This window comes from Papaver somniferum, chromosome 11, assembly GCF_003573695.1.
Source record: "Papaver somniferum cultivar HN1 chromosome 11, ASM357369v1, whole genome shotgun sequence".
Lineage (NCBI taxonomy): Eukaryota > Viridiplantae > Streptophyta > Magnoliopsida > Ranunculales > Papaveraceae > Papaver > Papaver somniferum.
In genome coordinates this window covers 117,459,503-117,531,591 of record NC_039368.1, presented here as the reverse complement: position 1 = coordinate 117,531,591, position 72,089 = coordinate 117,459,503, and the positions used below count along the sequence as shown (strand labels likewise).

The following is a 72,089-nucleotide window of genomic DNA, read 5'->3' as shown; positions in this document are numbered from 1 at the left end:
GTTTACTTGTGATTAATTTGATTGAGTTTTTGGATATAGAAAATCATTCTCATGGTTTTTGGTGTCCAATAAAAATCTTTCTTTTATTTTGAAATTAAGGTCGCTCTTGTTGTTCCCTTGGGAATGACATCAAATTGGGGAGAGTTCTTTTGAACTTGTGCTTAATGGTCATATCTTGAGGGGTGTGCGGCTGTGGAATTTTAAAGGGGTTATCTTGTATCTTTAAACTCCTTGATGAATGCTATTAGCTTCGGCTATATGATTGCATCTAAATTATATGGTATGTATTTTTTTTCTTTTAGTCATGAAATGTCTCTTACGGAAATTTCATTATGATCCCGTTCTTGTACCTTTGCCAATTTTATTGACAAAAATGGGGAGAATTAATATGTAGTTCACACTACAAATACATATGGTTTTCGGATCATTGTGTAAGGGGGAGTGGTTTCCATGTGAGATGGAGTATTGACTAAGGGGGGGTGATAAATATCACCATAGTATTATTGTTGAAGTTGTGATACAATTGGACTTTGACACTGTGTAATAATACTATGACACCATATAACAATGATCGAGATCGATGCTTTATCATTGTTATACCTACGAATCTTCAACAACAGTGATGCTAAACTTACAACCTTTGGGATCATTGGAGTACTTGGAAGTGACGAAGATTTCGAGGAATGTTGAAGATTAGACATGTGGAATAGGATCTACTAAAGTTTCTTTATCTTTTTTGTATTACATATGTACTGATAGTTTTGTCACTAAAATTGACAAAGGCGGAGATTGTTAGAGCATTGCTCGGTCAAACTCGCATGCGTTGCTATCTCAAGCATGTTTAACAATGTCAGTGATCAAAACTATAAGTCTTGATTTCTAGTCTACTATAGCTAAGTCTCGGACTAGGATAGAAAGTGTAGTTGAGCTCAAGGACTTTATGGCGATTCATTATACAAGAAGAAGAACTACTCAAGGAACCGGTGGAACTTCTCGACAAAAAAGGTATGTCAATACTTGAACTTATCTGTCACTCAAAAGTCTATTTACTCTATCTCCTACTTCTTGAGACAAAAATTCGTATGTTATATATAGACTTAGATTATACACATTTTGTATTTCAAGCCGAGTATACCTCGCCTATCTATATCTCAAAATATGTGTTGGTAAGCGTTTCGCTTCGATCATGTTTATCTTTACCTAGTGACGTAAGTCATGATGTGTTTCAATCACTTTGAAAATTGCTTCGACGAGAAATGGTGTAACAACTGTATAACGTCCTCTAAGAATGCTTCAATAATTGGAATGAGAGTTTAGATTACATAACCAATGATGGACATAAGTATTGTTGTGGAAACCCATATGTGCATAAGTCTTATCCCTTGTACTCAGTCCGCGAACTGCAGAACTTCTCATCCCGAGAAATTCTGCTGGAGTTGCCGAACTAGATGCATCCGCGAACCGGTGGAAAGTCTTTGCCGAGATTTTGTGATGGAGTTTGTAAACTCTTCCCGGTTGCTTAAGTCCGCGAACTTAAGAAGGTTATGTATCTCAAGATGATTTATAAACTTAAACTTATAAATACTAAGGAATGAAATTTGTAACCGTGGCTTAAAGTTCGTGAACCGATTCAAGTGAATCAAATCATCTTTGCTTCAATTGTGTCTTGTGTAGTACATAAGATTTCCTTGTAATTGAACAACTCTCTAACTAGTTCATCTTGAAATCATTTGAACTAGTTATGGTGAAGAATAATATGGTTGGTATGAAATGCTCATATGGCTAACCTTTCGGTTAAATATTGTTGAACCAACAATGTACACGTTTGGGTACGATTAACAAACCTAGAAGCGTTCATTTCATTTGTGTATAACAAGCTAAGTTTTCGATCTAACGGTTGAGAAATATTAGCTTGAATCTAAGTCAGGTTTTCATCTAACGGTGGATATTGTTTGCTTTGTGACCAAGGCGAAACCCTGATTTGAAAGACTATATAAAGGAGACATCTAGTATTGTGCAAAACTAATCCCCACACTTCACGTGTGATACTAGTTTGCGTGCTAGAGTCGTTTCTCCTTTAACCTTTGGTTTTCTTCTTCTAAAACCAGGTTAACAACTTAAAGAATTCATTGGGATTGTGAAGCCAGACCGATACCACTTTTATCGTAGTTGGGTGATATGATCTTGCATCTTCTATCGTACGAGTACAATCTGCTTGATTGGCTTGACATTAATATCTCCGATAGGGAAGATATAAAAAGTAGTCACAAACATCTTCGTTTTATTGTTTGTGATTCCGCAACATCTTGTTTCGCTACCATACGATTAAGATTGTTGTGAGGTGATTGATTTATCTAGGCTGTTCTTCGAGAATATAAGACCGGATTATCAATTGGTTCCTGTTAACCATGATTATTATCAAAATACGGAACAAAAACTTTAAGGTTTTTCTGTGGGAGACAGATTGATCCTTTGATAGACTTGTCTGTGTGAGACATATTCGTTTATTGTTAAAGCCTGCGATTTTGGGTCGTAGCAACTCTTAGTTGTGGGTGAGATCCGTTAAGGGAATCAATTGAGTAGTATTCTGCTGGGATCAGAGGCGTATGGAGTACAACTGTACCTTGGATCACTGGGAGACTGATTGGGTTTCAACTATAGTCCAGTCCGAAGTTATCTTGGAGTAGGCTAGTGTTTGTAGCGGATTAATACAGTGTGTGTTCAATCTGGACTAGGTCCCGAGGTTTTTATGCATTTGCGGTTTCCTCGTTAACAAAATTTCTGGTGTCTTTGTTATTTTAGTTTCTGCATTATATTGTTTTAACTTTATAGTTGAATAATACAGGTTGTGCGTTAGATCATCAATTAGAGTAATCCAACCTTTGGTTATTGATTGTCATTGATTGATCCTTGGATATTGGTCTTTGGTACTATCCAAGTTATTCCTTGTATTTGATTAGTACTCGCAGTTTCTGTTTGAGTAAATCAAATCAAGAGAGAGAGATATAAACTCGTTGATGTACTTTTAATTGATTGAGTCTTGTTGATTCTCTTAAAAGTATATTCGAGTTTGTCCATACAGATTTCTAAGCGAAACATTGGGCGTGGTTGTTAGACTCCCGCTTTTTCAAGGGATACAACTCCTAGATATATTTCCATAGATTGAGTCTGACTGTCTAGCTGATTGTCTTAGAAATTATATTGGAGTTTGTCCATACAGATTACCTAAAAAAAATATTGTGTGTGGTTGTTAGACCCCCGCTTTTTCAATTAGTATCATAGCAGGAAAACACGTTTAAGACTTTATAAGTATGTGTTTGTAGCAATCTGACTCTATGGACACAAGCGATATCTCTGTAAACGTACCGCCAGTCTTCGATGGCTCAAATTACTTATGGTGGAAAAATTTTATGCGTGCCTTTCTTCAAGCGCATGATTTTAAATCATGGGTTTATGTTGTTAATGGCTACAATCCTCCAATGGTTATAGTAGATGGTGTTGAAAAAGCAGGGGTCTAACGACACCACCCAATATTTCGCTTAGCAATCTGTGTGGACAAACTAGAATATACTTTTAAGAGAATCAACAAGACTCAATCAATTAAAAGTACATCAACGAGTTTATATCTCTCTCTTGATTTGATTTCCTCAAACATAAACTGCGAGTACTAATCAAATACAAGGAATAACTTGGATGGTACCAAAGAACAATATCCAAGGATCAATCAATGACAATCAACAACCAAATGTTGGATTACTCTAATTGATGATTTAACGCACAACCTGTATTTTTCAATTATAAAGATAAAACAATATAATGCGGAAACTGAAATAGCACAGACATCAGAAATTTTGTTAACGAGGAAACGCAAATGCAGAAAAACCTCGGGACCTAGTCCATATTGAACACACATTGTATTAATCCGCTACAGACACTAGCCTACTCCAAGATAACTTTGGACTGGACTGTAGTTAAAACCCAATCAGTCTCCCACTGATCCAAGGTACAGTTGTACTCCCTACGCCTCTGATCCCAGCAGGATACTAAGCACTTGATTCCCTTAACTGATCTCACCCAGAACTAAGAGTTGCTACGACCCAAAATCGCAGGCTTTAACAATAAACGAATCTGTCTCACACAAACAAGTCTATCAAAGGATCAATTTGTCTCCCACAGAAAAACCTTAAAGTTTTTGTTCCGTCTTTTGATAATAATCAAGGTGAACAGGAACTAATTGATAATCCGGTCTTATATTCTCGAAGAACATCCTAGATAAATCAATCACCTCACAACAATCTTAATTGTATGGTAGCGAAACAAGATGTTGCGGAATCACGAACAATGAAACGAAGATGTTTGTGACTACTTTTTATATCTTGCCTATCGGAGATGTTAATCTCAAGCCAATCAAGCAGATTGTACTCGTACGATAGAAGATGCAAGATCAGATCACACAACTACGATAAAAGTAGTATCGGTCTGGCTTCACAATCCCAATGAAGTCTTTAAGTCGTTAACCTGGTTTTAGAAGAATAAAACCAAAGGTTAAAGGAGAAACGACTCTAGAACACAAACTAGTATCACACTTGAGGTGTGGGGATTAGTTTTGCATAGTTGGTAGATGTCCCCTTATATACTCTTTCAAATCAGGGTTTCGCCTTGGTCACAAAGTAAACAATATCCACCATTAGATGAAAACCTGATTTAGATTCAAGCTAATATTTCTCAACCGTTAGATCGAAAACTTATCTTGTTATACACAAATGAAATGTACGCTTCTAGGTTTGTTAACCGTACCCAAACGTGTACATTGTTGGTTCAACAATTGTTAACCAAAAGCTTATCTATATGAGCATTTCATACCAACCATATTCTTCTTCACCATAACTAGTTCAAGTGACTCAAATGAACTAGTTAGAGAATTGTTCAATTGAAAGGAAATCTTATGTACTACACAAGACACAATTGAAGCAAAGATGATTTTATTCACTTGAATCGGTTCATGAACTTTATAGCCACGGTTTGCAATTTGCATTACTTAGTATTTATAAGTTTAAGTTCAGAAATCATCTTCAGATATATAACCTTCTTAAGTTCGCACACTAGGTTCGCAGACTTAAGCAACCGGGCAGAGTTTACAAACTCCAGCAGAAAATCTCGGCAAATACTTTCCGTCGGTTCGCGGACTACGTTAGTGGACTGGTACTCACGTAACAAGTTTGTCAACTCCAGCATAATTTCTCGGGATTCGAAGTTCGTCAGTTCGCGGACTTGGCAACAAACCATTCTTTCGGTTTCTCTTGATCAACAAAGTTCGCAAACTTTGGTTCAAGGAATAAGACTTATGCACATATGTGTTTCCACAACAATACTTATGTCCATCATTGGTTATGTAATCTAAACTCTCATTCCAACCATTGAAACATTCTTAGAGGACGTTATATAGTTGTTATAGCATTTCTCGTCAAAGAAATTTTCAAAGTGATTGAAACATATCATGACTTACGTCACTAGGTAAAGATAAACATGGTCCAAACGAAATGCTTACCAACACATATTTCGAGATATAGATAGGAGAGGTATACTCGGTTCGAAATACCAAATGTGTTTAATCCAAGTATATATATAGCATACGAATTTTTGTCTCAAGAAGTAGGAGATAGAGTAGATATACTTTTGAGTGACAGATAAGTTCAAGTCTTCACATACCTTTTGGTCGAGAAGTTCCACCGGTTCCTTGAGTAGTTCTTCTACTTGTATGATGAATCTCCATGAAGTCCTTGAGCTCAACTATACTTTATATCCTAGTCCGAGACTTAGCTATACTAGACTAGAAATCAAGACTTATAGTTTTGATCACTAACATTGAAAAACATGCTTGAGATAGCAACGCATGCAAGTTCGACCGAGCAATTAACAATATCCCCCTTTGTCAATTTTATTGACAAAATTATCAATACATATGGAATGCAAAAAAGATAAAGAAACTTTAGTAGCTCCTATTCCACATGTCTAATCTTCAACATTCCTCGAAATCTTCGTCACTTCCAAGTACTCTAATGATCCCAAAGGTTGTAAGTTTAGCATCACCGTTGTTGAAGATCCGTAGCTATAAAAATGAGAAAGCATCGGTCTCGATCATTGTTATACATTGTCATAGTATTATTACACAGTGTCAAAATCCAATTGTATCACAACTTAAACAATAATACGATGGTGATATGTATCTCTCCCCCTTAGTCAATACTCCATCTCACATGGAAACCACTCCCCCTTACACTATGATCCGAAAACCATATGTATTTGTAGTGTGAACTACATATTAATTCTCCCCTTTTTTGTCAATAAAATTGGCAAAGGTACAAGAACGGGATCATAATAAATTTCCGTAAGAGACATTTTATGACTAAAAGAAAAAATACATACCATTTAATTTAGATGCAATCATATAGCCGAAGCTAATAGCATTCATTAAGGAGTTTAAAAGATACACGATAACCCCTTTAAAATTCCAAAGCCGCACACCCCTCAAGATATGACCATTAAGAAAAAGTTCAAAAGAACTCTCCCCCATTTGAGCGTCATTCCCGAAAGAACAACAAGAGCGTCCTTAATTTCAAAAGAAAAGAAGGATTTTTATTGGACACCAAAAACCATAAGAATGATTTTCTATATCCAAAAACTCAACCAAATTAATCACAAGTAAACCCATGATTAATTTAATCGGAATACGCAATCAAATTAAACACAAAAAGTGACCAATTTAATTTATTATGCTCAACATAAGAGAAATTACGGAGCTAAGACTAAGTTGACCATAGAAAATGATTAGCTTAACCGTTCATATACTCAAGACAAGAAAAACTTATGGAGTAATGCAATATACACATAAAATATGGATTAGGGATGATCAATACTGCGGAATATACAAGGATTCATTCTATCTTCAATCACTATATGCATAACGACCATCAATAGACATCATCCTTGTCACAAAAGATTTTAACCTATCTTCCATCAAAGATTTGACAATATAGGCTTAAGTTTTGTATTTGTCTAAAGTCCATTCATTCTTTAATCAATACATGAATACCGATCACGAATAACTTTACTTTTGACAAAGTATGGGACAAACATAGTCACGGACGTAAACACCAATATCCCATAACAAATTGCAATATATAAAGATTAATACTGCAAAACATCATCCTCCAAAAAAATTTAAAATTTAAACATGAAGATGAAAACGTTGTACATAGCTATGTGAAATCACAATAATTGCTATTCCAAACTCTAGTAATCCTTCTCAAAAACAATAATAAATTCTCATAAGAAGTTTCCTAGGCATCAAGACAAACTCGTAATGCACATATAAGATGATTTGTCCTTAGAGAGTAAAATAAATCTTTTTCCCCCGGATTTATACCAAGAATAGATACCAAAGTCGTATAAAAAGATTTTCAAATAAGAACATACAAAGTCATTAACGACCATGCACCATAATTCACATAAAATGATTGTGAACATTCAAGAGTCCCATAGTAATGCATACTACTTCCCATTCTTGAACTTTCTTCTTTGTGATTTACCAACATCATTCTTGTAAAAGCTACAAATGAGCATATAAGAGTAGTACTCTAAGAATCCAAGTGCCCAAGTCCAAGAGAATTGGAACAAGTGCGACGAAACAGAACAAAACACTCAAAACAAGAGACGGGACAAATACCAATCTTAACTCATCCAAAATCAATAATTCGCATCTCCATTTTGAAGATAATTCAAAGAGGAAGAGAATGCAAAAATAATGAGTTCATTCCGAGTTCGGACGAAGAAGTTACGGCCAAAACAAGTTTACCGAATATCAACATCAAGTATGCATACGGGTTTGCAAACGAATTTTCAAGTTCGCGAACTTAAATCCCTGGATTTTGATTTTAAAAGATGTTATGCATACCTGGTAGGTGTACCATGAAGTACAAACATCCCGAACTACTATTTTCAAACCTAAACGTTTAAGAACCTTAAACACAGATCAAGTTAGGTAGAAAAGAACGATAAGAACAGTACGTGAATCATTATAAGTTCTCTAAACAAATAAAATCACAAATATTTCTCAAGTTTATAGACATACCTTTTTAGATGAATCCAATTGAATTCTACATCCTTACCGAACGTAATATGTGCGGCCTAATTTTCGTGTTTCCCTCACTGTATACATAGCAGGGAATTCCTTGGTGAGGATGCACTTACAACATAATCAAGTTGTGTTGGGGTGAATAATGTCTTGTTCACCACAATTGACCTTTGGATTATCATGAAAGGGATCACTTTTAGAGCCTTTCACATCCAATTCCATCTTTCCAAAAAACTTGTTAAGTTCCAACATCATGGATACTACCTTCTTCATAGTCATGGAATTTTCCGGAAAATCATTCCTTTTCACACTCAAAGCATCATTAGCTTTCTTTGGTGCCCACTTCTGAGTGCGTTTAGGAACAACCGAAACCTTCTTCCCATTACTCTCTTCAAGATTTCTCGGAAGAGAATTGGATTGACTATTCTTTTGCAAGTTAGTCTTTCTCCAATTGGGAGCATCGGATCTTGTCTTCGTATTTACGAAGTTATCCTTTTGATAACCATTACGATTGTGAAAAGGCTTCATATAAGGTTTATAGGCAAATCTAGGTTTATCACAGCAACCATTCCTTTGCCTAAAGGTTGGAAAGTTACAACCTTTAATGTTAAGGGGATTAGCCTTAGCATATGATCTTGGTTTCACAACTTCTTGTGATGCCCAAACAAGAACATCATGAAGTTTCCTATTCCTTATATGAAAAGGACATCTCTTTTCCAGGTGACCTTTAATTCCGCAATAGTGGCAAACATAAGGAATGTTCTTACCTCGATCTGTATGTGCTGACTTTGGAGGTTGATATTATTTGCTCTTTCGAACCTTAATTGCCAGTGAAGGTATTTCACTTTCGCCATCAGTGGAAACATTTTGTTGAGAAGAATCACTAGCCTTGACAAATTTTACCTCTTTGCTAATACTTGGAGAATTTATTCCCTTATAGCCCAATCCTCGTGTATCACGATGATTTTTACTTGCTCCTAGCATAGTGGTTAATTTTCTTGAACTAGTATTGAAATTTTTCAAGTCATCTTCCAACATCTTGATTTTATCAAGAGCAACAACTAAATCATCATCAAGGCGTTTTTTCTCGAGCGAGACAAGCACTTTCTCTATCATCAAAACTAATTTGTTGAGAGTTAAACCTTGCTTCAGATTCTGCAAGTTTCTCTTCCAACAAAAAGTAATTTTGATAAATATTATCACATTCAAGTGATTTCATACGTAGGTTTTCATCAGAATCCTTGAGGATCGATTCGTTAGAACGATTCGAAAAATAAACACCTGCGTAACATCTTCTCAATTTCTTGTTCTTTCGACAGAAATGAGTCAGAAGAGGTGAGACATGAGAAGTTGTAATCTTCTTCATCTTCCACGAATCCAAAAACTTAACATACTCTGAGATTTCCTCATCAACATCTCTATCAATATCTGAATCACCTTCATCAGAAAGTTCATCCAACTATTCTTCTAGGAGAGTTTCCCAATCAACAGTTCTTACATCAAGAGAATGTTTAGATATTGACTTAGATGTGATAGTTCTCTCAGGTTAATCCAAGCTTTTAGAATCATCTGGTAATTTATGAACTGGTACGTTATTAGAGATAGACTCGCCCATAATAAGATCACTACAAACACAAACTTATAAGGTCTTTAACGTGTTTGCCTGCTCTGATACCAATTGAAAAAGCAGGGGTCTGACAACACCACCCAATATTTCTCTTAGCAATATGTATGGACAGACTCGAATATACTTTTAAGAGAATCAACAAGACTCAATCAATTAAAAGTACATCAACGAGTTTATATCTCTCTCTCTTGATTTGATTTCCTCAAATAGAAACTGCGAGTACTAATCAAATACAAAGAATAACTTGGATGGTACCAAAGAACAATATCCAAGGGTCAATCAATGACAATCAACAACCAAAGGTTGGATTACTCTAATTGATGATCTAACACACAACCTGTATTATTTCAATTATAAAGATAAAACAATATAATGTGGAAACTGAAATAACACAGACACCAGAAATTTTGTTAACGAGGAAACCGCAAATGTATTAAAACCCCAGGACCTAGTCTAGATTGAACACACACTGTATTAATCCGCTATAGACACTATCCTACTCCAAGTTAACTTCGGACTGGACTGTAGTTGAACCCCAATCAGTCTCCCACTGATCCAAAGTACAGTTGTACTCCCTACGCCTCTGATCCCAGCAGGATACTACGCACTTGATTTTCTTAGTTGATCTCACCCACAACTAAGAGTTGCTACGACCCAAAATCGCAGGCTTTAACAATAAACGAATCTCTCTCACACAGACAAGTCTATCAAAGGATCAATCTGTCTCCCAAAGAAAAACCCTAAAGTTTTGGTTCCATGTTTTTATAATAATCAAGGTGAAGAGGAACCAATTGATAATCCGGTCTTATATTCCCGAAGAACAGCCTAAATAAATCAATCACCTCACAACAATCTTAATCGTATGGTGGCGAAACAAGATGTTGCCGAATCACAAACAATGAGACGAAGATGTTTGTGACTACTTTTTATATCTTGACTATCGGAGATATTAATCTCAAGCAAATCAAGCAGATTGTACTCATACGATAGAAGATGCAAGATCAGATCACAAAACTACGATAAAAGTAGTATCGGTCTGGCTTCACAATCCCAATAAAGTCTTTAAGTCGTTAACCTGGTTTTAGAATAAGAAAACCAAAGTTTAAAGGAGAAACGACTCTAGCACGGTAACTAGTATCACAAGTGAGGTGTGGGATTAGTTTTGCAGAGTTGCTAGATGTCCCATTATATAATCTTTCAAATCAGGGTTTCGCCTTGGTCACAAAGAAAATAATATCCACTGTTAGATGAAAACCTGATTTAGATTAAAGCTAATATTTCTCAACTGTTAGATCGAAAACTTAGTTTTTTTTACACAAATGAAATGTATGCTTCTAGGTTTGTTACCCATACCCAAACGTGTACATTGTTGGTTCAACAATAGTTAACCAAACGGTTAGCCATATTAGGATTTCATACCAACCATATTCTTCTTCACCATAACTAATTCAAGTGACTCAAATGAACTAGTTAGAGAGTTGTTCAATTGCAAGGAAATCTTATGTACTGCACAAGACACAATTGAAGCAAAGATGATTTGATTCACTTGAATCGGTTCATGAACTTTATAGCCACGGTTTGCAATTTGCATTCCTTAGTCTTTATAAGTTTAAGTTCAGAAATCATCTTCAGATATATAACCTTCTTAGGTTCGCGGACTTAAGTAACCGGGCAGAGTTTACAAACTCCAGCAGAAAATCTCGGCAAAGACTTTCCGCCGGTTCGCGTACTAGTACTCACGTAACAAGTTTGTCAACTCCAAGAGAATTTCTCGCGCTGAGAAGTTCGGCAGTTCGCAGACTGAGTTCGCGGACTTGGAAACAAGCCATTCTTCCGGTTTCTCTTGATCAACAAAGTTCGCAAACTTTGGTTCAAGTAATAGGGCTTATGCACATATGTGTTTCCACAACAATACTTATGTCCATCATTGGTTATGTAATCTAAAATCCCATCTCAACCATTGAAACATTCTTAGAGGACGTTATATAGTTGTTACACCATTTCTCGTCAAAGCAATTTTCAAAGTGATTGAAACATATCATGACTTTCGTCACTAGGTAAAGATAAACATGGTCGAAGCGAAACGCTTACCAACACATATTTCGAGATATAGATAGGCGAGGTATACTCGGCTCGAAATACCAAATGTGTATAATCCAAGTTTATATGTAGCATATGACTTTTTGTCTCAAGAAGTAAGAGATAGAGTATATAGACTTTTGAGTGACAAATAAGTTCAAGTCTTCACATACCTTTTTTTCGAGAAGTTCCACCGGTTCCTTGAGTAGTTCATCTACTTTTATGATGAATCGCCATGAATTCCTTGAGCTCAACTACACTTTCTATCCTAGTCCGAGACTTAGCTATAGTAGACTAGAAATCAAGACTTATAGTTTTGATCACTAACATTGACAAACATGTTTGAGATGCTAACGCATGCGAGTTCGACCGAGCAATGCTCTAACATGTGTCTTGCAAAGGATATTGGTATATATGAACCTAACGAGATTGTCGTTGCAAAGCAAAATTCTGACAGTTTAAATGCTATCATTCATGCCATTACGCCAAAGCTTCAGCACCATATGACTACGTGCACTCGGTCTAAAGATGCGTGGGGATATCTTAGAAATTGTATTCGAAGGGAATACCTCTGAAAAAGAAGCTAGGCTTCAAAACCTAAATTATGATTGGGAAAACCTTTGTATGGATGACGAGGATTAATTTAATGTGCTTTCATCACAAATGTCTGAAATTGTTAATGCATCTTTTGCATTAGGTAAGACTATTCCTGAAAAAGACATTTTGATGAAAATTCGAAGATCGTTGCCAGCCAAATACGATTCTAAGAAACATGCCATCGTTGAAGGAAATAACCTTGATACAGTTTCCAGAAACTCTATTGTTGGAAAGTTAAAAAAAAATTATCTTGATCAGAACACAGTTAGAACATCTGCATTAAATGTTGTGACTAACACAAGAGAGTCTTCTAACTTGTCTTGGTTTGATGAATGTTGTTCTAATCATATTGATTTTGATAAATCATTGATTACATAAAAGATCAAGGATTTTTTTAAAAGAAGAAAAAGATGTGAGAAATGTCTTTCTCTGTTTAATGCTTCAGATGATTCAATACAATAGAATTCATCTCCGTTTGTCAAAATCTTGCATATTTACGATGCTTGCAATGAATTTTGAGCTCTCGCAGCAGAAACTTCTACCTACTTAGATTCTGATTCGGAGTATGTGTCTGACATAGATATTTTTGAATTCTTGGATAAAAGTGAAGAAATTCACCGAGAAAATCTTCAACTAAAGGATTCGTTGGAGAAACTTGAATCATCTCTACATGTGAAAAATCTTGAGATAGATTGTCTTAATGATGAATTCACCAGAACACCGTCTATAAAATAAAAAGAGATTAATACTCTTAAGTGTGACCTGTAAAGGTTGTCTGGAAGTTCTGACAAGATCTCAGCAATGTTATTCGGTCAGAAGTCTTTTGGTAATAGAAATGGTTTAGGGTTCAAAAGAAAAATTGTGAGCACAAACAACTCCTTTGTCCCAGCCGGTTTTGGAATAATTGATGATGAATGTTGTGATAAACAGGGGAATATAAGAAAGACAATAAATCTTTTTTGATTTGTTGTATTTGTGGAATTGCAAATCATGTCCAAAATAAGTGTTGGAAATTCAAGAGAAACAACAAAAGGATTGCTAAACTTCAAAGTGACATGCAAAGAATGAATCTCTCCTTGGGTAATCAACATGGTACTCTTGAAGACAATAAGAAATTTAAGAGAACTAGGTAAGAAGTATGCTTATACAACAAACCTTGATAAGTCACTATGTGATAAGAGATGTGAGTATTCGGCTCACTCCGTCACTATCTAATACTAGTGATGTCAGCATCCTCATTTTTAACTTGAAAAATTAAACCATGACAGATTTATCTATTCAATAGACTTTTATGTGTGAGACATATTTGTTTATCAAGTCTTCGACTTTGGGTTGTAGCAATTCTTAGTTGAGGGTGAGATCAGCAAAGGGAATCAAGTGCGTAGAATCCTGCTGGGATCCAGAGGCATAAGCGCGACTGTACCTTGATCTGTGTGAGATTGGTTAGGGCTTAACTACATTCCAGTCTGAAGTTAACTTGCAGTAGGCTAGTATCTATAGCGGCTTAATACATTGTGATATTCAAATCTGGACTAGGTCCCGGAGTTTTTCTGCATTTGCAGTTTCCTCGTTAACAAAATTTTTGGTATCTGTGTTATTTCTTTTCCGCATCATATTTGTTTATATAATTGAAATATCACATGTTGTGCGTATTTCAATCAATTAGATAATCCAACCTTTGGTTGTTGATATAAATTGATTGACACTTTGGTTTTTGGTACCGTTCAAGTTGTTTCTCATAATAATCAGGCTCACGGATTATATTTATTTGATTTTCTGATTACATTGAGAAACTGAGATACAACTCTTAGATATATTTCCATTGAATGAGTCTAAATGTCTAGTTGATTCTCTTGGAAATTCTATTGGAGTTTGTTCATATAGATTTCCTAAATGTAACATTGGGTGTGGTTGTTAAACCCCCGCTTTTTCAAACTTGTATTTATAATCGAAAGGGAAATCATAGTTGATCTTGTTCTTTATTGAATATATTTTGGATGACCAATGGAAGATGACAAGGTAGTTACTATCTTAACTTATGTTGAGACTGAAGGTATAACCGGTCATAACCTATGATGTGTAGCAAGTCTTAATCGGTCACAAGCTACTTTGAAGCATGGTGTAACCGGTCACAAGCTAAATTGGGAAGTTAGTTGTAATCGGTCACAATCTACCTTTTAGAAGCAAAGTGTAACCGATCAGAAGCTAATTTGGGAAGTTAGTTGTAATCGGTCACAAGTTTCTCTTGGAACCAAGGTGTAACCGATCACAAGCTAACTCGGGAAGTAAGGTGTAACCGATTACAAGTTACCTCTGGGAAGCAAGGTGTAATCGGTCACAACCTATTTTGGGAAGAATGGTATAATCGATCACAACTTACATTGTGAGTTTGGTACAACCGATCCGAAAGAGCAAAACCGAGTTTCCAATATTCACATATCTTTTTATGTTTTGTGTGAAGCTTGGAATTAAGGTTTGCTGAGAAACTTATAGATATCGACGTCATTTGAAAATGTACATAACTCTTATCATTTATTGTTCAAATATATTCCTTGGTGCTCAAGGTTATCCCGAGCCGAATTATTGAAAAGCATTTAATTATGATTTTCATAATATATGTTTTAATTATCAAAAATTAAAACATATCCTCTGGAAAATATTATTAGTTAATGTCCTAGACTAATAATATAAGTTTTCTATGATATATTTCGGAAATATTGGTTATTAAATTGGAAATAGGAAAACCGAAATTAGGTACTTATTGCATATCTTGAGAATATTTTCGGTTTTGGAATTTTCTTGTTGTCCAAACAACCCTGGTCTATAAATACTTGAGTTTGCATTTCTTGCAAACTATCCCAAGATCCAGGAAAACTTCATTCTTATTTTTTCTGGTGGAGTGATGAGTGCTAAAAAGTGCATATTTCTATATATTTTTCTTGGCATTTAACTCATCTTTTGTGCATTAATTCTACATTTTATCCCATATTCTGTATTTTCTTTGTTTTCAAGAATAAATATTTTTATTAATTAATTTTGCATTTTAGGTACTAAATAAAGCCTGGTTAACTCACGGAGTGAAAAGAGCAAAGAAACGACAAAGACTCCCGCAGAAAGGCAGCGAAGAATGATGTTTGCAAGAGCCGGACCAACTAGAAGTGGGCTTGGAAGGAAGAATTTGTTCTTAAAGAAGAAGTGGGCTCAGAATTGTCTAAGCCCAAACTCTAACCTAAGTCCAAGACCAAGCCCAAAGCCTGCCTAAGCTCGTAGCCGTCAGATTGGATCCACAGATGCATCCTACGGTCGCTTCATCGTCGTGCATCGAAGTCTGAAGCTCCTGTCAAACACTACAGCACCTAACTCCATCTTGAGCCGTCAGTTTCGTTGTACTTACGCATCCAACGGTCGCTCCTCGCTTCCTTCTGTCTCGCCGTTAGATCGATCCATCATCTTCGCATCCAACGTCGCATCCTCGCTGTTCATCAACAATTGCTAAACCCGCTCAACACCCGAGTACCAAATACCCTATACCCAAAACAAACGCACCCCAATCCATTTTCCATCGACTTTTTCTCTTTCTCCCTCACCCTCTGCAACACCACCATACCCTGCCGCACCACCATTCCCACCACCTTCTCCTGCTGCCTCCACCAACGCGAGCAAAGCTCGAGTAAACAAACCCTCACACATCACCATCACTCTTCTATCCACCTATTATCAGCCTACATCTTCACCTTCTCCTCTCAGTGAAGAATTAGGTTAATATTAGTTGGAGTAGAGGTAAGGATTAGGGCACCAACTCGCACCAAAGAAGCATGGGAGGAAGCAGAAGAATGGGTCGAAGGCTATGAAGCAAATCAGAGAAGTATGGGTAAGATTCAACAAACCCTAATTTCAACTGTATTTGGGTATTTTTGGGAATTGGGTGTATGAACCCTAATTATGTAAATTGGGTATAAATAGAAGGTGTTTGGTGCTGTTGTGGGGATACCTGGACTAGCCAGTGTGTCACCCAAGAGCACTGGAATAGCCAGTGTCTCAAGGGTTGTAGTTCAATGCTCTGTTTATGTTCAATGTTTCAATTCCAGTTATTTAATGTGTTAAACATGTTCTAGTTTAATTTGCCAGGGTTTAGATGAAACCCTAGCTTAACATTTGTTTTTCATGCTCTTGTCAGTAGCCATGATGTGTTTAAATGCTCATAGTGAAACTCCATCTTAGGGCTTCAACACTAGCCTTTCACATTGGATGTCAGGCATCCATTGTAGTTAGAATCATCTAGTGTTGCTGAACTGCAACTCATGCTTAATTTTATATATTTTTCTTTTGATTAATTGTGCTTTAAACAGACAGTTAATACTTAGGGAAGATACCTTAGTTGTGATAGGAGATTTCATATCAAAATGACCCTTGCTATATAGAGGATTGACATCCCTCTTGTTGGTGGTTATAGAAAAACAATGTTACTGTCAGTGATGAATAATCAGTGTGAGTTAGAGGTGGATTCAAAAGCCCTAGCATGTTCCTGTTTACTTGCTTTACATTCTACTGTTTTTTGTAGTTCGGTCACTGCCATCATCTCAAGTGTGTTTTAACACAACCAAGACTCTTTGTTACAACTCAGTTTTAGTGAAAGTCTAAGCTTCAACTACACACACCTTGTCCCTGTGGATCGACCCGTATTTGCATTGTTCTACACCTCGACACCGTGCACTTGCGGTATTAGTTTGTGACTCTTTTAGAGAGCCACCAAGTTTTTGGCGCCATTTCCGAGGACTTGGAATTGTGTGGTTGTTGTTTTTCCTTGCTTTCTTTCACTTGCATATCTTGCATTTAGTATAATCATTTAGCTCATCATAACTTGCATTTTCATCTTTGCATAATTTTTCATCTTTGCATCATTTTCCCTTGCTGTTTTTAACAGCTTGTGTTGTTTTTCTTTCCTTGCTCATTTGCTTGTTGTTGCTCTTAGCTTGCAGCTGCACTTGCATCATTTGCTGTTTACATTGCATTCTTGCTGTTTGCATCTTCATCTAGTTGTTTGCTTGTTGTTCTTGCACAGCATCAGAGCATCTTCTGATATAAGGCTCACTCAAACTATGTCAAAGTATCGACGGGATCTTTGGTACATTTTCGCATTTAAAGACGTCTTGTGATAATCCATTATTAACAGAGTCTGTTCTGTGCGTGATTGATCACAAGAGGATTCGAGTGGTGTTGTGATGTTTATTGAAGGAAATAGAAGATTTGAAGACGAAGAAGAACTCTTATTAGTTTTCGTATCTTGTGGATTTAGTGCACAAATCTTGATCTTATGGGATCCAACTAGAATCGCGTTTATCTTTGATAGACTTGATTGGATAGTTGCGTGAGATCGGCATCGCCATATAGTTTCTCTTTGAGATCTATATCGATTGTATGCGAATCTAGAAATTGATTATTTCGTTACTCAAAGTTTAGATTGATCTAAACATCCAAGGAGTTCATTAGTTTAAACGGAAGAGCCCTTGCCAACAACTCAAACAATATCTTCTAGTAAGATTGATTAGACTGGTTACCAAACCGATTATTCCTTTGTTGTTTGGAGTACGATCCAAAGGACTTACTATTCACGTGCGTGACTCTAGAATTCGAAGGCGCGGGGATATTGAGACGTGCAAGTAGTACTCTGAAGTCCTGAATAATGAGAAGAAGTAGCGACTACAACGAAGATATCATCCTTACACTTGAAGTTAGTAATATTGACTTGATCTTGTTCCCATTCTTAACGTATCCTTCAAGTCGTTCTATATTGAAAACATAACATGTGAAGCTATACATATTTGTATATAATACTCTGGTGATTAGACTTGGTCATAGTATTATGATCAAAGTATCTATCTTACACAAACAAATGTCTTTTCGCCAATCCAACGGCTCTGAATTTACTTTTTTAATTGATCGACGACTCCCGTTGTTTTAGAAGTGAAAGAGATAAATCTCGGTTTAGAATGCACCCACTTTCTACTCCCCAATCCAACGTTTGTGAGTAATTCAAGCACAAACGGTTACGGACCATTATGCCTCATTGATATCATCGCTACGGTTTCTGAAACGCTATGGTATCTGTAACGCTCGATCACATGTTCACGTGTATAAACTTCTATAGTTTAGTATTCCATTCCCACCAGCATCTCCAAGAAAGGATTATTGGTTACTGGTGTTGTTAAGGTAAGCATCGGGTTCTTCTCCCTCATAACCCCTATATTTTTTTGGTATCTTTGGTTTCACCATTTCATGAGTTGTTTGTTCACCTCTAATTGTGATTTAATCATCTCTGGCAGAAGTGTTTCACCAGTTAAGTTGTTAACCCTCAATGTGTATTTCACTTTTTGTATTGAATTCCGATATTTGGGTTATTGTAAAAAGTCTTTGAGGGGGTGTCTAATCTGATTATAAGATTTTACTTTATCTCAGGTTTATCTCGGTATGGCACCTATACGAATATTTTCTGCCCTCTCATATTATATGATCAACATCCTTGGTCTGAGTAACAGAGCTGATTGTACGTTTTTAATCTCTCAAGATTACTCGATCACTACTCTAAAAGTTCGACACTGTAAGTTTTAATTTTTCCTAAATTTGTATTTGATTTAGTTGTTCTCAATTGGTTTTTCTTAAATTTTGATGTGTTGCTGCAGGTTTTTGTTGATATAGGGCTGATTCGAGATTAGCATCCATCTCAGGTAAATTGAACTACCTATTTTTAATTGTTGTGTTTGTCAAATCTAAATGGTATGTGATTGTTGTTTGCTTAACCATATTGTCTGAATCTGAATCAATCCTCCAACAAATACGTTTTCCCCTGTTCCACTGCTCAAAGATGAATATTATGAATTTCTCTATCAATTAAGGGTCATCTAACTTGATGCACCAGCTGAAGTTGATTTCTATTATTCGGTTGGTTTTACTTTAGTTTCGTGGTAATGCGTTTGATGAAATGACTCGAAGAAATGTACATGGTTTTGAAAAATATATTGATGAGTTTGATTGTGTACACTGTTTTGAGCTGAAAATAAAAATCAGAACCATTGGTGTGTTCGACCGAGTATCCTTAACAATTATTCATAGATGGTATACACCAATCAATTTCATTTTTGGGAGAAGCTCAATGGCCCTGGCTTGATTATTGATTCAAACTACATTTTTCGTGTATAATCAACTTCATTTTTGGGTGTATGCCGTCTATCCTTGACAGAAAGTAGCCTGCCATTTTTTTTATTTGTTGGTGGCTAACTTCTTTTAGTCTGAAGTTTTCCTTGACTTTGTTATACATAAAACAAGATTAAAAACAACATACAGTTTGTTTTGGTTAATCAGGAAGAGGACATAAATGTCTCTATTTGCATAGCCCGTCAATTTATTTATTTTTTTTGGCTAACATCATTTTGTTTTTCCGGTTATTACCAGACTTCTCATGATTGTAACTTTTAATTTCTGCAGAAAACAGAAAACTCAATAGCTTAGAATGAGCTGCCCCCGGTCTTCCACTGGATAGATATGAAAACCTCCTCACAAGCAAGTTTAATACTCTTCTTAATAATTGCGAATATGATTTATTTTTTTTTACCAGTCTGTCTACTCAGGCGAAGTTATTGTTTGTCTACTTTGTGTTTTGCTCTGCACATTATGGTGAAAATAAGCTATTAAGAAAGTAGGAACTGAGGTTCCCAAGGTAAATGGCCATGCTATTTTCATAGTCTGGAGCAGTGTAGTCAATATCGGCCATATCGGCCGATATTTCGCCGATATTTCGGATACCGGTCTAAAACGGTACGGTATGGAGGATATCGGGGATACGATATTTACCCGATAAAATCGGCCGATACGGACGAAACGAAATTTCCGAAATTAACCGGTACCGGTCATTTTGTGTGAAGTGTAAGGGTAATCTTGGTTTTTCAGTTCCGGTATAGGTTAAATCCCTAAAATTTTCATTCGATTGTTTTCACTTTTCAATCGAACTGTGGAAGAGAAAAGAAGAGGAGATGAAGTGAAGTGAAAAACAGATCGTGTTCTTCAAATACATGATTCAGAAAGTCGTGTTCTTCAAATATCATTATTGAGAATCCAATCTAAGGAAGGAACTTTTGATTAGCTGATGTTCTTCATCTAAAAATCTCAGAGACTATTGATTAATTGAAGGTTAGGGTTTTGAACCTTTTGATAATTAGTCTTTTTTTTTGCTTTGATTAATTAAATTCGTCAACATCTTCAAAAACCACTTATTTTTGAGAGTTCATTCTTATTAATATTTTCATCTAAAAATCTCAGAGACTATTGATTAATAGACCTTCTTTATTATTGGTTTTTTTTTTATTTTGGTTGATTTATTAGCTATTTATGTTTTAGGTTATGGCTATGAATTCTTCTAGTGCATCCAATGCAAACACCACAAACAATTTATGTGGTTCATTGCCTTCTTCTACGCAAGCTAGGGATCCGGCATGGGAATGGGGTGAACGCAAAGACCCAGAAAATCCAAATATTATTACCTGTTTGTTATGTAACAAATTAATCCGTGGTGGTGGAATCACAAGGCTTAAGGAGCATCTCGTAGGAAAGTCAGGGAATACTTCACCATGTCCGAATGCAACCACTTCTGTTATCAACAAAGTAAATCAGTTGTTTGCTGTAAAGAAGACCAAAAATGCTCATAGGGCTAACATTGATTTAGCGTACCAGCGTACATTCAACTCTGATGAAGGCTCTGATGTTGACACAGATGTTGGGGAACAAGAAGTTGAAATTGATGGCAATGTTGGCAGTGGTAGTGGTGTTGATTTACATGTTCAAAAACAGACGAAGAGAAAGCGAATAACCCAAAGTAATACAAGAGGTCCTATTGATTTATATATGAGGACAGATCACAAGAAAACTCAAAAGGTCACCGCTGAAAGGAACTGTGCAGTGAAAGAGAAGTTATTAAAGACTGCATGGAAATGCATATCATCTTGGATGACTGAGAATTCAGTGGCATTTAATACCGTTCGTTGCCCAAGTTTCAAAGAAATGATCTTTGCAATTGGTGATTACGGGAAAGGTATTTTTTTCAAACCTTGTTTTCCTTGATGAACTAGTTCCTTGATTGATGCTTTCTTATTCAGAACTAGTTGCTTGTTAAATGTGTGAATGATATAACATGCTTCTTAGAAATCTCATAACATCTATGTTGTCTGGAATTGCATAATGTGTTGACTATTGCATAATATGCCGACTATTGCAGACTACTGCATAATGTGCTGATTTTTTTTTTTGTTGATGTTAGCTATGCCCCCCCATCTTACCATCAGATTCGTACCAATCTTTTCAAGGACCGATTAGAAGAAATGAGGATGTTCGTTGATACCTTTAGGGAACATTGGAATAGGTTTGGATGTTCTATCATGTCAGATGGTTGGACGGATGGGAAAAAGAGACATCTTATTAACTTTTTGGTGAATTGTCCTAAAGGTTCAGTATTTTTGAAGTCTGTGGATGCCTCAGATAGAACCAATGATGATGATTTCATTCCTAAGCTTGTAAAGGAGGTAATTGCTGATGTTGGTGCAGAAAATGTGGTTCAGTTCATTACTGATAATGGTTCTAACTTCAAAAAGGCAGGGAAGGACTTAATGCTTGAATACCCACATATGTTTTGGACTCCTTTTGGTGCTCATTGTGTTCAGTTGATGCTAGAAGAACTTGGTTCCAAGCTTCCAAGAATCAAGACAGCCGTCATACTAGGTAAGAGACTAGTTACATATATTTATGCTCATTTTCAAGTATTGAGCTTAATGAGGGAGTTGACTGGTGCAGACTTACATAGGTCTACAAAAACTAGATTTGCAACTCAATATTACACACTAGAGAGTCTTCAAAAGTATAAAACTCCTCTGCAAATGGTGTTTGTGAATGATAGGTGGGTAAAAACTAGGTTTGCAAGAGAAAATGTGGGAGTAAATGCACTTAAAATTGTTACAAGTATCAAATTTTGGGAAGATGTCGATTACTCTTGTAGGGTGCTAAAGCCTTTAGTTAAGGTAGTAAGATTAGTGGATATCGAACGCAAACCTACAATGCCTTCTTTTTATGAGGCAATGAGAATAGCAAGGGATCAACTTGAGAAGAATTTGGGTGAAGATAATGATACTTGGGTTATAGTTAAGGCTGTTTTTGATAAGAGATGGAAGAATAACTTTAATCATCCTCTACATTGTGCGGCTTATTATCTAAATCCTTCCATATTCTATAAGATTCCAGCTCATTTGATGGATAATGGTCCAAAGTACATAGAAATCAAAAGGGGACTTCATACAGCTATGGAAAAGCTTATAACCAATGAAGATGAACTTGAGATGGCAACAACTGAATTGAGAATGTACAGCGATGCTTATGGAATCCTAGGAAGTCAGACTTGCAAAAAAAGAAGAGACAAAGATCAACCTCGTAAGTTTTCTTGTACTGTACGTTTAAAATTTGGTCACGCTTGTGTTAAATAGGTTTGTATTGATTAGCTACTTTGTTCATGTTTATGACAGATGATTGGTGGATTACATATGGAGGAATCGATGTCCCAAACCTACAAAAATTTGCAATCAGGGTATTGAGTCTTACTTCTTCTGCTTCCCCATGTGAGCGAAACTGGAGCACATTTCAAAATGTGAGTCTTACTTGTTCTATCTTTACAGTTGAATTATGTTCTTTGCAAAGTCATAAATTTCAACAATGCATGATACAACAATGTATGTTCTTATCACAACAAACTGGAATGCATGAAACAATCAGTTTAGCTATTTATTTTTGTATTTCAGTTGCACACCAAGAAGCGGAATCGCATAACACAACAAAAATTGAATGATAGTGTATTTATCCAATATAACAAAAAATTGCAGCGTCGTTATAAAGAAATTGCAGAATATAATGATGATGGGAAAGCTCGTGACCCTATTTTTCTTGATGAGCATGATGAAAATGATGAATGGTTGGATCCACAGAACTTACATGACTTGGCTGTAGAAGGTGATAATGTAACTTTGGATGATTTGCAAGATATTCTTGGCGAAGAAAGTCGTCCAGTTGATAGTAGAGTTGCATGTAGCTCTCGAAGCAAGTCTACTTACCCAACCGATTCTGAATATGATGGCTATGATACTGATCAATTGATGTTAGACACTGATAATGGACTACTTGATGGAGCTAATGGAGCTACTGAAGATGATGATATCTATTATTTAGAATAAAATTGTATTATCTCTGTTTAGTTACCATTTTAGTTTGTAAACTTTAAAGTCGGTGAAGTTACTCTCTTGTTTCCGGTTTGAACTTTAAACTTGTTTAATTATCCTTTTAAGTATTGAATTTTAAAGTTATTGAAGTTACTCTTTTGTTTTTTTTGATAAAATTGATGGTATCTATTATATTTTATCCGTAAATTTAGAGCCGATATTATACCGATATTTCAACGATAATATCCCCGATATAAAATCGTACCAGTGTATCGGTCGCGGCCGAGATGAACCGATATCCGATATTAACTACATTGGTCTGGAATAATGAACACCATACCCAAGGTGATGGTTTTAGTGGTGAGAATGATGGCTGGAGTAATGATTTTCGTAGTCTATGTGAAGATCTAAGGTGGTTGTAGCTTTTGAAGAGCTCTTGAATGCGGGAATGTACTACCAAATAACGCTTACTACGTTTAACAAGAATAAGCAAACCATCCGAGCTTCATGGTGACCGGGTTGCCTTACCCTGGAAAACCCCCACCAGCCACTCCCTCAAGTCATGTACTCACAACTGCCAAATATGAATGAGATCCCGAAGTATAAGATAATTGAAATGCCATCCAGAAGGACTTGGTTAGATTCTAACATGACGCCAAACTCCACTGTGGTTAGCAGTGTTGAAGACTGGAGGGCATGGATCTTTTAGTTTTCAGGAGTTTCTTAGTGTTTGTCCTTTCTACAGTTTATGCTTCTTAAAATTCCAGCAAAAAGTTTCTATTATATGCTCTTTTTTTTGTCGATTATTAGTACCTCTTTCACATGGATCAATAGTTTGGGAAAGAACAGTTTGTCGCCGGCCATTAGTACTATCAATCTGCAGGCACAGAACAATCTACACTTTAATTAGTCTCATAATAGATTTGAAGAACGAGTTTTAGTCGTAAACGAGAAAATTGGGAATGAGCTGTAATGCTATTAATTTATGTCACAAACGAGAAAAATAGTTCTAATCATGTTGAAATTGTTGTCACCTGCATTAGAATTCAAATTATATCATCTGCTCAAAAATATTGGTTTATGGTTTGGAAATGTTCATACATTTTCACTGGGTCACCGTGGAAATTTTTTGAACGATCCGTTATTAACTTTCTGCTTTTACGAGCGTTTGTGCTTAGACATACAAAGACTAACTCAGTTCGGGTTAATTAAATATGGGTCCACTATTTAACTCCATTTTGCTTACTGCTCAACTGAAGTCGTTAAGAGTGTGAGTATAATAGGAGTAGGTCTTTGTATGAATTATCATTTGAACCAATCGGAACATCTTCCCAGAATCGCGTGTTATCTCGCTCTTATTACGAATATAAATCTGCACATAGGTTGATGAGTAGAGTGCAGAAGATTGGGAAAATGAAAGAATAAAGAATGGCGTAATTATTTGATTCTACTACTACGTGCTTCTGTTGTATTTTTAATTTAAGTCGGTCGAATTTGTGTTTTTTCTCATAATGGCTTTCGTCAATCTGATTTGATTTTATATGACTGAATTATATTTTCATATTTTGGGTTTTTAGTAATGAATGTTGGTTTCTTTATTTTATTTTTCAGCTGTGAATCTGAAGCCATTACCAGATGAATTTAGAACCCTTAGAGGATGCATCCTCATATGTTTTGGAGAGATGTGATATAGCTTATCAAGGTTGAACAGTGGTTGATAATTTCTTTCATGGTAAACCCTACATAAACCCTGCATCTTTGCAGTTGGATCGATGTCGAAATAACTTAAGCTTTTTAGTAAGTTCCTATTTGAATTTGTTGAAGGTCATAGAATTGTGCATTAGTGGATTTTAAGGAAAAAAAAATTGGCATCACAAGCACGACGATAGCTAAGTAACTACTCATCTATTCCGCTTGCCATTTGATATCATCTTTCCTCTTTGTTATATGGAATACAGAAATTACATACTCTCAAAGAATTAATACAAATTTGTAAGCTTATTAATTTCTATCTCATTGATCCATGTTGGTAGTTCATATGAAGATTTGTATTTATTTGGGTACCCTCTTGGTTTGTACGCATATCTTGGGACGAAATTAGTAGATATGTAAATATTTCTGTTGTCACTCATTTTGGATAAAAGAAAATCGGAGGTTTGTCATGAGTGGGTAGCTTTAGGATTTGGCGAGTCTCATAATCGAGGTCGTGATACAGGTTTACTTTGCTTATATTTAAATGTCACTGCTTCTATAAACTTTTCTTGAATTCGGCTTATGGTTGGGTAGAAGTAGCTAGCAGGAATTTCGTTACTTTTTGTTTCTTCCTTTTTTGAATTGATATGGTATAAAGATTGTCCACTTGGATAATGGCACCAGATATTGAGTTGTAGAGGAATAAATCGGCTGACAAACTTTGTGGAAATTCCGCATCAGAAGCTCCTTGAGTCTTGATGATGCCAGAAATCAAGAGAATAAGCAATTGATACATTACAAAGAAATGATGCTAACAAAAGCGGACTTAGAATTTCCCTGTTAAGAATAAACAAGTGATTTTATATAGTCTTTGTTATTGATGTTCAGAGTAGTATTATTGGTATTGTCTGTATATTCATTGATGTTCAGAGTTTTCTCCAATTACCACCAGCTCCATTTTTGGAAGTCATCTAGCTAGCGGTGTACATAGTTTTAAAAGATGACTATGTCAAACGTTTACTGGAAGATCATCTCCGAATCAGTGAAGGGTCACATTCTGCCAGAAAACTAGAACGCCAAATCACGTGCCGTTACGGCACGGGTCATATCCTAGTCAAGGAAACATATTACGAAGTATAAACGCATATCTTTTGGAACTTCGTAAATACGATATCGACGTAATTTGTGTATTTAGTTACTTGATTATGTATAATACATAGGTGTTGATTTCATCCTAGGAAACCTTGTATTATTACATTGGTTTAAGGAAGTTAATGTATGAACTTGTTTTCATAATCAAAAGCGAAATCATGATTGGTGTTTTTCATGATTTATAAAGGATGATACCAGTATTACTGGGGGCTGATATCATTTAGCCGACCCAACGGTCAGGATCGTTTAAGATCTTGAGATGGTATCAGCCCTTAGTAATTTGGTATCATCCTTTATAAATCGTGGTGTTTTTCTTTATTGAGTATCTTTTGGATGACCAATGGAAGATGACAAGGTAGAACCTATCTTAATTTATGTTGGGACTTAAGGTATAACCGGTCATAACCTATTATGTATAGCAAGTTGTAATCGGTCACAAGCTACCTTTTGGAAACAAGGTGTAACCAATCATAAGCTAATTTGGTAAGTTAGTTGTAATCGGTCACAAGTTTCTCTGTGAACAAGGGTGTAACCGATCACAAGATAACTTGGGAAGTAAGGTGTAACTGATCACAAGCTACCTCTGGGAAGCAAGGTGTAACCGTTCACAACCTAGTTTGGGAAGCATGGTATAACCAATCGCAACTTACACTGTGAGTTTGGTACAACCGATCCCAAGGAAAAAAACCGAGTTTCCAATATTCACATATCTCTTTATGTTTTGTGTGAAGCTTGAAATTAGGGTTTGTTGAGAAACTTATAAATGTCGACATCATTTGAATATGTATATAACTCTTATCATTTATTGTTTAAAAATATTCCTTGATGCTCAAGGTGATCCCGAACCGAAATATTGAAAAACATTTAATTATGATTTTCATAATATATGTTTTAATTACCAGCAATTAAAGCATATCCTCTGGCAAATATTATTAGTTAATGAGCTTGACTAATAAAATAAATTTTTTATGAGAGATTTCGGAAATATTGGTTAACATTAAATTGGGAAAAGGAAAACCGAAATTAGGTACTTATTGCGTATCTTGAGAATATTTTCGGTTTTCGAATTTCTTTGTTGTCCAAACAACCTTGATCTATGAATACTTGAGTTTGCATTTCTTGCAAACTCTCCTAAGAGCCAGGAAAACTTCATTCTTGTTGTTTCTGGTGGAGTCGTCTATCCGGAGAGGAAAGTACCCTAATTAGGCGAAATCTTTTACGACCGCTCGTTTAAAGACTTCTGTGGGATTAAGAATCTCTACGAGTAATGTTGGTGGGAAACTAGATAATTGCATTGTTATTGTAGTTTTCGATTATTGATTTGATTAACTAACGGATGTTGAAATATTGGTTGCACCTAGTTTGTTTATTCTTAAGAACCTTCTCTTCTGATATAAGGCTCACTTAGACTAGATTAAAGTATCAACGGGATCTTTAGAACCATTTTCGTATCTGAATACATCTTGTGATAATCCATTGTTAACAGAATCTGTTATGTGCGTGATTGATCACAAGAGGATTCAAGTGGTGTTGTGCATCTTATTGAAGGAAATAGAAGATTGAAGATGGAGAAGAATTCTTATTAGTTTTCGTATCTTATGGATTTAATGCACAAACCTTGATCATCTGGAATCCAACTAGAATCGGGTTTATCTTTGATAGACTTGATTGGCTAGTTGCGTGAGATCGACATCACCTTATAGTTTCTCTTTGGGATCTATATTGATTGTATGCGAATATAGAAATCGATTATTTCGGTAATCAAAGTTTAGATTGATCTAACCAGACAAAGGAGTTTATTAGATTAAACGGAAGAGCCTTTGTCAACAACTCATCTTATCTTCTAGCAAGATTGATTAGAGTTGTTACCAAATAAATTCTTTCTTTGTTGTTTGGAATACGATCCAAAAAACTTGATATTCATGTGCGTGACTCTAGAAGTCGAAGGCGCAGGGACACTGAGGGAACTAAGTATCTAGGGGTAGTCTTCTTGGTCTCAACTATACGAAGTTGGTATTAGATTTTGTATAGCGGCTTAATTCTGAGAGTATTCAAAACTGGATTAGGTCTCGTGGTTTTTCTGCATTTGATGTTTCCTCGTTAAAAAAATCTTGTTGTGCCATTTACTTTACTTTTCCGCATTATAATTATTTTATTATAATTAAAGTAAATCACACTTTACATTAACTCTGTAACACTTGATATTGATCCTATAGAGTTTTGGTTTAATATCGTACGTATTATCAAGTGAACATTTTTTTGTTGTTTCATCTCGATCTTGAATCCATAGTCAATCACACAAGTGATCTTGTTGTTTAATTTTCTCGATCTCGTATCCATAGACGATCACACAAAGTATGTACCGAAGTTGTTGTATTGGCTCGACTCTGTCCATAGACGATCACACTTGGTAAATGACTTATAGGTTGATAAATAAAAGATTGTGGTGTATTTGGGTACACTCATATTTTCAACTACCTCACGTCATTTTGATGACACTTCAAATTTCATTTTCAGTAAAATCCTATTCTAGAGCACAAACATCCTCCTCATTCATTTTAGGAAAATCAAAAGAGTCCATACTAGAGAAAACAGTCGAATGTTGTGAGAAAAGTTGAACTTAGTAATTCCTTAGTTCCTCTTTTATGATAGTTAAATAGAAACAATCAACCCCATTTATCTGCAATATGAAAATTGTGTTTCTTTTGTCTCTTGCACTAATTATTCTATGAAAGTATCCGGTATCGCCATCCTCCCACTTGAATCCATTCTGTTTAGCCTTTAAGTGCCACTTCCTTTCTTCCAAAACCTCCACATTTCTGAGTCTTAGCTTGTACTTAAACCTTTCTTCTTGAAGAGATTGTTGTAAAGTTCCAGATTTTTCCAGCAAATTCAGCTCATTTATTCTGTTTGTTAAGGTTGACTTGTATTTTCTTACTGCATCAAAACTCTTGTCTGTTTCAGCTTTTAATGAAATACTTCAGATTATGTATCTTTAAGAAAAAAAATTGTACTAGCACTCCCTGCAAATTGCATAGAATTCCACCAAACTGTAACATTCTCCACAAAATGCTTATGTTCAGTCCAACTTATTTTTAGGTTAAAGTAAGGTTTGCTAGTAACTGAGGGGTTAATGACAACCAGAATTAGGTTATGTTCTGAAATGGTTCGAATCAGAGCTATCTGAAAAGCATTAGGAAATGCGTTTAGATCTTGGGATTCACTTTGAGTTCGCTAATCTACTATGAAGAGTTCGCAAACCCAAGCGAAGTCCAAAATTCCTGAACTCGGAATTCATTTTTAGTTCGGGAATATACCTTGATGAGTTCGAGAACCCAATTGAAATCCAAAATATTTAATGAGAAAAATTCATTTTGATTTTGCGAACTTACCTTGGTGAGTTCCCTAACCCAATTGAGTTACAAAGTTCCTAAACCGGGGATTACTTTGAGTTCGCGAACCTGACTTGGTGAATTTATGAACCTAAAGGTGCAATCCACCGAAATTTCCAAATCTAGGTCCATGCATTTTCTTTTGTTATTTTCCAAGAAAAATTTTCCGCACGCTATTGGTCTTTCTGAGTTGACTCCTTCGCATGGAATGTTTTAGTTCTTTGTAAGAATTGGTCTAACTTGTGAACCAAGTTTTTAGACATTGTTTTAGTAAATTAACACTATGTTACACATTGCCTATTCTTAGTAGTCTGAAGTCATCTTTAAGGGTAATTCTTATATGGAATTTATTCAACTCTAAATATGTGCACTTCAAACTATGGTGAGAACCTAAATGCAAGTCAAATTTTAACTTTCTCGGTATATAAGGAAACGACTTAGATAAGCTATTAAGAAATAACTTGGATTGCAAGAAATTAATTACCAGATTATACTCCCTCTATCCCTATTATAAAAAAGGAATATTGGATTTTCCACTTAATAAGTGAAATTTCAATTCCAAGAAACCTGTTGACATACATACAATATTTATGTTATATGGGAAATTGCATTAAGAATAAGACAAAGGATAAAAAAAAAGACATGAAATTTTACAAAAACCAAGCAATTTCTTAATCAAAAATATTTCACCTTCTCCACCTTTAAAATAGGTATGGTGGAGTACACAACAACTACATTTAGTTTTCTTAACTGGTGTCAAATTTTGCATTTATATGTAATAAATCTTTGAAATTATAAGGAAAATATACAAAACAGTCGTAGTATTAGGACCTGATTTACAAAAGCATCCCACTGTTACAAACTATTAATAAAATGGTCATACTTCAGTTAGGAAGAGAGTTAAGTGGTGACTCACAGTTAAATATGTTAATAAAATTATCTATTTTTCCTTCCTATTTACCCTTTCATACACAATTTTAACTTTTTCCTTCGTTATAAATTTTTTTGACGGTGATGCTATTTGTAGGTGGTGATGCCACCGCTTACATATCGTTACACCACATTCATGATCGTAAAACCGCATTCAGGTTCGTTACACCGCACTAAGGATCGTTACACCGCATTTACCCAAAGGGTTCACCGCTTTCCCTCTAGGGTCTAGCGGAGATTCTTAAACTTCCACCCCCAGCACCACCGCTTCATCGCCACCACCTCAACCAATTAGTTAACTAGAAAGGGTATTTTAGGAAAGGGCATTATCGGAAAAGATAATACCATTATATTCAAAAGTGTTAAATCGGATGGGAAAAGACCATTTGGTAAATGAATTACAAACGTTTGACCATTTTGTGAACGAATTACAAAAAATACGACCATTCTGTAATTTTCCTAGATTATAAGGACTTGTGTTAGTGTGAATTCATGATTCGTATATTCGTTATTTATTTTTTTGAACCCAAGAGTCAACTCAAGTCGGCTGTGAATTGAATTCGACTAAGGTGTTATACATATACATGAAAACGTGGTTAGCCTTACAAATGTTGGGTGCAATAATCAAAAACAAGGAAAAATAAAATAAGCAAAAGTTATTGATACTTATAATGGAAGTGATCGATTTGACGAAACAGACGATCTCCCAGATCTCCGCAACAGCAACAAAGAAAAACTTTCGAAAAACAGAGTGAGTCACGTATTCGACACGCTGTCCTTAAGACATTAGCGCCCGGATACACTCAAGAGTGATGCTATGTCCCTCACAGGACTAATATCTCCACGATAAAACACCTTACTACACTTACTACTAGCATATGTAGTAGATGCTCAACTTGAGCTTGGCAACTCCGGAAAAACCCTTAAGGAAAATCGTGAACCCTTAAGCAAACAATATAAAAATATTTTCCCTTGGAGGTCTCTCTAAAATATAGAGAAACCCCTTTCCCATTGGTTTTATAAAAGTAGAGAATTTGTTTATATAACGGAATAATACCACTTAAGAAGAGGAACTTCCCGATGTGGGACTAAAAAGGTTTTCCATTCATAAGAGAAAACAATAATTAATTTTATTTAGTTAAAGGTTTAAAATAAATAAAATAAAATATATAGAGTTTTCCAACATCCCTCACATGAATTAAAACCTCGGTAAAACATGAAAAACACAGATAAATCTTTGTAAATCAACACCCCAATCTCCACGACCCGGCCTGATCGAACAGATATACAGACCATCTGTGTGTTGAAATCATACTAGTTATTTCAATGTCCCCTCCCTCACACAAAAGTGTGTTGACCGCGGGATCATACTATGGATTGCATAAATCATAATAGTATATAGAGCTTTCATCTTTAGTTTTTCGCATCAGAGACTAAAGGTTTCTTTCACCAACATGAAAAATCATGAACTAGTGCACCCTTAGTAACTAAGTTCCTATAATACCAAAACCATCAAAACAAAAATCGCATAAAAACACAGGAAATACCATTTTAGGCAGCGGTGTCCATGAGGTATTGAACCTTTGCTTAGTGAGATATTACCGGAATTACTTTCTAGAAACAGTGAACGCGGTGTCTTGAACTGCTAGCATTTGATGTAATTCGTGATAACAACCACGGATGATATCTCCAAAGTTGCTTCCAAGCTCGTGTTGTTTTTTCCAATTTGTTCCTGGACATATCCTATTTCTCAGAATGCTCTAGAAAATCAAAGCTCATATTCTCATAGGAAGCGGCCCCACTTCCTCATTCAGATAAGTGAGTTTCCATCAAGAGTGTTACTTCTACACCCCACTTAAATCTTAAATTGAAACTATATAACTCATTAAGACTTCTTAAAAGTCATCCTTCACATGCAGTCACACTATCACGTCTACACCATAGGGAAAGGACAGATAATAAATTCTCTGATAGTGTTTACCTTTACCCACCACAAATTAGTTGTCTCATTCGAAACCTTGATCTTAGGATCTCCAATCAGCAAGGTTGAGTATCCTTCATGGCAAGTTTAATTTATGAGCTTAATCGCCATCCCCCTCGATGCATTTCTAACTATCTCTTTGGATAAACCTTTCGTCAAAGGTTGCGCGATATTCTCCTTGGACTTTATCCAATCAACGGAAATAATGTCTATTATAGCTTGGCTAACACAATGTATAGATATAGCTGGCACTGCCCTATGCCAGAGAGTAATGTCTTCTAAAAAATCATCTTAGACACTCGTCCCCCTCTCGTGCTTTATCTAACACAATATTCTCAGATTTCATAATGAATTTAGCAATATATATGTCTGTTTGGAAATCTTCCAAAAACAAACCCTCCTGCTAGAGTGAAAACATATTCAATCGTAGACTTAGACTCCTCTGAGTCATATATCCAGTTCGCATCACAAAGTCCCTCAAGGACAACAAGACACCTATCATAAATCAAACAAAAGGTAATCGAGTATTTTAGGTACCATAATACTCTACTAAGTGCATCCCAATGCTCTTTCTCTGGAATACAAGTATATATACTTAACTTACTCACAATATTGGAAATGTCTGGACTCTTACAGTTCATTAAATTCATCAGACATCCTATAACTCTTGAGTATTCAAGTTAAGATACTCCATTACCCTTAATTTTCTCGAGTTTACAAGAATAATCATATGGAGTAAAAACAGGCTTACAATCAGACTGGTTTTATATCTTAAGCACAAATTCAACATAATGAGAACGACTAAGACTATAAATGTTAGATTATCTCCTAATCATCATCCCTAAGATTACATCAAAAGGTCTTAAGTCTTTCAAGTCAACGTTCTCATTCAGTGCATGTTTTTAGTGGAATTAATCACATCTATGTTTGTATCAAGGATAAGCATATCATCAACATACAAGCATACAATCACACAAGCATCCTGAACAAGTTACTTGTAAATATACTTGTCAGATTCATTAACTTAAATCCACTACACATTATCACATGATCAAATTTTCAATGTCACTGTTTACGTGCCCATTTGAAAACCATACAGAAATGTTTTCAACTTATAACTTTGTCTTCACAACCTTTCACTACAAAGTCCTCAGGTTGGTCTATGTAATTCTCTTTATCTAATTCACGGTTTTATAAAAACCGTCTTAACATCCGTCTGATGTATCTCTAAGTTTTTTATGACAGCAATAGCAATTAGCATCTCAACAGAAGTAATTCTCGTCACAGGTGAATAAGAATCAAGGAAATCTACACCTTATTTTAGTTTATAGCTTTTAGCTATCAACCTAGCCTCATATTTTTCCACAGTTCTATCTACCTTATGTTTCCTTTTAAAGACTCATGTACATAATATGGTTTTACTCCCTGGAGGTAAACTAGCAAGATCCCAAATTTGGTTCTGAAGAACTGAGTCCATTTCACTAAATGAAGCTTCTTACCAGAATAGGGTTTCAGTAGATGCTATGGCTACTTTACGAGTATGGAGCTCAGAATAAGCTAGGCATACTATGAAGTCGGGTATATAAGAAGTATCGGTTCCAATACTTTTACTTCTCCTAGGATCAACTCTACTTCATCTTCCTTTGAAGGCGTAAATTCTGACTAGTTGAAAAGACATCTAAGGGACCAACAACACATCCTAAGAAGAGACGGGTGTCAAAATAAACATGTTCAAAGAACTCAATATCCCTAGATTCCATAAAAGTATTCACACCAATGTCAGGAAAATCAGAACTCACAACCAAAAAACTATATGCAGCAGTGTACTCAGGATACCCTATGAAGACGCAGTCAACAGTTTTGGGTCCTATCTTAGTTCTCTTACAAGGAGGAATGGCTACCTTATCCAAACACCCCATACTTTGACGTATGCATAAGTAGGTTGCCTATCTTTCCATACTCATATGGATTTCTATCGGATCCTTTAAAGGTTACTCTATTCATGACAAATTTAGAGAACGACCTCCCCCACAAGTTGGCAGTTAATCCTTTAATCAACATGGAATATATCATCTCCTTAATGGTTCTGCTCTTACGTTCAACTATACCATTAAACTATGGTGAAGAAAGAGGTGTGATTCCTATATGAATTTCATACTTGCCACCACGTTCATACCTAACCCTTTTAGTGGTAACATATACTTCACTTTCAATTTCAAGTTTATACGCTTAAGGCTTCTATGGAATCATCCTTATCCCTAAGCAAGTATACAAGACAGTTATAAACCACCTTTTACCACCTTAGTTTGGGTTGATTTCATGTCAACTAGGTCTAACCGAATTAATTCCAAAGGCTTAGAATTACTCTGAACAATTTGCTAAAAAGTTTTAAGCAAATTTTGATTCTACGAAGATTCAGATTTTGTGTTCAATATCCAAACTAAATTTGGATATGCATCCTACGCTAGCCATTTTATGCATTGACTTATAAGTTTATGTTTCCAAGTCTACCATGCAAAACATTCAATCACGCAAAAGAAAGTACAAGAATCAATTATGTTCACTTCATCAGTTTTTCCGTTAAGCTTATATAGACCCCAAGTATATTAATTGTTGCTTAAAAAATCAGTGCCCTTAGTTGCAACAAGTTTTCTAAATTCAATTAAAATCTTAAATCTTTTACCATCTACAACAGAACAAGATACAAGATTCTTGCATATTCCCAAAACATGAAACTTCATTCAATGTGAGAATATTACAGATATGAGCTTCTGCTCGTCCTTTCCCTTTTATGCAACCTTTGTCGCAAATGAGTTACTCATACAGAGTTTCTCAACATCCTCTATCTCTGATAGAACGTGAACAGGTCTTTGTTTCAACAAACATGCTTGGTGGCTCCAGAGTCCATCCACCAATCTCTCACATTGGTTATTAAAATAACTTCCGACATCATGCCACTGAACTCGATCGTTCTAGTTTGTTTCAACTAAATTAGCATTAACTTTCTACTTATTAAGATTTTTACATTGTCTACAATTTACTGCCATATGACCAGGAATTTACAAACATAAAAAATCACCCTTAATTAAAGTATGCTAGATTAGGGTTTACGAAACATACCTTTCTTATGAAGACCACGCTTAGAGTTGCGTTCGACGTTCTCACCTTTGCAGCTTTGGAAGATTTGTTTCTAACCACATGCGCTTATTAGCCATGTCCCTTGGAGATGACACCTTTATTCACAAACCACAATTCTAAATCGGAAATTAAAATATGAGTTTTGAAAATAACATCTAGATTAACAAACTTCGTTTGAATCACCATTTCAAAAAACTCATGGTTACCCCATAAAACTGGTTGTCAGAATTTTTCAGAAACGTTTCTCTGCTTTGTAAAATATCAAAACAAATACTTTTACAACTCCAAAAATTCTGAAATTTTATGTGTGTAACTATCAAGATGTCTACTACATTAGGTCAAAAGGGTTTATCGAAATTCCTTCTAGGTTAAGAGATAAACTCGGAACTCTACAACTGACCAAAAATTCGTTTTTTTGTTTTTCACTCCACAATTAACATCTTCGATTATTACAAATACTAATGTCTTAAGATTGTAGGGTGCAATAATCAAAAACAAGGAAAAAAATCAAATAATCAAAAGTTATTGATACTTAGCTCATTTATAATGTAAGTGATCAACTCCCAGATCTCCACAACAGCAACAAGGAAAAACTTTGGAAAAACAAAGTGAGTCACCTGTTAGAGAATTTATTTATATAACCGAATAATACCACTTAAGAAGATGAACTTCCCGACGTGGGAGTAAAACGGTTTTCCATTCATAAGATAAGAGAAAAAAGTAATTAATTTTATTTAGTTAAAGGTTTAAAATAAAATAAAATACATAAAGTTTTCCAACAACAAATACCAGTTAGGTATTCAATATCGAATGCCTATTGGGTGCCTTGGAGGATATATTATACAGAAAACAGATTTACAGGATTCCTTGAAAAGTAATACGTACTACTATAATATAACAAAAGTCCACACTTGCTAGATCCTTGTAAGCTGATTTGTAACCCTTGCGAACACTTGACCAATATCCCATTTCTCAGTGGACAATCTCACGTTGTGTCAATCTACCTTCCTCGCACATCAAAACCTTACAACTAAGCAAACTCTCCATACACATGCTTTCTTGTTTCCACAGTCAGTCACAAGTACTCCCGGGGACATAAATATACATAACTCGCACCATTTCTTGATCACACTAAACCCCTCAGAATGAGAGTTGTGGTTAAAGGCTTTTGGTTAGATCAGTCACTGTTTCATCTTCTAGCAGCTTCTCTCTGCCAACCCAATGTGCGAATACTGACTTGAAGCTGAGCCACAGTAGCTAAGAATCTCACACCATGAACAAGACTGAGTGTCTCAACAATCTTCCTTGTCGTTGCCATTCTAAGGAAATCAGCCTTCTCAACCAGAGTTTCCATCACCTCTGCCATCTGCATGGCAGCATCTACCGTCTCGCCGTTGTCACGTCCTCCAGAAGGAATATTCCTCAATGCTAGATGGGGAACTTTGGCGCAGGTCCAAAAAAAAAAAAATTTACCGCCAGGCCAACAATTAATTTCTGATACAGTCGCACCCATAATTATTTAAAAATATTTAAAACGTATTGAAAGACTCTATTACCCTTCATCGTTTTTGGGCATAATTTTTTTTCTTCTCCGCCGGTTTCTTTCCCTATTCCTCCATTAATCTCTGTAACGGATCTGCAAAGATTTTTTCTCCATCATTTAAAGAAATAAATCATTTAAAATCGATGATTCAAAGAAGTAAATCATTTTTGACTAAACCCTAGAATACATTTCAACAAAAATGGACGAAACAGACGAAGAAGAAAAAATCAAGTAGAAGAAACAGAAAAAATGTTATGCAGCTAAATTTTCCCTTATATTGTCTTATGCACTAAACAAAATGATGCAGAAGACATTATGCACGTGCATAAAATCCATAAATCAGAAAAGTGAAAAAAGTAATGCATAAGACAATATGCAGCTAAAACAAAATAATGCATAATGTCTTATGCATCTAAAAAAAACTGATGCATAACCAGAAAAGTGAGAAAAGTAATGCATAAGACATTATGCAGCTAAAACAAAAAAATGCATAATGTCTTATGCATCTAAAAAAAAACTGATGCATAACCAGAAAAGTGAAAAAAAATAATGCATAAGACATTATGCAGCTAAAACAAAAATAATGCATAATGTCTTATGCATCTAAAAAAAACTGATGCATAACCAGAAAAGTGAAAAAAAAGTAATGCATAAGACATTATGCAGCTAAAACAAAATAATGCATAATGTCTTATGCATCTAAAAAAAACTGATGCATAACCAGAAAAGTGAAAAAGTAATGCATAAGACATTATGCAGCTAAAACAAAATAATACATAATGTCTTATGCATTTAAACAAAACTGATGCATAACCATAAAAGTGAAAAAGTAATGCATAAGACATTATGCAGCTAAAACAAAATAATGCATAATGTCTTATGCATCTAAAAAAAACTGATGCATAACCAGAAAAGTGAAAAAAAATAATGCATAAGACATTATGCAGCTAAAACAAAAATAATGCATAATGTATTATGCATCTAAAAAAAACTGATGCATAACCAGTAAAGTGAAAAAGTAATGCATAAGACATTATGCAGCTAAAACAAAATAATGCATAATGTCTTATGCATTTAAATAAAACTGATGCATAACCAGAAAAGTGAAAGGGATTATGCTAAAACCGAAGTTGAATGATTAGTTGTATCTCAGGACTGTCGTTAATGGTTTTTAGTTTTTTACTTCACCCCTAAGTACAGTATTAGTTTTGAGCACCTTGTGGGCTCGCAGCAGCGAGGAACCTAATGGTTTTGACTCCTTTAAATCAATCAACTCATTTATTCAAGCTCCTTGTTCGCTCTCGCGTGGTACAGTAGGTTTTGGTTTTTACTTCATCCTTGTCGTATCAACATATTTTTTGAGTCTCTGTGCGGAGATGTGCGCTCCTTTCAATCAACACATGCAGTTTTAACTCTTTTTAATTGTCAGGGTGTAGTTAATCCTCTTTCTAACTCTTTGATCGAGCTCCTTGTGCGCTGGGGGACAAGACAACGACAGACTAGTTAGTTGAATTGTCGTGACTCTCGGTAACTTCCCCCCTCTTGTTAGTTAAACACAGAGGCGAAACCACGTACTGATCTGGGGTGTCCATGGTGCATGTAGTTTGTCTTTCATCATTAGTTAGCTTCTCTTTGATCGGAAGACTTGATATAATTTAGCTCTTGAAAACTGGATAACTAAGGCCGGTTTCTATATGGAGGTGGTATAAAAGATGTTTTGGCATGCCACATTTTTCACATTATGGTGAAATTGGTAAATTTTAATAAGCTTATTATGTTTTACGATGCCCTTATTAATAAAAGAATCTGTTTGTTTGAGTTTGGTGGGGTCCTTATTAAACTTTAAGGATTATGTAATATTTGGGGGACCTTTTATGATAAGATATGTTATAATAACAAAAAAGTATGAGAAAATAAATAAAATTAAAATTAAAAAATGACCTAGCGATCTAGTGGAGGCCGGCCTAAGAGTTGTAACTACAACGTGTAACAAATTTGGACACTTATTACGAAAAAGGAAAACGTAATCAAGTATCATTCCATTGTGGATATCCATATAATGTCAAAAATGATTAACTCACCTAGATAAAGAATCGAGATCAACACCGCGTGAGAGGATGGTGAGATCCATTTCTATCCTCCCAATCTCAATGCATAGAACGCATTGCTATGTGCGCTTTGATTTCTTTTTGGAAAAAATCACGATTTAAAATTTCGATAAATATAGAATCGCTCATATAATATTCTCTCTGTTTTTGGAAAAAAAATACTTTCACTTTTTCAATTTAACCTAAAAATAGGTTAAATTGGAAAAATAAAGATATCTTTTTTTCAGAAACGGTGCGAATACGATTTAGCCCACCGGTGTTATCATTCCATAACTTTAGCACTGTATTATATTGATTTCAGCGTCTCTACTGGCATACTATAGTGACCGTACTATATAGCCCTTCATTAGATTAGAACCGAGCACAAACAGTCCTATTGACACTCAACATCCACTTGTCAAGCTGATGACAAAATCTTCACTCACAAGATAATTCACAATCAGTGATTCAGTGATGACAAAATCTTCACTCACAAGATAATTCACAATCAGTAATGATACACACACCCAAGGTGTGTACCACCATCTGCACCGCAAAAAAATTCAAGAACTATTAGGGCAGTGGAGAGATTTGCAGGGGATGGGATCAAAGGTGGGGTCCATCACCAAATATCCTCCCCCAGAGCGTCCACAGTGGGCGACCAAACCCAAATTTTTGGTCAAAAAACATGACGCAGTGGAACAGACTAAAGATCAAATTCCAGACTAAACCCAAATTTTGGACTATATTTGGCCTGGGACCAAGACCAAAACCAAATTTGGTCGAGCGGAGTTATAATGTCCGTTTGGAATGGGGCGGAGTTATAATGTTCGTATAGAGTGGGGCGAACAATTCATCAACCGCCCCATGAATAAGAAATAAAAATAAAAATTGGGCGAACATTTCAAATCCGCCTGAACAAACAAACAAAAAAAAAATATAATGGGGCGGACATTTCATCAACCGCCCCATGAATAAGAAAAAAACAGAAAAAGTGGGGCGAACATTTCAAATCCGCTCGATCAAATATAGTCGATCACCATAGTGTGACACCGCATACTAAACTCAAATTTGATCGTATTTTTTGATCTTTGATCTTTGGTTTTGATCGCACCATTGCAGTTGCTCTCGGTACTTCACAATAGAGAAGCTAAAGATTCTACTGACGTGTCACTTCACTTCTTGTAGTAATCTGAGTACTAGAATCTAAATGTTTTGACACTAGACATCCACTTGTCAAGCTGATTTGTAATCACAAGATTCCAGTGATGTGTCACTCTAATTTCTCCACACAACAAAACCGAACAACTAAGCAAACCACCCTTTTCCTCCCCCTTCCTTGCTCTTCTTCGTCACTCACTCCCAAATGCAAGATTGGTCGGTTCTGTTTCTTGACACGTTACATAACATAACTTCACCACATAATCCCTTCTTGACACTAAATCCCGATAATCAGAGTTTGTTACCTCGGTAGAGAGGGGATGGAATGATTTATAAGGTTTCTTTCTTCTACTTTTCAAAAAAAGAAAAAACTCACACCAAAATCACAAAAAACTTGCTTCAAAACATGCCGCCACCACAAGAAATAAATGGGTACGAGAATGCAAACTGGTCATCATTTCAGATGTTCTTTCAAGGCTGGATACTTAGACAGCAACATTATCTTGAGCAGCTTCTCACATCAGCAAACAGACCAGAAGAAGAATTGAGCACATTGGTTTCACAAGTGTTGTCACATTACCAACAATATTATGAAGCTAAATCCATGATGATTCGTCAAGATGTTTACGTTGTGTTTACACCACCTTGGTTTAGCCCATTCGAGAGAACTTTCTTGTGGATTGCTGGTTTTAAACCTGGTTTAGCTTTCAAAATACTCAACAATTCTGTTCGGGATAGCCTAAGTGAAGATCAGAAGGAAAGAGTTAGGGAATTGATGGCTGAAACTAGAGTAGCTGAGAAAGAACTCAGTGATGAGTTGGCTAGGGTTCAAGAAAGTATTGTTGCACCACCTATTGTTGATATGGCGAGGTTAATGCATCACAACAACTAAATGCGAAGTGATCGAGATCATCGCAACGAAATTGATACGGGACTTCGGAGTTTGAGAGAAACAATGGAAACTTTAGTCGAGAGTGCTGATTTCTTGAGGATGACAACAGCAAGGAAAGTAGTGGAGATTTTGAGCCCTGGTCAAGCTGTCACATTCTTAGCTGCTGCTACTCAACTTCAACTTAAGGTTAGAGAAATGGGTTATCAGAGAGATGCTGAGCTTAGGAGAAGAGCTAGGAGCAGCAGAGCCACCACTCAGAGAACTTAAGAGACCATGCTTGTTTCTTTTTTGTTTCCTTTTATGCCTGCCTTTTCAAGACTCTTTATGTACATATGATTGTGATTTTCCTTTTTCTTAGAGATTGTGATTTTCCTTTTTCTTAGAAACTACTGTACATTAGTGAAAATGTGTAAACTTTCATTTGGTGATTTACAAACTATGCATTTAGGTGCTTTAATTGAGGTGATTGAAGTCCAATGCTAAAGTGTTATGCCTGGAGGTGTTCAATTTATAATGCAGACTACAAATTTTAAAATTGACGAAGCCTGTAAGCGGCTTCAGATTTAATGAGTTATTTATTTATTCAGAGCTAGCTTGATTCCTAGAACACAATACTAATCACATTCTCTATTACACCCGACTAACATCAAGTACATATTCTTCTGCATTCTTTTGAAACAAAGAAGAATCTACAATTTATTAATTTTGTTCGTGGATGGAGCAAAGGAAATTCAACGTGGGAAATTGTGCAAGAGGTTTACTTACATTCGGCTATGTTTTATAACAGGCTTGATACTTGCAATACCAGTTACTTCTCTTCCAGTTACCAAACAGTTGATATCGTAAGTACCTTCGTAAGTGTATATAGGCTCTATATCACAGAATGCCTGCAAAATTCCCCCCAAAATAGTATCAGTAGGTACTGATTTTTCAACACTTCAAGCTTAAGAAATAATTGGAAAAGAGGTAGTGATTTTCCCCAAAAAACCAGTAGGTACTGGTTTTTCAACATACCTTTGCAACTAAGAAATCAGCCAAAATTCCATTTCCACCAAGTAACTCTCTCCCAAGGGCAACTGTCTCCCTTGCCCTCAAGCTAATCCATGCCTAAACATAAGACATTTGTCATGAACTGGAGTAAGTGTAAGAACCACATTTTGCTTGCGGGTTCAGGGCAATGAAATAAGGTATTTACCTTTCCCATGCCGGCTTGACCGATTGTCATCTTCTCTGACTCATACAATTTGCATAGGCGCCATCCAACAAGAAACATGGCTTGAACATTACCCAACATGCGAACAAGTTTCTCTTGGTTGAGTTGCAATGCTGCCAATGGTGCTCCAAACTGTTTTCTCTCCTTCAAATATCTAATTTGCATGTTTTGCTACGTCTTAGAACACAGAAATGCCATGATAAGCATATTAGAAAAAGGTGTAGGTCATATGGGATATCTTGCATTACCTGAGGCACATATCATAGACACCCATGCATATGCCAATTGGTTGCCAAGCAACCATAACACGTGAAGCAGCAAGCACCTGTTACAAGTAAGTGGTACACTATAAACGTGTCTATCTCTAGAGAATGTTGAATCACTGACTTGCAAGTAAACATGATTTCAGATACTCCAATTCAAGGCCAACTACTTTCACATTACCTTGTTTGTATCCTGGAAAGAATTGACACCGGGCAACCTGTCTTCGTCAGGGACAAAGACATCCTTCATTATAATATCCCCATTTTGAACCATCCTCAAACCAATTTTGTTTTCTATTTTAGTAGCCGACAGACCAGGAGATCCCTTTTTAAGGATGAACCTGAAAGCAGTAGACAGGGAGAAGTTACAGATTATCCTACAGCAAAAGAACATACCACCGAACTCAACACACACAAATGCTGACAGAAATTCAGTTGATAATCATATACTCTGATTACAGATCTGGACCCAAATACAGCAATGGTGTTTTCCCTGATATTACAAGGGTACATAACGTCATAGGTACAAAACTAAGAATCTTCAATGTAAACTGTTTCCCCAATCAAATCACTCAACAAGTGCTGGAAACATAGTTTCTGGATCCAACATTAAATTTCTTTAGGTATCTATATGAAAAGCATGAATAACTCTATAGTTTTTAACTGTAAAAGAGTAAGCGTGGAGGAACTATGCTGATACACTTACGCGTTTACTTGCTTCGTAGTTGTGTTCTTCGCAAAAATAACCAATACGTCAGCAAAAGTACTATTTCCTATCCATCGTTTTTGTCCATTGATTAACCAACCTCCAGCTACCTGTACCCGTCAATCATATTGCCATAAATTGAAAATTGCTATAGTAAGAAACTTTGAAGTGACATGTACAAAAAAGCTACATAAAAATAGTAAAGGATTACATATCACCTTTGTCGCCGTCGTTTTTAAAGCACTTGCATCACTTCCATTATCAGGTTCTGTTAATCCCTATGGAGCAATATACATGTGCATCATCAAAAAGACAAGAATTTTTTCTTATGATTAGTATTTCAAATTATATCCAAGCAATGCACCTTACCCAGCAGCCAATGAGACGTAAATCAGCCATAGAGGGTAAATACTTCTCCTTTTGTTCCTCCGACCCTAGCAAACCTATTACGTTTGAACAAGGAATAGAAAGTCACTAGACTTATAACGCAATTACCAGGAGCCAACCACCCGACAATAAGCATGTTACAAATGAAATAAACAACCAAATACGTAGATATTACCAATTGTGAGCATCGCCAAAGAAGAATGCACCAAAATAAAAGTAGAACAGCTGGCATCAACTCTAGCGATCTCTGCAGTTGCAATAGCACTTGCGGTAATAGATAGTCCTGGACACCCATAACCCTTCATAACCACAAACAATTAGTATATATCCCACCGCAAAACATCATCCACCTCAAAATAGACATGAGACACACTATATACTTGTACTACCTTAATGCTGCTACCTGCCACTTTCAATGTAGCAAGCTTTGGAATAAGGTGATATGGGAACTCCGCTTTCTCCCAGTACTGAAAGAAACAACCATAAATTTCACATACAACATAGGTAGGAAAATGCAACTAACTTGATCAACAGCATAAACCAAATGTGAAGCCTAACAAACCAGTTCTAGTAAACAAAAAAACATAAACATATACCTCGGTCATAACAGGAGCGATTTCAGTTTCCATAACATCTCTGATCCTTTTCCTGAGAGCTTGTTCCTCAGGAGTCAATAAATCATCGGATAAATAATAATCCCAAGCTACAAAATTCCAGTACATACATAACAAAATGATCAGAAAATTCATAAAATTATCAATAACAATTGAATTAAGTGAAAATTGAATTAACTGTTCGATGTCGTATGCATAATCGGTACCAGTTGGAGGGAAGACTGACGCTGCAGTTGCCTGTGGAAATGCAAGAGAGACATCTAGTGCTGGTAATCCAACACCTACAAATGAAATGAAATTGGAATTAGACAAAAAAAAATCCAAATTCATTTTCGTGCTGAATATAAATTCACAAACCTTGCTTCTTCGATGATGACGAAGAAGATACAGTCATAGTTCCCACAGAGATTTCGAAAGAGATGAGTTCTGGTTTTAGGGATTTCTGATTGATAGACGTAAGTGGAGTTTTTTTAGTTTAAAAAAGAAAATTCAGAAAAAAAATTAAAAAGAGAGAAGTGAGACTTTGGAACTTCTCCAGTTCTCCTCTTGAGAAGAAATCAATGAGATGGTGGGACCCATATTAATGAAGTGCAACTTGGGATACGGCGGTGTGGACGCATGACAACCGTTGGATTTCCATATGGTGGTGATGAAAAATGATCGTAAAACTTTAGTAATTTAAATGATAATTATCTCTTTATCACCATGGATTATCTACGTACAGTGTTTGTATGGATAGATGCAAGTACAACACAAGATACAGCTCAATAGTTCTGTGCTCTGTAGAGAGTGTGAAAAGGGCACGCAGTTCAAGGGGTCATCTAGACCTCACCGAGTCTCTGTCACGTGGCAATAAAGACAAATGCTATTAAAGGTCGCTGATTAAAAGCCCAAAACAGACAAAAATCTTAAAAAATACTTGGAGAAGTGGGGCATCGATCCCCATACCTCTCGCATGCTGAGCGCTCTACCATCTGAGCTACATCCCCAAACTTGTTAGTGCTAGTACCCAAAATTAGAAGGAGGAGGTCAGGGTTCTTTTTTGGAATGATGAGGACATACATGGTAACTGGTAAGATAGGAGTGGAGTGAGTGTAATGTGGCATCCAATGTAAAGAATACATGTACGGTTGATATTAGTGATCATATAAAGGAGGGTATATGGGTGCACATGTAAGTCATCCCAATAACAGCCTCTCCTGTGAAAGGAGGCTGACGATTCAGTGAAAGACAAAGCATATTCCTGATTTATAAAGGGGATACCAGTTCTATTAAATGTTGATACCGTTTCATATATAATAAAAAAAATCCCATCGATCCTGGTCATTGGATCGATGAAATAATATCAACACTTAGTAGGACTGGTATCCCCTTCATAAATCGTGCATATTTCTAACAGTATATTCCATTTGATAAATTAGGGTATTACATTTTGGCAACTTTACTGACGTCCGATCCCTTACCATAATACATATTGCTAATAAACTGAACCAACACAACCAATAGTGGTGGAGACATTGGAAGCCTAGATAAAAAATAAAACACCTAAAATATCAAAATACCCTTACCTTCCTCCTCTAACTTTTATTCGGGTCTTAAACTCCCCTTAATTTTTACATGGATCCTCTATCTAAATAGTATTTGTGCCACCAATTTCATGGTATTTCACCTTAATATTGAATGTCCCCTTCTACCCTTTATCCGAGACCCCCACCACTTCAACCTTATATCGCTACCACCACCAAAACTTGACCACTAATTCTTGGTTAACAACAATTTTATTGTTTATAAACAATCTTTGTTACAAGTTGATCATTTGGAAATTACGCAAACAATGATATTAATATATATGGTCATAGGGAATGTTTCTAATTGTTTAAAGAGAATGTTTATAATTGTTTTTAGACCAGATTAATATATATGGTCATAGGAAATGTTTCTAATTGGTCATAGGGAATGTTCCTAATTTTTTTTAGAACATACTGAATTCTGGACACATGCTAGGTATGTGTACCATACTGATCCGAGTTTCGGAATGGGATATGTACATATACCCAGTACGCGTACCCATGGTTATGAACTTGTGGACAGTAAGAAGGTATGTATACCCGGTACGCGTACCTTTGGGATCTGATTTTGCAAATCGCTAAGGGTACACATACCTAGTATGCATACCTACCCAGTTCTGAATCAAGCATATGCTCATAACCTATTTTTACAAATATGTTCGGAACAGCTACATCTCATAAACACTTCTAAGACAACTTTTTTCACTAAATCACAATGTGTTTGTGAATAATGGTTTAAGTCTTGAGTGTTATTGAAAACCACTTATGCTTGAAAGTTCAAAAAACATACTTTCCACCATGAACTATCATTGTACCCTTTTCAAAACCCTGGACCATAGTGTATATTATTCTGTGTAATTTCAAGGCGGATTTTTCACATGCTTACATGAATTCTAATAATCTAAACTAAGAAAGTGTTTGCTTATATCTCTAGTTATCTTAGCTTGAATTCAAAGCTACCTAGAGCCCTGAAAATCTATAAATAGAGAGACTCTTGCAAGGATTTCTCGATCCATAGCACTTTTACGTTGTTGTAAGCTAGATTCATCCTTAATAACCTAGATTCTCTGTAGAATGTATTCTAAGTTATGGCTTGAATACTTCACTTAGGGATTCGTGAAGCCCAGTCAAACTATCATTTACCTGATAGTTCGTGTATCCGAATCTTTTTTTTATTGATCTTCACGTTTCCAATTATCTCAGATCAGGGACGAGATAGATGGAAACCACAAAGTTCTCTTCGTCTTAGACTTTGTGATTCCTCAAGATAGATATCTAAACTCTTCTTTGATTTTTCTTGAGATGTGGTTAGTAATCCAGGCTTCTCAATTAACTGAGTTTAAGTGTTCCATATTCGTGAGGTTTCCTGGACTTTGTCTATTGTAAATATATTTCCAAACCTAGATTGAAAAATCAAAAGGGAAATCGAAGAGGCTTATTTGTTAGAGGCAGATTGTCTTTGCTTAGGTTGATGAAGTAACTTTTAGGTTGTAAAGTACGTCAGCCTTGCGAGGTTCATAAGATATAAGGAGCATGACTGCAGCTGAATTTCATGGAGGGTTAATTTGGTCTCAATTATATTCCGGTTAGATGTCTGATAGTATGCTAGTGTTTGTAGCGGCTTAATACAGTTTGGTGTTCTAATCTGGATGAAGTCCTAGGATTATTTTGCAGGTGCAGTTTTCCTCGTTAACAAAACTTCTGATGTCTTGTGTTTATCATTTTTAGCATTATGTTGTTTTATCTTTATGATAAGAGTACACAAGTAGCTCGTATCCAATCTAGGTTGTTTAAGTCCTTACTAATTGTGATCGATTGTGAGAGTCGTTCTTTAAGAATTCATATCTTGAAAGATAGATAACAAGTTTCATTTTTGGAAGAATTCAGATGCTCTTGATTTGGATACGACTGGATGGAACTGGAATATTGATTTGTGAGATCATCCAAGAACTCTTCTAAAAAATCAGGTTCATGAAATTTGTTGTCTTGACACATATTGATTGTGGAAGCGATGAGAGAAAATTCTGTAAATATACTGTCAAGGATATTTAATTAGATCTACTTGCAATTGTATTAAGTTTTGTCCATATAGGTTATCAAGCGAAAAAGTTGGTGTTGCGCTTGGTACCCTCTCCTTATCACGGACCCTTCTTTTCTATAGTTGGAGTAACTACTCATTTGACATCTACACTATTTGAAATCTACAAAATCATACTTTCAATAGGTAAAATTTGTTAGCAACTACTCATTACTAACAACCCAATCATATACATATCAATGTCTCTAGTTTTTTTTCTCAAGTTTCAGGAAATAAAGAGATTTTGAACACTTCTTTAGAAAATATGTAAGGAAATCAACGTTTCAATACGCAAAATTCCGAACAAAAAATAGTGAAATTGAGGAAAACACTTACGGAGAATGTTAATACCGGAATTCTCGTTAGGTTCTACCCGTCCTAGTCTACCAAGATGACCTCACTCTTCTTTCTTCTTAGAATAGTATGAGGGGGAGTTGTCTTTCCATTGTACCTTGTCATTCCTTATATAGACTTTCCAAAACCCCTTCCTTTTTATGACATCTTGCCATGTGTCCTAAACCTCCTTAATTACCACTAATGCCATCCCTTTTTTCTAATGTAGCCTCCTTCTTCCTTGTTAATTCCTACTTTGTTCCTTCCACCTATGGGTACTTCTTTGGTGGACTTGGGCCTTAGTCCCCATGTCTCACATGTGGCCTTTCCCCTCTTTGGGGCACCCTCACCTGGTTTAAGGGGAATTATTTTTCATGTATCAACACAGAACAAATAAAATCTCAAAGAAAATCCCAACATATGCTCTGATACCAACTGAGACAGCCGGTAAAAATTGCACTTCTAATTGGCCTTGGAGTTCGGTCAACTGACAAGTTCCAAATCCTCTGAGATGTCATTTGGGAAGCACAAGTTGAATTTTTTTTGTAAACAAGAGTAAAAGATATAGTATTACTATTAAACATAACAACAAGAGGAGATTCATTTACATAAACGAGTTAACCAAAAAGTGGCAATAACAAGACTTTCGCAACCACATGATGAACTTAACATGTTGTTTGACATGAAACCATTTAAATATGAACCACACTTATATAATTCTATTACCCCTTTTGCAAACTACAACACCAAGAAAAGTGAGTAACACTTTTTACAAACCAAAAAAGTAGAAAACTACAATGTCAATTTTCACAAGCTAACGAAGATAAACACGTGGATATATATATATATATATATATGAACACAAAGTGAACGTACTTACTTTGACCCCCAAAATATTTACGCACCAAGCTCAGTAAGCTTACTGCCTCAAGCCGCCCTCAAATTCTGTGGAAAACAAACAAAACTATGAGCTACAGTACAGTAGAGGGATAAAGTAAGTACAAGTAATGCCCAAATAAAGATAACAATAAAATATCGAATCAAATAAATCATAAACGATGAGTTAAGTTGCTGAGAATATCCAGATCGAAGTACCGAAGGCCTTACAAAGCGAATATACAATTGAAATCATTTAAAACAAGTGAGTTCGCAATAATTTATCTTGAGGGTCCAAACAACTGTAAAAGTTTATTATAAAACCATCTTATCATCCCGGAAAATCTTTCGCAGGTCACCATTAATTGGATCGACCTTATAGGACCAGACAAAATCATCAATGGGGTTCATAACCAAGAGGATGCTCAACACAATGATAAATAATTTTGTTCGACTTATTTCTTAACTCTCTACATGTGAAGTGGGTGGTTCATAACAACTTAAAAAGTTCTTTACGAAGCTAGAGTATGCACATATTGTCAAAGAAAGCGAAGATAATTTGGCATCGAATTCCGTTTGTTATATGCTGGGAATTGTGGTTAGAAAAAAATAGAAGAGTACATGGGGGAAGACCTAAGACAAAAGAGGAGCTGATATGTGTTATGAAGTTGGACATTCTCCTTTGGAGCTCAAGTACGGATATTTTTAGAGGTTATTCAATGAACCAGATTTTATTTCAGTGGGAAGATATTTTGGATATGAGTTAGGTCTTTTTGTTAGTTGTTGAGGTTTAGAAGCCTCTGGCTTCACGTCTCTTGTACATAGCCTGTAAATATCATTTTCTTTTTTAATATCTCCTTTTTTTTCTTTAAAAAAATAAAATAATTCGTAAACATCGTTAAATAATATTATCGAACAAACCATCACAAATATCGATTTGTAAACCATGAAATGCACTTACCTTAGCATTTCCCCACATACAACAAAGTTTCTAAATTCATGGAAGTATTGGTATAAACTCAGAACCCTTAAGTTCATTAAAATCAAAGAGTTTGCACAGAAAGTTCATTTTGAATCACTAGTGTTCAAAACTTACCATGGGCCTCGTTTCAAATCATAACTCAACAAACTTTGATATTTTATAAACTATAAAAGATCGCCTTTCATACAACAACCCTTAGAAAAAAGAAGGAATGATATAACTCAAAGAACAAGGGAAACATATCGTAAAACATGAGCATAATTTTCAAAAACTTCAGTTTGGACAGCCTGTGTTCAAAAATTTATGTAGGATTCATTACACAATGAAAAAGATTGGTTTTTAACTCATTTTAATAAGAAACGTTAAGAACATATGAAAATTATGAACTAGAACAATAAATTTGAGAACATGTCTAAATCACTCTAATAAAACCTGTCAATGCATTGTGTACTTGCTTCAGAAAACTTACAATTCTGATATTCCACACCTCAAAGTTCACAACAGACTTCATTACTTATCTGAGTGCATTAGTTCTTGGATTATTTTAAAGAAGAGAAAATAATCTTTCACATAAAATTTATAGGAAAAAATAATAGATTCATAAACCAAGTCGAAATCCCGCTGGCAAGTCAGACAGTAAAACACTACAGATTTAGCAATCTTCGCTTCAAAAATTACACATGCTTCATTTTTTATTGAAATGCATTGGTTCTTAGATCACTTAAAATAAGAGACGACAAGTATTAAAATTATAAACAAAAATAATAAATTCAGAAACAAAGTCAAATTTCTCTGGAAATGTCAAATAGAAAAACAGTTACAGAAACCTACAGTTTTAAGAATTCAAACTTAAAAACCCACACAATCTTTATTAATTTTCCAAAATTCTTGAGTCTTGGCTCATTTGAAAGTGTATATTATGTCCCTATTTTACATAAAAATTATAACCAACAATAATGGCTACATGAACTAGGTGAGAAGCTAACCTGAAAACATGACATAAAACTATTTCAGAAATCCCTGAATTACTTTAAATTGAGTTTCAAGAGGAAGTAGAGATCAATTTCAATAAAATTAGAGTATTCATGGATAATTTTATTATAAGAAATATAGTTAACCATCAAATTATAAGAGATCTCTAACTTATTTCATGAACCCTAGAATCAAAATCAAGAAGAACAATCATGAATTCATTTTAAGCATCCAAAATTCATCATATAGAGTATCATAATAGTATGAAAAAAGCTTCAAATTCCATTGAACATGAAATTAGATAAACAAAATCATGAAAGTCAAAACAAAAACAATTCTGAAGAAGAATTTCCCCCTACCCTTTGTGGAACAAGCTATAAACTAAAACAACCAAATCGAACCAAACGAGCAAATGATGTAAAACAAGCTGCAATTTTTCAGATTTTGTGATACAATTTCTTTTCTTTGATGTAGGAAGAATGAGAAATCAAGAGGGAAGAAAAAAGAAGATTCTATAATGAAATTCAATGAAAAAAGAAAGTAAAATGTCTAAAATACACCTCTTTCAATTATAACTAGACATATAACTTTGATAGGCAGACTTGTGCTTTTTCGCCATACAGCCTTCACAAAACAAATAGCCATAATGAAACTGTACTTCTAGTAACTTCTCCCACTTCTACATTACATCACCACACCATGAAAACTTTAAACTCAATCATCAGAGAGACGGTATCTGTCGAGCGGGTCCTTGAACGGAAGCCTCTCATGATAAACTCTCCAAGCATAATCTTCGAAGTTAAACGAGCAAAATAGTATTTTATCTTCAGTAATCCTCTTGCTGCTACTAGTACTGCTATTATCCATACCGACCATTTCACTGTTGCGGCTAATAATATCTTGATCATCCTCATGATTCGTCTTACAATCAGTTATGTTATGCTCCTCGCCCGTGCTGTCATTAGTATCAGCGGCGGCAGTGGGAACCAATGCTGGTGCAGGATGAAGGAAGTTGTCAGATGCGGTACTGTCAGTAGGAAGAGTAAGCAGAAGAGACATAGATATGCAACGAGTCGACTCTGAAAACGCCGTCGGCCTTCCTCTCACCTTCTTCAACTTCCCATTGCTCCATACCTAAATTGCACGTACAATTAAGTCGTCAAGATACGGTTTTACGAACCCAGTCGCATCTGATGTGTAGTATGGTCGGGTCAACTATTACAAACAGAGTCAAAACCGGTCGAAACTGAGTCATTGAATAAGAAAACTAGAACTCACCTGAGCAACATCTCCAATAGTGACCAGGACAGAATCAACTTGAGGTGATACAGAAACCCAACCCGAGTCAGCCAGCAATGAATACTTGCGACACCTTATTTGGTACTGGAGAGCTATTATATACGGATAAAATCGACCGGAAAAACCAGGATTATTACCTGGCACACCCTCGGATATCCACATTAACGAACTAAACCTGTTACTTGCAGCACTATCTTCTTCTCCCAATGGGTTCTCAAAACCGACAGCATGCGATAGAGCTTTGATAGTCTCCAAACCAACCTTCTCTAAAGAATTAGCGAACTCTTTTAAGGATGATAATGACTGAGTTGACTCAGTAGTGCAAGACGTGTCGAAACAGAACGACTCGCCATTTCCGTCTTCACCGTCTTCCTCACCATCATCATTGTAGTCGAAGCTTAGAGGCCATATATCAGAGAAAAGTTGACGTTTTTCACTGGATGGAAGGTTCAAAAGAGACAGAGCTTCCTTCTCAGCAGCTACAGCAAGTTTTGAGGGTATGTTGTGGTTGCTGAGTTGAAAGAAACCGAGCTGGGAAGGGGCGGAAGAAGAGGAAAGGATGGGGTTGAGGAAGCTTGGATCATCCTGCGAGAACGCGACAGAAGGTGGAGAGGTGGTGCGAGGGGCGAGACGAGAAGGGAGAGACAGAGTGGGCGGGAGACGATGGAGTAAACGAGAGAGAGCATCCTCTGCATCAGAGGTGGAGATACGGTTTGGTTGCGCTGATGGCGTCGGCGGTGGTGCTGCTGTGACACCGCATAGAGTCGGTGCCGGTGCCATCTGCGGATTCTCAGCGGACGACGCCATGACAGAAGAATGTTCAGTGTTCTCTGTGTACATGTATTTCTTCTGAGATTGATCAAATTTTCGTCTGCTTCATTGTTTGGTATATGAAAAGGGATATGATTATTTATAGTGTGGACGGTACAACTATAATACGAAAAACAGGAGGACTTGGTCTATGTAGTTAGAGAGCACATCAACATGATTAGACAGGGATTAAACAAATCTAATAACAAAGGGCTAGCAAGCCTAATTTTCAAAACACAAACCACTTAGAAACAAACAAGTTCAGCAATTGCGTGTGTAAATAACAAACTTAGACCTTTCATGGCTGCTCCAATGATGTTATTGACCACCAAAAAAATTTGGCAGATAATAAGAATAATGGAGAAGGCATTTTAGAGGCTAGTACATACTTTAAATGAGATGGGAAGATTTGATATTTAGCAACTCAACCAACATGATAATGATGTGTTTTAGAAAAGAAGCATAGAGTTCAGAATCCAAGTTAAGCAGAAAGAATTCTTGTTGTTTAGTTTGTGAGACTAAATGGGATCCAATGTGGCAGGAATTTTTCGATATTGTACCGCACACGTCTGACTGTTGATTTAAATACTGATTCAAATGGCAGGCCTCATCCCCGGTAATGAGGTTTCTGCTGTTGTTGCTTCTAAAAAGTTGTACCCTTTAGCCAACACAAATTATTCTTTTCGGGTGTAGGTGGACTGTGGGTGTCATCACTCATCAGGTGGCACCCCTGTTCAAGCACACCACAACCAGACCCTATATACCATATTAATGAAAGATGTTCATACAATTACCAACAGAGATCCCCACAACCACAAGATACATCAAAATGCTGCAGGGACCGTAATCTTGATTTGAATGGTAGAGCAAGGTGACCAACAGACCCAAACAACATTAAGAAATTAGCTTGGCATGTGATCGCGTGTAAAAAATGATCATAGGATGGATAACCAACATGGTTTACTGATACAGGGTGTGGCTTTTGATTAAAGGGACCTAAAACTCTTTATCAGCTTTCAGCAGTACAAGCACATGCTCAAAGGTAATAAACCTAATCTTTCACTTCAAAAGCAAGACTCGGGACCAACTCAGACTCTACTCCACTCCACGGGAGGAAAATAGGGGTATCTGGAACTACTTTTGTTTTGCGTTAGTTGAATAAGTAATCTGATTAGAGAGATAATTGTCATTCGAGTTGTGAAACTATGATTTGCAACATGGGTAAGAGTAATAAAATATCAGTATCAGTCTACCAATATAGTACTTTCTTTCAGCATTTTCCTGCATACCTATTCAAAGCCTTACATCAAAAACTCTTCTTCAAGACTTCTCAGCACACTAGGACCATAGAACTCCTGCTCCACGTCCATCGACAATTCTTGAATTGGATAATCTTTTGCCAACAATGTCTTTCAACTCAAATTCACTTGGGAATCTCTTCTCCTTCAATTTTGAGAAAATCTACACCCAAAGCAAACAAATGAGAGAAAGGAAAATCAATATCACATTTCACGACACAAAAATATCATTGTAGCATGATAAAGTCATGACTAGTACTCATATAAAAATCAAAAATACAAGTCAAGTAAGACTATTATTATGCTAACCAAAGGAACAAGTACTAGTTATCCGGGTTGTCAGAAAAACAAATCAGTGTAAAATGGAGTTGAACAAACAAGCATATCCTGTTGTTTTATCGAAAAATCTCAGATAGCAAACAAGATAGTTCACTTACCAACTCATCATTGATGAGAACTTCAAAAGCTCCAGAACTTTGCAAGAAGGATTGCAAAGCATTTCCGAAAAGCCAAGCAGTTGCAATGGTTCCAAATCGATTTTGGCGCATAGCAAAGTAGAAGGCAGGCGGTGTCACAAATCCTAGACGTGGGAAAATCTGTTCACCCGCCATAACAATACCCATAACTCCTACTTGAAATACTGGCACCACTTTGCTAAGCAAACGTTTTGGAAGGGGTGCTGGATAATTCTCAAGGATAACGTCGATCCCAGGGAAAGAAGCTTCAAGCATCTTCCCCATTGTCACTGCATTTCCCCTGCCAAATCAACCGTATTAAATTTTTAGATAGTAGAGAACATAAGCACATAAACAACAGACATACAATGACACTTTCAAAGATTGCAAATTAATAAACCGGAAAGAAATAAATGGAAATATGAGATCAAATAAAGTATGCACAATGGCAAGTTATCATTCATACAAGTAAATCTATCAACAAAGTTTCACCAATTCTCCTAGTGGTCTTTATCTCGAACAATGGGATAAAATTTGCACTCACAAAATGCAGGGTGATCCAGGCTTCAGAAATCTGAAGAAGTATAACGCTGCGGTGTTAGTAAAAACTGCCTGGAACCTAATTCACTCTCCAAAGGATTTATGGAATCTTGAAATGCAAGTAATTCAAATTTGTCACCCTCTTCCATCACAAGGAAGTCAAAGATTCAACCTGGGCATGCAAGAACATCTGCATGGGATTAAATATGATAATACAAAGAAATGGCACTCACATTAAAGCTTTTTCTGACAATTGGATTATCAATTCCTCCCAACCTCTGTGAATTTCATATTCTAATCCAAACATCACAGTTGCCAACATCATAGATAAGGACACAAAAAACTGGAAACAGGAAATACACTAAAAGTGGGTCTTTTTCAAGTCTGCCTATAAGTTGCTTGCTGGAGATTTACCTAATTCCAGCAACTCATATTTTGCTCGCGCGCTGCTCGAGCATTTTTAATCTAGCAGCAACACAAGCCAAATCAGTGTGGTCTTTAAATGAAAAATATGTTACATGGTTCGTTGTGATCTTTAAATGAAAAATACGTGCAAAAAACTATATGGTCGATAATACGTGCAAAAACATTTGTTAAATGTAAAACTTGCCCAGATTAACTAGATTGATCAAATGCCGGTCAGACCTTTAAATGTTTGGTTTCTGATGCTGCTAGATAAAAAATGCTCGAGCAGCGGGCGAGCAAACTATTTTCCCTTTTAACCCTGTCTACAAATCTCTCTCGAAAGCCCCAGTCATACCTAAATACTAAAGTCCATCTGTTAATTTGGAAGTGCATGGAAACATTCTCCCAACTAGGTGCCGACCTAACACGGATACATTTGCTGTATGCCAACCTCCCTGAAACTGCTGAGCATATCTTCTTACATTGTGATTTCGCCAAATCAGTGTGGCCTGCTGTCTCTTTTGGTCCTCAAGTCCTTATAGATCCACACCATTAAGGATTGAATTAGGAAATGGTTGGATCCTAATCCTAATAGTGAACAACAATGCTCAGTAATTACTACTATATGGTGAACAACAATGCTCAGTAATTACTACTATATGGTGCATCTGGAAAGAAACGTGTTTCATGAGAAACAGTTAATCCTTCCCTATGAGACCATAAGCATATTCTGATGCTTCATTTGACTGGTATTGTCCTTACTGATTTGACAGGGGCTCCTGGCATTGGTATTGTCCTTACTGATTTGACAGGGGATAATAAAGGTTGCAAAGTAATCCCAGGTGTGAGCAGTGACTCTGAGCAGGCAGAAAGTTTGGCTATGCTAGAGGCTGTGAAATGTGTCGGTTCCAGGGGACTGAACAGAGTTTGCTTCAGATGTGATGCCCTGAATGTGATTTCTTATCTCAACAAAACAATAGTCATTGTTTAGCTATATTAGGTACTTCTTCTTTCGCAAAAACTGAATATCTAAGCAGAGATTTCAATGACTTTGCTGATAAAGCAGCTAAATATAGTAGAAGGTACAATTAACAGGTGAATGGTTGGACAATTATCCTCCCTTTATTCACCAAACTATGTAATTCATTCTACATCTCAATAAAATAATTTTCCTAGCAAAAAAAGAAGAAAACTCTACTATATTTGATCAAGTACTCGGTTCAACTAAAAGATATTATTTCACCTCAACCAAATTCAAACAAGAGTAAGATTAAAAATCCACCGATAAAAGATCTCTTGACCGACATCATTTGCGAATTGCAACCACATATGATGAGTTCGACTAATCATCACCCAGTTCCTTTATAAAGTTTTGGGTTCCAACAAGTCCAATCAACACCAAGAATCACCCTAACAAATTCCAATCAGAATTACAGAATCTCTACCTTCTTGGATACTCTTAACTTCGAGATCAACATCGTGTCATATCACCAACAACTAAGCTTCTAAATTGTAGACAATAAAGTAACAACAGATACCCACATACACTTGAACTACCATAACCTCACAAACTAGTTCTCATAAGTCATGTTCAAGACATCTATAAACCTATTTTTCATTATAATGAGTAGACCTGAGTTTCAATTACTTCTAACAAGCATGAATTTTCATCAGCAAAATAGCCAGGTAACCAAAATCCACCCAAACTAAACCAAATCACAAAGTCAAAAGAAAAAAGAAAAAGAAAGATCTAATCAAATTTATACATGCAAAAGAAGAAGAATCAAAACCTGTAAGAACATGAGGAGCAGAAGTTAATGGTTATCGTATTACCATAACCAGCACCACCACCGATTGTCTGTTGCATTCAAAACAAGGAAAACATTCAATATAAAATCGGAATTCAAAAATAGAAATCAGTTAAAATAAGGAGTTTTATTAAGATAAGAAACCTGAGTAGGCAAATCTAGGGTTTGCTGAATAGGAGGATATTGTTGTTGTTGGTGCTGGTGATGAATGGGTTTAGCAGGAAGTGGTTTAGATGGAGGTGGTGGTGAGAAGAGATTAAGAATATCTGAACAGAAGAGGAATAGTGGTAATCCTATCAGTATCAATTGTACTCGATCCATTACTAATCAAACACCAAAGACAGAGAGAGAGAGAGAGAGAGAGAGAGAGAGTTGGGGAAGAAGAAAACAGAAGAATGACGCTGTGCTGTATCAGGTAGCGAAGGAAAAAGAGTCTCTTCTTGTTAATGCCTATTAATTCTTGTGTTGTGTTCTAATGGCAAGACTACTGCCGATAAGGGCAACTCCTAAATAAGAAAGATGAATAAGAAAGAGTTTTAAGGTGGTGGTAAGGTTCCGGTGGCTCCGAGAGATTCTCCCTAAATCTATATAAGGGATTTTATGAGATTAGTTAAGAGAGGGTTAAAATGAACTACAGAGAGAAAATAGTTGATTTTTAGAGGGTTATTGTGGTTTATAAGACATGTAATTTTTTAATAATATATCATAATCTACAAGTATGAATATTAAATTGCATACAACTTTGAGACGAAATTCTCTTGTGATCACGACTAGTCCAATCAATACTAACAAATTCCAGTTAGAATTATGAAATCTCTACCCAACTCTCATTAGCCAAATATATAAGGAATGAGCATGTTGTGCTAGATTTTAGCTGGTACAAAGATTTTACTATCATATCTGAAAATGTAGGGATACCAAAAATACACTCAACTTTTCTGTCTTTGATAGGAGTATGAACTAATGCAGTATTTACTCAACTTTTCTGTCTTTGATAGGAGTATGAACTAATGCAGTATTTTGAACAATTAAAAGATGCGGAAAAAGTAAAAATCACACACACAAGAATTTTGTCAACGAGGAAACCGCAATAGCAGAAAAACCTCGGGATCTCGTCCATATTTGAACACCACACTGTTTTAAGCCGCAACAGACACTAGCCTAGTATCATACTTCAGAATAGATTGTAATAGATACCGAGCCCATCCTCTAAGCGATTCAGTTACAGCCGCGCTCCTTACGTCTCTTGAACCTCGAAAGGGTCTACGCACTTGATTCCCTTAGTTGACGTCATTTACATCCTAAGAGTTACTTCATCCGAAGTGAAGACTTTTGATACCAATCTTCCTCTCATAGATAAGCCTATTTGATTTCCGTTTAGAGCAAAGATCAAGGTGAGGAAATATTTTTGTAATAGAAAAAGCTAGCAAACCTCACAAACCAGAACACTTACACTCACTTACATGAGAAGCCTGGATCTTTTTATCACCTCTCAAGAACAATCTTCAAAAGATCAATTAAGACCAGTTTTCTGATATCTGTCTTGAGGAATTACAAAGTCTGAGACGAATAGAACTTTATGATTACTATCTATCTTGCCTGAAAGAGATTACGAAAAACTGGATAACAGAAAAGCAAGATCAGGACACACCTGGATTCACGAATCCCCAAAAATAATACTTTTAGTCGTAGACCTAATTATGTTTATCATAGGAACCCTAAGTCAATAGAGGATGACTCTAGAATCAACTAGGACACAAAGTGTCAGGGATTGATTTTCCCAATTTAAAGAGCATCTTTATTTATAGTTTTTCCCAATACTATGGGTTGCTTAGAATTCAATCTAAGATAACTTGAAAGAGCAAACTATAATACTTGGAAAATACATCAGAAGAATATGCATTTTGATACGGTTGCGGAACTGTATGTAATAACCGTTCGGTTTGGCAAGTTAGCTGAAGAACTAAAATCAGTTTGATATTCGTTCAAACACCTAAGAGTTTAATCATGGTGCACGCACATAAGTGTTTAAGTGATCAATGAAGTCTCAGAAGTGTTTAAGAGAGTTCTAGTAATGCTAAACATATTAAAATAAGTCTTGAGCATTTGCTAAAATATAAACTGGGACAGCTGGTAGACTCATTCTCCAACCGTAAGGTTTGTTCACGAGTCAAGGTGCTACATTTCGTGAACCGGGTTCTCCAACCCTACTAGACTACCGGACTCAATTGACAACGGTTCGTGAACTGGGTTCGCCAAATGCTAGCCTATTATATCAACTTTGAAATTCAGTTCACCAGTTCATGAACTATACCCAAATGAATTTGCAGTTTTGCGAATTAGTTCGCCAATTCTCTTGTATTTCTGAAACTCAGATATCTATGGTTTACGAACTGGTTCGCCAACTGATTAATGATTTTTCGTGGGTTGTAGTAATGAGGTTCAAACTCTCGGACTTGTGAAGATTAAATTTAAAGATTTAATAAAATTATATACAAAATTATTAACAATGGGTGCGAGAGGTAACCAAGACACTAGATTCCACTATTATGAAAAATTGAATGATAAATATTTCAAAACTCTATTCAATTCTTAAGTCCTCTTTTATCTTTAATTCACTATCAATCATACAGATTCTCAAACATTATTTGTAAACCATAAGCATAGATTATCAAGAGATTAAACCAAGCATAACCTATCAAACTGAATAACAAATAATTAAGACAATCATTCAAGCAATTTAAAACTCTGCAAAAGCAGCGATTAGGTGAATTATATAATGAAATAGTTACCCATTTATGTTGCGTGAATAGCTTCCTCCATTGCCTTGGTTACGAGGGAATTAGCTCATCATAGTATAAATGCTCTCAAAATAATTTATAATGGCTCAAAAATGGTTTACAAATGATGAGAAGAAGAGAAAATGGTGTAAATAGCTAATGTGCGACCTGCAGGAAGCGTCACACAAGAACGATACAAGAGAAGTGCTATTGTCGCTGTGGTTCTAAGACCCACACCTATGACCCACGAAGATTTGTCGTTGTCACTGTTGAAGAACGACATTCTCTTAGAGTCTATTGTTCTTCGTGTTCATCTTCATGCAGCAGCAGAAACAGAGTTTTGTTAAACTCTGATTTCATCTTCTCTAGCTCTCCCTAGCTCCCAAAACTCTCGACCCTCAGTGACAAAATAAGACTGCCGCAGCTGTGTCGCAAACGCTTAATCAAATAAGTCTGCCTGATGTACGACCCACAGATGTTAGTCGTTTTCACTGTAGAAAAACGACTGCCGGTGCAGGTCCGTTAATTATCTAGCTAATTCTGGCCAAATTTGATCGAACCAAAAGCCCAAAACGTGTTTGCTAGGACATATCACAACTTCCTACCAAAAATCAGCCATTGAATCGCCCTAGAACACGTTCAAAAATTCCAACAAAACATCTGCCAGTTGATAATATTTTTTTCCCGCCGATTTTTGGTTTTTGAATTTGGGAAGAACATGTCCTCCCCCCTAACCAGAACTGGGGTGCGAATAGCAGCTGCCTTTTGGGGTTCCCTGGGGTGCCCCTTATCCAACGGTGAGAGTCCGAATAACACGTGTTCTCTGATGAGTGCCAAATATTGTATATATTTATCCCTTTTTGTTGGCATTTAACTCATCTTTTGTGCATTAATTCTACATTTTATCCCATATTCTGTATTTTCCTTGTTTTCAAGAATAAATATTTTTCTTAATTAATTTTGCATTTTTAGGTACCAAATAAAGTCTGGATGATTTGCGGAGCAGAAAAGTAGTGAAAAGCCGGGAGGAATTACGCAAGGAAGCCGCAAAGAATGGAGCGCACGTCCAAAAAGCTAGTAATGGGCTCAAGAAGGAAGAATTGTTCTTGAAGAAGATATGGGCTTGGCATACCCAAGGCCCAAAACCCTTACCCAAACCCATTTTCTATAGCCATACCCGCCTCCATTCCCGACCGTCAGATTGGATCCCATCTGCATCCTACGGTCGCTTCTTTGCCTGCGCATCAAACCTCGATACTTCCGCTTAACACTACAACACCTAACTCCATCTGGTGTCGTTAATTTTGTTGTATTGTATAATCCAACGGTCGCTGCAGGATCCACTTCATCTCACCGTCAGATTGATCTTTCATCTCCATATCCCACGGTCGAGATTCGCAGAACATCGAACTCGATGATCTCGCTACACACCATAGTGACCGAACCCTATAACCTAGCCAAACAGCCCCTTCTTCCCATTCTATCGACCTCCTCCTTCTTCTCCACCCTATTTGCAGACCTACCACCACCACCATACCTCACCTCGCCACTGCCATCGCCACCACCTACTCCATAACCACCTAACCACCCCTACACAGCTAAACCCATCATCATTATCGAGTTATACTTCTCCATCAACAACCAATTTCTTCTCCTCTCACGCCACTGCCCTAGGTGTGAAGTAGGTGAAATAGGTTGATGAGAATGAGAAATTGAAGGCATGGAAAGGAGCAGGAGAGCCATACAAAGCATGGGTCGACATCAAACTGGAGTTGTTGTGTCAAATTGGGTGAGTAATCTCAAACCCTAGCCTCAACTGTTTTGGGGGAAATTGGGGGAAAATGAATAGAACTATAAATTGAGAGCTGGGGTGTTGTAGAAAACTGTTCTTGGATTAACCAAGTAACCAATTAGGGTTAAATTTCAGTTTTGATATTTTAATTTTAATTCAATTTAATTCCAGTTTCAATTTAGGTTTGTTTTAATTTTCAATTTCAATTTCAATTGTTATGTTTTAATTCCATGTGTGATGTTTAAATTCCTGTTTTTATGGTTTAATTTAATGTTAGGGTTAGTTTTAATTTCATGTCAGGGTTAATTTCAATTTCATGTTATGTTAGATTTTAATTTTAGTTTCAATTTCAATCTTGTGCTATGATAATGATAGACTGTTAGTCACTGTTTAGGGTTATGATCATGTTTAAGTATAATTGTTAGTATTATGTTAGTGTAAATATCACTCTTCTTTGCTCAAATGTTAGGTTCAATTCACTGTCAAGAAGTGATGGAATGTTAGGCTAGAAGCCTTAGAGCATTGTGTTGATTGAGCAGTGGGGAGAAACTAGTGCTCGGCAGCGGCGCCAAAAACTTGGTGGGCCCGGGAAAGCGTGAAAATTGAAGTGAAATGAAACGCGGGCCTACAGTAATACCGCAAGTGCACGGTCGTCAGTTGTAGCTCGTGCAAGTACGTGTCGATCCACAGAGATTGGGGGTGTTTTGTAGTGTTTAGCTATTTTGGGCTCTAATTTGCTATTGGGCTTTGGTAACTTCTAGGCACAGTGGGCTTGGCTTTGGTTTTGAAGTGCACTGGGCTCTTGATTGAGTTTGTGTTTTGGCCTTATTCTATAAGAATGAACTGGGCTTTGGGCCTTTGGACTACAGATGGACTGAACTGAGCCTTGGGCACCCTAACAGTGATATGGGCTTTTGCTTCACCCTAGCAATGAGCTGGGCTTTTGGCCTTAACCTAACAGTCTACAATGACAAAGAAACAGAGAACAAACCAGGAAGGACAAAAAAAAACAATGGCAAAGAAAGAACAGTGAAGGTAAAGAAACAGTAGTGAAGAGTAACAAAGATATAGTGTATCAAAGAGTGACAGTGAAATGAAAACAGAAAAGAAACAGAGAAAGAAAACAGATGAAGTGAATAAGAAAACAGTGAGACAAAAACACTAAAGTGACAGTGGTAAAGACAATGAAACAATGGAAGCATATACAATGGCAGTGAAATGGTGATTGTTAACAGTGGCAAAGTGCCAACGAAGCAAAGTAAGTTACAAAAGAAAGTGGTAAAAGAAAGGTGGCAGTGAAGATGATGTGAAGCAATGGTATTGAAGTAAACCAAGGCTATGAGCCAAGGGCAGTGGAGATGGTGAAGGTGAGCAAGAACAAAAAAATGAAAGGCAAAGTTGGGAGCCTAGGCATACAACTAGAGTGGGAAGAGAACTAGTTTGCTCACAGTCACTAGTGAGCACTAGTTTCTCCCCACTGCTCAATCAACACAATGCTCTAAGGCTTCTAGCCTAACATTCCATCACTTCTTGAAAGTGAATTGAACCTAACATTTGAGCAAAGAAGAGTGATATTTACACTAACATAATACTAACAGTTATACTTAAACATGATCATAACCCTAAACAGTGACTAACAGTCTATCATTATCATAGCACAAGATTGAAATTGAAACTAAAATTAAAATCTAACATAACATGAAATTGAAATTAACCCTGACATGAAATTAAAACTAACCCTAACATGAAATTAAACCATAAAAACAGGAATTTAAACATCACACATGGAATTAAAACATAACAATTGAAATTGAAAATTAAAACAAACCTAAATTGAAACTGTAATTAAATTGAATTAAAATTAAAATATCAAAACTGAAATTTAACCCTAATTGGTTACTTGGTTAATTCAAGAACAGTTTTCTACAACACCCCAGCTCTCAATTTATAGTTCTATTCATTTTCCCCCAATTTCCCCCAAAACAGTTGAGGCTAGGGTTTGAGATTACTCACCCAATTTGATACAACAACTCCAGTTTGATGTCGACCCATGCTTTGTATGGCTCTCCTGCTCCTTTCCATGCCTTCAATTTCTCATTCTCATCAACCTATTTCACCTACTTCACACCTAGGGCAGTGGCGTGAGAGGAGAAGAAATTGGTTGTTGATGGAGAAGTATAACTCGATAATGATGATGGGTTTAGCTGTGTAGGGGTGGTTAGGTGGTTATGGAGTAGGTGGTGGCGATGGCAGTGGCGAGGTGAGGTATGGTGGTGGTGGTAGGTCTGCAAATAGGGTGGAGAAGAAGGAGGAGGTCGATAGAATGGGAAGAAGGGGCTGTTTGGCTAGGTTATAGGGTTCGGTCACTATGGTGTGTAGCGAGATCATCGAGTTCGATGTTCGGCGAATCTCGACCGTGGGATATGGAGATGAAAGATCAATCTGACTGTGAGATGAAGTGGATCCTGCAGCGACCGTTGGATTATACAATACAACAAAATTAACGACACCAGATGGAGTTAGGTGTTGTAGTGTTAAGCGGAAGTATCGAGGTTTGATGCGCAGGCAAAGAAGCGACCGTAGGATGCAGATGCGATCCAATCTGACGGTCGGGAATGGAGGCGGGTATGGATATAGAAAATGGGTTTGGGTAAGGGTTTTGGGCCTTGGGTATGCCAAGCCCATATCTTCTTCAAGAACAATTCTTCCTTCTTGAGCCCATTCCTAGCTTTTTGGACGTGCGCTCCATTCTTTGCGGCTTCCTTGCGTAATTCCTCCCGACTTTTCACTACTTTTCTGCTCCGCAAATCATCCATACTTTATTTGGTACCTAAAAATGCAAAATTAATTAAGAAAAATATTTATTCTTGAAAACAAGGAAAATACAGAATATGGGATAAAATGTAGAATTAATGCACAAAAGATGAGTTAAATGCCAACAAAAAGGGATAAATATATACAATATTTGGCACTCATCAAATACCCCCAAACCTGAATTTTACTTGTCCTCAAGTAAAACAAAACTAAGGAAATCCTACCTATACCACTGTCGCTGGTCTCTCGAATGCATTTAGCGTATGCACTAAGCCTTTTAAACCACTAAGTGTCCCTAGTGGTCGAGTTGAAGTCTCGTGAAGGTTTGCTTAGAACGTACCTACAAAGTTCTAGGTCAAAATATAAGCTCAGATTCCATCAAATGTGACATGTGCAAGTCAGTTTAAGCTCACAGCAAAATGGAGATGCCAATCTAGCTATCAAAGGCACAATCCTAGCACTGATAACAAAAAAAAGACATGTGATAAGGGTGTAAAGTGTATCTACACATGTGTAAAGAAAGATCTGAAGTTATGACTACTAATCACCAAGAGATAGTTTCTCAGGCTAAGAACCAAGGTCGAAATCTAGCTAGCTGTCCGGACTTTACGAGAATTGTGAATGAGTTGGAGGTATTTCACAATTACTCCCGTTGTACATCAATGGCTTGCACCCTTCCTTGCTTATTACAATAAAACACAAAAGATGACTACTTACATGACTCTTATTTACATTGACTACTCTCTTTTATATTTGGAACAAGAGAGAATGGAATTGATAAATACTTGATTTTTTATTTTTTTTTTGTATTTTTCTGATTTTTTTTTTCTGAATATATACATCGTTTTTTTTTTTTTTTTTTTTTTTTTTTTTTTTTTTTTTTTTTTTTTTTGAATAAGGAAACACTTTTGATACATAAACAAAAGGAAACAAAAGATTACATGACACTTTGCAAGAGGTAGCCCTTTTTGATGCACCCAGTTAAATTCGATGGTTGTCTTTCTTAATGTAACCTCCACCTTCTATCCCAACCAACCAAAGAACAAGCTAGTCAAGTTTCGTTCAGTATTCTAAAGTGATTGGAAATCGTAACTTCCTATCAAACACCTTGAAGATCGAGGCCATACATGTATTGGTAGATCGTGCGCGTGCAAATTTCTTATCACTATGTGAATTGTGCTAGAATCAGGGTGCCTAAATATCTAGACTAAGACTCCTAATAATTACATATTTGCACAAGAGTCAACATTTCAAGGTAAATGAGCTCCATTTTTTATGATTTTTCATTTTTTAATTTTTTTGAATTTTTTCGATTTTTTCAAAAGAAGAAGGAGTTCGATTTCAATTATAGCATATTATCAAAGTATCTACTTTTCACCCCCAAACCTAGACTAAACATTGTCCTCAATGTTTCAAAATATGAACAAAATTATAATACAACATATGAAGAGGATCATGTTGAGTAGAGAAAAAGGAAAGAGAATACCCGATTTCGGCGAAAGCAATATTAGAACTCCGTTATTCAAGGCAAAAATCCATCATATGTCAGCCGAGATCATATTGGATTAGCAAAATATATACAAAAGGAACAAAAGGGTTTTAAGAAATTTTATCTACTGGATTATATACAAAAATTCACCATACACCAAAAGTCTAAAGAGTTGAGGATCAACCCAAAAGACAAAGTGTAGACATTTCAACAGCTTCACACAATAATAATATGATAGAAACGCAAGTGAAACTGTGAAACAAAATGAGCTACCCCCAAACCTGGATTTTTCAACGGATAAAATTTTGGAAACAAAATCTCGCAGTTTTGGGGGTTCATCATGCACAAGGTCTAGCTCGAAATGAACTTTGCTAGGGACGGGCAAACATGCTAATTCCAACTGTGGCTCCTCAAAGATATTATGCTTAGATGCAAAATAGTCCAAGAGGACTTGGGAAGCACACAGTTCCAAACCTAGGTTGAGCAATCTCAGAAAAATTGGTTTGACAATATCGGTACAAACCAAATCTAGGTTGGATGGAAGGCCATCAGATTGTGACTCATGTAGGAGAATAGGTACGTCATTATCAATCAAATCAAAATCTCCTAAATCATCTACACATGTCACATCATGCTCACAATCATCAAACAAATTGGCAAGATCACAATCAGAGTCATCAACATCATCAACAAATTTATTCTCATGCATCGGCAAATCAGGAGAAATATCACAATGTGACCTAGGTAGAGAATCAGACACATCAAATATATTTTCATGCATATCAGTGTCAACAGAAGATTCTATATTACCTAAGTCATCTTCATAGGACAGATGCACATGCTCAAAATCAGTATCAACATCACATGTATATGGAATACTAGAAGAAACATCATTCATGAAGGTCGAGGCAGAGAAGCCTAATGTATTTGAACCCAAAGGTTCCATAACATTTTCAGTATAGACATGTTCTTATAACATAACATCATAATCATCATCATCATCATGATAGGGATTTTGCAATCTAGGATAATTTTCAATCCTAAGGTCGGAGCTATGACAAGAATAAGACTCTAACTCATGGGGGTGACTCATACCATGTGGTGTTGTCCCTGTTTCCCTAACAGATTCCCATTGATGGGTTTTCTCTGCAATCTCAGCTAAAAATTTCCATGCATCATCCACAGATTTATCAAGAAATTTACCATTACACATAGACTCAACCATGGTTCGAGATTTAAAGTCTAGTCCCTCATAGAGGATGACGACAAGTCTCCACTTCTCAAATCCATGGTGCGGACATTCGCTCAACAAATCATTAAAACGTTCAAAATAGTGAAAAACAGTTTCCTCATCCAATTGGACAAAACAATTGATACTTTGACGAATAGCGATGGTCCTATGGTGTGGAAAGAATTTTTTGAAAAATAGATCTGTGAGTTGGTCCCAAGTGTTGATTGATTGTGGTCTCACACCGTAAAACCATGTTTTGGCCCTTTCCTTTAAAGAAAATGTAAACAAACGCAATTTCAGAGAGTCTTCGGCCTTATGATCAGGATGCATAGTACAACAAATTTGTTCAAACTCTTTTACATGAGTATAGGGGTTCTCAGAATCGAGCCCTCGAAATATAGGAAGTATTTGTATCATGCTTGCATTTATTTCAAAAAGGGCATTGGTTTGAGGTAAGACAATACATGATGATGGAATTTTTATTGTGGGATACATGTATTCATGGAGAGCATTAGGTTGGCCCATTTTGAAAAGACACAAAGCCCACTATTTGGTTTTAATGGGTTTTCAAAAATTTGGTTTTTTATGGGAAAATTTTGGTTTTGATGGGATATATTTGAAAAAGAAAATTTGGTTTAAAAATGGGAGCAAAGTAGAAATTTGGTTTTAAAATTGGGAGCAAAAGAAAATTTTGGTTTTTTTTTTTTTTTTTTTTAAGAACAATAAAATGAAGAAAATAAAATTTGTTTTTTTGAAATGGGAGCACGCCCACTGTTGGTTTTGTGTTTGCTGTGGCTCAGCTGGTTTGAAAACGTTTGGTGAAACTGAGTCCAAAATCTCGGCCTAGAATTTGGGTACTCGGCCCACTAACGAGTTAACCTAGCGTGATCGGTCACAAGCTCAGCTGGGTTTAAACCCAGAATACAAGATACAAGTCCAATTTAAACAAGCCCACAAAAATTAAATACACAAGCCCATAATCAATGTAAACAAACAAGCCCACAAATAAATTATTACAAACCCAACAGAAAATAAGAGAAGCCCAAAAATTGGCTTTAATATTACAAGCCCACAATTAAAAAATTGGAAGCCCACAATTCGGGTTCTCTTAAATGGGTTACCTTTTAAGCACAGCCCAGCTGCTCTGATATTGTTGCAAAAACCCAGTTGGGCTTTGGTTCTTTTCCTTGGTGGCGTCCCAGCAGAGAAAAAACAGGTTCAGAACAGCAGGTCCAACAGTAAATGAAGTGAAGCAGATGCAGATGCAAATGCTATGCAGTGAAATGCAAAAATAGCTAATAAAACTACAAGAAAAACACAGCACCAATCCCCGGCAGCGGCGCCAAAAACTTGGTGGGCCCGGGAAAGCGTGAAAATTGAAGTGAAATGAAACGCGGGCCTACAGTAATACCGCAAGTGCACGGTCGTCAGTTGTAGCTCGTGCAAGTACGGGTCGACCCACAGAGATTGGGGGTGTTTTGTAGTGTTTAGCTATTTTGGGCTCTAATTTGCTATTGGGCTTTGGTAACTTCTAGGCACGGTGGGCTTGGCTTTGGTTTTGAAGTGCACTGGGTTCTTGATTGAGTTTGTGCTTTGGCCTTATTCTATAAGAATGAACTGGGTTTTGGGCCTTTGGACTACAGATGGACTGAACTGAGCCTTGGGCACCCTAACAGTGATATGGGCTTTTGCTTCACCCTATCAATGAGCTGGGCTTTTGGCCTTAACCTAACAGTCTACAATGACAAAGAAACAGAGAACAAACCAGGAAGGACAAAAAAAAACAATGGCAAAGAAAGAACAGTGAAGGTAAAGAAACAGTAGTGAAGAGTAACAAAGATATAGTGTATCAAAGAGTGACAGTGAAATGAAAACAAAAAAGAAACAGATGAAGTGAATAAGAAAACAGTGAGACAAAAACACTAAAGTGACAGTGGTAAAGACAATGAAACAATGGAAGCATATACAATGGCAGTGAAATGGTGATTGTTAACAGTGGCAAAGTGCCAACGAAGCAAAGTAAGTTACAAAAGAAAGTGGTAAAAGAAAGGTGGCAGTGAAGATGATGTGAAGCAATGGTATTGAAGTAAACCAAGGCTATGAGCCAAGGGCAGTGGAGATGGTGAAGGTGAGCAAGAACAAAAAAATGAAAGGCAAAGTTGGGAGCCTAGGCATACAACTAGAGTGGGAAGAGAACTAGTTTGCTCACAGTCACTAGTGAGCACTAGTTTCTCCCCACTGCTCAATCAACACAATGCTCTAAGGCTTCTAGCCTAACATTCCATCACTTCTTGACAGTGAATTGAACCTAACATTTGAGCAAAGAAGAGTGATATTTACACTAACATAATACTAACAGTTATACTTAAACATGATCATAACCCTAAACAGTGACTAACAGTCTATCATTATCATAGCACAAGATTGAAATTGAAACTAAAATTAAAATCTAACATAACATGAAATTGAAATTAACCCTGACATGAAATTAAAACTAACCCTAACATGAAATTAAACCATAAAAACAGGAATTTAAACATCACACATGGAATTAAAACATAACAATTGAAATTGAAATTGAAAATTAAAACAAACCTAAATTGAAACTGGAATTAAATTGAATTAAAATTAAAATATCAAAACTGAAATTTAACCCTAATTGGTTACTTGGTTAATCCAAGAACAGTTTTCTACAACACCCCAGCTCTCAATTTATAGTTCTATTCATTTTCCCCCAATTTCCCCCAAAACAGTTGAGGCTAGGGTTTGAGATTACTCACCCAATTTGACACAACAACTCCAGTTTGAAGTCGACCCATGCTTTGTATGGCTCTCCTGCTCCTTTCCATGCCTTTAATTTCTCATTCTCATCAACCTATTTCACCTACTTCACACCTAGGGCAGTGGCGTGAGAGGAGAAGAAATTGGTTGTTGATGGAGAAGTATAACTCGATAATGATGATGGGTTTAGCTGTGTAGGGGTGGTTAGGTGGTTATGGAGTAGGTGGTGGCGATGGCAGTGGCGAGGTGAGGTATGATGGTGGTGGTAGGTCTGCAAATAGGGTGGAGAAGAAGGAGGTGTTCGATAGAATGGGAAGAAGGGGTTGTTTGGCTAGGTTATAGGGTTCGGTCACTATGGTGTGTAGCGAGATCATCGAGTTCGATGTTCGTCGAATCTCGACCGTGGGATATGGAGATGAAAGATCAATCTGACGGTGAGATGAAGTGGATCCTGCAGCGACCGTTGGATTATACAATACAACAAAATTAACGACACCAGATGGAGTTAGGTGTTGTAGTGTTAAGCGGAAGTATCGAGGTTTGATGCGCAGGCAAAGAAGCGACCGTAGGATGCAGATGCGATCCAATCTGACGGTCGGGAATGGAGGCGGGTATGGATATAGAAAATGGGTTTGGGTAAGGGTTTTGGGCCTTGGGTATGCCAAGCCCATATCTTCTTCAAGAACAATTCTTCCTTCTTGAGCCCATTCCTAGCTTTTTGGACGTGCGCTCCATTCTTTGCGGCTTCCTTGCGTAATTCCTCCCGGCTTTTCACTACTTTTCTGCTCCGCAAATCATCCAGACTTTATTTGGTACCTAAAAATGCAAAATTAATTAAGAAAAATATTTATTCTTGAAAACAAGGAAAATACAGAATATGGGATAAAATATAGAATTAATGCACAAAAGATGAGTTAAATGCCAACAAAAAGGGATAAATATATA

General features: G+C 36.3%; 4 protein-coding genes, 1 long non-coding RNA gene and 1 pseudogene across 5 annotated transcripts; 3 read left to right on the top strand and 3 right to left on the bottom strand.

Moving 5' to 3' along the window:
• The first annotated feature begins 18,866 nt into the window (after nucleotides 1–18,866).
• On the top strand, nucleotides 18,867–20,150 carry LOC113321544. Its single transcript, XR_003346741.1, has 3 exons — nucleotides 18,867–19,035; nucleotides 19,118–19,162; nucleotides 19,920–20,150. It is a non-coding gene; the product is annotated as an uncharacterized LOC113321544 (long non-coding RNA).
• A 681-nt stretch (nucleotides 20,151–20,831) lies between these two features.
• LOC113324988 lies at nucleotides 20,832–22,727 on the top strand. The gene is made up of 3 exons (XM_026573241.1): nucleotides 20,832–21,519; nucleotides 21,930–22,612; nucleotides 22,719–22,727. Exons 1-3 carry the CDS (start codon nucleotides 20,832–20,834, stop codon nucleotides 22,725–22,727), a joined length of 1,380 nt encoding a protein of 459 aa, XP_026429026.1.
• A 17,907-nt stretch (nucleotides 22,728–40,634) lies between these two features.
• Nucleotides 40,635–42,059, top strand: LOC113322789 (annotated as a pseudogene).
• An 82-nt stretch (nucleotides 42,060–42,141) lies between these two features.
• LOC113322788 (acyl-coenzyme A oxidase 4, peroxisomal-like) lies at nucleotides 42,142–45,361 on the bottom strand. Its single transcript, XM_026570935.1, has 13 exons — nucleotides 45,192–45,361; nucleotides 45,041–45,115; nucleotides 44,817–44,923; nucleotides 44,610–44,687; nucleotides 44,396–44,519; nucleotides 44,203–44,276; nucleotides 44,052–44,111; nucleotides 43,834–43,943; nucleotides 43,309–43,468; nucleotides 43,113–43,189; nucleotides 42,847–43,018; nucleotides 42,666–42,758; nucleotides 42,142–42,538 (listed from the first exon to the last, which is right to left on the bottom strand). The coding sequence occupies exons 1-13, from the start codon at nucleotides 45,226–45,228 to the stop codon at nucleotides 42,413–42,415; spliced, it is 1,293 nt and encodes a 430-aa protein (XP_026426720.1). The 5' UTR covers nucleotides 45,229–45,361; the 3' UTR covers nucleotides 42,142–42,412.
• A 6,694-nt stretch (nucleotides 45,362–52,055) lies between these two features.
• On the bottom strand, nucleotides 52,056–54,288 carry LOC113320522 (1-aminocyclopropane-1-carboxylate oxidase 1). The gene is made up of 2 exons (XM_026568427.1): nucleotides 52,921–54,288; nucleotides 52,056–52,776 (listed from the first exon to the last, which is right to left on the bottom strand). Exons 1-2 carry the CDS (start codon nucleotides 53,779–53,781, stop codon nucleotides 52,357–52,359), a joined length of 1,281 nt encoding a protein of 426 aa, XP_026424212.1. The 5' UTR covers nucleotides 53,782–54,288; the 3' UTR covers nucleotides 52,056–52,356.
• Nucleotides 54,289–54,894: 606 nt separating this feature from the next.
• Nucleotides 54,895–58,863, bottom strand: LOC113322753 (selT-like protein). Its single transcript, XM_026570897.1, has 4 exons — nucleotides 58,402–58,863; nucleotides 58,240–58,307; nucleotides 55,487–55,805; nucleotides 54,895–55,212 (listed from the first exon to the last, which is right to left on the bottom strand). Exons 1-4 carry the CDS (start codon nucleotides 58,576–58,578, stop codon nucleotides 55,090–55,092), a joined length of 687 nt encoding a protein of 228 aa, XP_026426682.1. The 5' UTR covers nucleotides 58,579–58,863; the 3' UTR covers nucleotides 54,895–55,089.
• Nucleotides 58,864–72,089: the final 13,226 nt, after the last annotated feature.

Excerpts from the sequence above, each read along its gene's own strand:
- LOC113324988 (XM_026573241.1), top strand. The coding sequence starts at position 20,832 with ATGGCTATGAATTCTTCTAGTGCATCCAATGCAAACACCACAAACAAT. Across the intron at positions 21,520-21,929 it reads AATTGGTGATTACGGGAAAG|GTTCAGTATTTTTGAAGTCT; the intron begins GTATTTTTTTCA and ends ATTGTCCTAAAG.
- LOC113322788 (XM_026570935.1), bottom strand. The coding sequence starts at position 45,228 with ATGACTGTATCTTCTTCGTCATCATCGAAGAAGCAAG. Across the intron at positions 44,520-44,609 it reads TGGCAGGTAGCAGCATTAAG|GGTTATGGGTGTCCAGGACT; the intron begins GTAGTACAAGTA and ends GTGGTTATGAAG. Across the intron at positions 44,112-44,202 it reads TACGTCTCATTGGCTGCTGG|GGATTAACAGAACCTGATAA; the intron begins GTAAGGTGCATT and ends ATTGCTCCATAG.
- LOC113320522 (XM_026568427.1), bottom strand. The coding sequence starts at position 53,781 with ATGTACACAGAGAACACTGAACATTCTTCTGTCATGGCGTCGTCCGCT. Across the intron at positions 52,777-52,920 it reads CTATTGGAGATGTTGCTCAG|GTATGGAGCAATGGGAAGTT; the intron begins GTGAGTTCTAGT and ends CGTGCAATTTAG.
- LOC113322753 (XM_026570897.1), bottom strand. The coding sequence starts at position 58,578 with ATGGATCGAGTACAATTGATACTGATAGGATTACCACTATTCCTCTTC. Across the intron at positions 55,806-58,239 it reads TGCTCCTCATGTTCTTACAG|GGGAAATGCAGTGACAATGG; the intron begins GTTTTGATTCTT and ends TTGATTTGGCAG. Across the intron at positions 55,213-55,486 it reads TTCTCATCAATGATGAGTTG|ATTTTCTCAAAATTGAAGGA; the intron begins GTAAGTGAACTA and ends CTTTGGGTGTAG.